The sequence below is a fragment of the Pinus tabuliformis genome, chromosome 8 (genome assembly GCF_031772625.1).
Source record: "Pinus tabuliformis cultivar Carrire ecotype Pingquan chromosome 8, CPIR1, whole genome shotgun sequence".
In the NCBI taxonomy this organism is placed as follows: Eukaryota; Viridiplantae; Streptophyta; class Pinopsida; order Pinales; family Pinaceae; genus Pinus; species Pinus tabuliformis.
Window position 1 is genome coordinate 416624752 of NC_142294.1, and position 72089 is coordinate 416696840.

The following is a 72089-nucleotide window of genomic DNA, read 5'->3' on the forward strand; positions in this document are numbered from 1 at the left end:
AGACTCTATGCGCTAGGTTGTGGTGGTCAACCCTTCATCGGGATTCAAAAGCATATTGTAAGGCATGTGATGTATGTCAAAGAACAGGTAGGCCATCGCGGAGGGATGAAATGCATTTGAATCCACAAATGACATTGCAACCCTTCGAAAAGTGGGAAATAGATTTTGTAGGACCCATTCAACCACAAGGGAACACAGGAGTGAGGTACATTATTACTGTGATAGAGTACTTGACTCGTTGGGCAGAAGCGCAGCCTGTGAAGGATTCCACAGGTGCGACGACTACAAAATTCCTATTTGAGTATGTATTAACGCGATCTAGATGTCCAAAGATTTTGATGAGTGATCGAGGTACGCACTTTCTGAATGAAACAATTAGCACGCTGACGGAAGAATTTCAGGTATATCACCAGAAGAGCACTCCTTATCACCCATAGGTTAACGGAACAGTGGAGGCGTTTAACAAAGTGCTTGAAAATGCGCTGACCAAGGTTTGCAATGCTCAGCGAAGTGATTGGGACCTATGCATACCTGCAGTATTGTGGGCTTATCAGACAACATGGAAAAAGCTGATAGGACAAACCCCTTTTAGGCTTGTCTATGGTGTGGAAGTCGTAATGCCTATGGAATACATCGTGCCAAGTCTGCACATAGCAGAGCTCATAGGTATGATAGATCGTGGAGCCCTGGAAGAGAGGCTCGCACAGTTGGATGAGCTTGAAGAAGAGATATTTGTGGTTGGATTTCACCAGTAGGTCCAAAAGCAGTGTGAAAAATCATGGCATGACTGACATATTAAGTTGCGCACCTTTAAGGTGAATGACTTGGTGTTGTTGTATCACAGTAAGTTTGATAAATTTCTAGGGAAATTTAGAATGCATTGGTTGGGGTCTTATGTTATTAAGGAGATTACGACGGAGGTGTGGTCCAGCTGGTTAAGTTGAATGAATATCCCTTCTCAGGAAAGGTGAATGGCAATCGATTGAAGCCATACACAGGTGGCTCGACCACCTGACTATGTGACAAAAGCATAGTCTTAGCGCTCCAGGCAGCTGAAAGGAGGTGCGGGACTATAAACTACATTTCCCGGGTTGGGGAGCTGCACGACTTCAGGACTGCGCAAAGCAACGAAGTGTCACAAGGTCTGCGACAGCGCGAAGACAGCTGCACTACCCATGGAAATAGTGCGCAGGTCTGCCAGAAATTGACTGTTAATGTCATTGTTCACGATTTGATGGTTGGTTTGTGGCCAAATGGAGCAGGCGACATGCATTTAAGGCGAAATTTATGGAGTAGATTCTTGAAAATTTTCCACCAATCTAGCATTAATGGGCCGAATGTTGAAAATTCCGTTGTTGCGCTCTCAAGTATGTATGGACCTTACGAATTTTGAGGCTTTGAGAGCAAGTTCAACGTTTAAGAGATTGCCGAAGGAAATGCAGGACCTCCTGAATAGAATGATGTCCACACTCGAGGAAGTTGCGTAAGAAATTGCAGTAGTAGAAGCCCAAGAGAGTGCTGGAGTGATAGTTGAAGTCCCTAAGTTACCCTGAACACTGAGACCAAAGAAGGATAAGAAGACTATGATCTCGGTGTGCATCTCACCAAGAAACCCACAGAGGACCAAGCTCAGTTTACAGGAAAATGGGAAGGCCATTAATCTGGAGGCCAACGAGGAAGAATCTGAAGAAATCCTGGTGGATGAGCAGGACGTGGAAATGGAAGTTGAAACCCAGGGTGCAGACCCTATTACCAGGTTACTCGAATATGTTCCTCTGCACAAGGGCAAGGCAAAGGTGCCAAAGGACATAGACGAGAGCAAGAGCTCCCTGCAAACTTTGTTGCTCCCGGATGACATTGTTTTTGAAGGGCCACACTTAGGGCGGGTTCCTATACTAAAGTTCGAAGATTGGGACCTTGCAGATCGCGAGAAATTCCCGCATTTAGCGACTAAGCAACTAATGCGCCGACAGATTGACACAACTACTGGAATGATTGAATTGGAACCGCGGACATGGCTCAAGAATGTAGAGAAAGTCAGGGTTCTCAACCTACTCTGGGTTCCGCATTACCGTCGCGCCCCAGTGACCATCTTCATCATCAGGCAGCTGCTCTACTTGGTGCATGATGGGTGTTTGTGGCTGGAGGAGCCCATTCCCATGATAGACCACTTGATCCATTGGATCACATGACTGCCTTACTCAGGGGAGGATCCAACCAATATATCAAAAGGAAAAGGTGGCGAGTTGGCCCTCGCGGGAGCTATGAAGAAGAAATTTAAGTTGGATAAGAAGAAGTGGGGATATGCCATCTCCAACATTAATAACCCTGCAGTTAAGGTAGCAACACAAATATTAGTAGGGAAGGTGAAGTGGAAGTGTCGCGTGGATGAGGTGCCCACGCCTGTGATTGCACTAGCAGCCCAATGCGTAGAAGGAGTCCAGTTCAACTGGGCAAATTATCTATGTGGCAAGTTCCTTGCGAACTGTCGAGAAGCACAGGAGTAGGGAAAGACGTTCCACTACTCGTGGCTCGTGCTGTCGATCGTACTGGTGGCATGGGAGCTACCAGAAGATAGCCAATTCCCTTCGGTCGTGCTGGACCTCCCAGAGGCAGCGAAGTACGCTTCACTATGAGCGACCAAGGACGCGCAACACATAAAAGAAAGCAAGATCTTTTGGATCTTGATGGAGATGAGTATCCATATGGAGATTAATCACAAGCTGCGGTTGTCGCCCACAATCTACACTAGTTTGCAGAGATTTGCAGAGTTCAAAGCGGATTTCCACCATGTCTTTATTAGGGTGCGGAAGGACCCCATGAAGACATGGCATAACTTACCATATCTGGCGACTGATGATGTTATTTTTGCAGTCCTCGAGTCTTGGCCACCGAAGTGGTGCACTCTAGCAAGCTCCGCGGTGGAAATGAATAAGTCTACCGCACATCGTAAGAAGAAAGAAACAAAGCTTCAAATGGCATTGCTGGCTAAGAAGCACAAAAAAGAGGAAGCAGAGGCTAAGACCCAGGCAGTGTGCGACGTCACGAACTTGGTTGAACAACAAAAGATAGGGGGAGAAGTGCGCAAAGGACAGAAGCCACCTTCACCCGAGGCTGAGGAAAAAACAGAGTAGCCGACAAAACAAGGTGGCATGGACACGCAGACGACGTCCACCCAACTCAAGCATCAGTGCCTGTAAGAGGAGGCAACGCCGTGGAAGAAAACCAAGGCTTCAAAGACATCCTTGGACCCAATCACCCTCACTGAGGGGGATCTGCATGATATTGGAGAAACGGTGAGGGATGTCACCACGAAGGCCCTCCGATAGTTTGAAGAGCAGAAACAATTGGTATTAGGGGTTCTCCGGACAGAACTGCAAGAGTTACAGGTTCGCACTCCACAGGCTAGCACAATGTCCACCAGCCTTGCGATCGACACTTCAGTTGTCGAGGAGACGTTGTGCACAAGGGTGACCAACGCAATACTGCTACCAGATGGGGCACTTACTACAGACAAGGAGGCTGACATGCCCACGGTTAGCAGTCTGAAAGGGGTGGGATTGAATTTGTCGACGCTCGCTCGAGAGATGCTCCACCTCTTGCAGGATGGAGTCACCAAGGAACTTAGGGCCTGGGAGAGTCGCGCTCTACAGGTGATCAGTGAGCAGCGCATCAACATCGAGCAGTTGGGTCTGCAGCGCAACGAGGCAGTGGAGAAGAATAAGCAAATCATGCAGGTAGTGGAGGAATCCTGTCGAATGGTCCCGGAGATGGACATTCAAGCAGAAGAACTAGTTGAGGCACGTGTCCGCAAGTTAGCCATAGGGGTGCGCGACGCTCGAGCAAAGATGGATAGGATTCAAATGGAGTTGAACCTGCAGATCGCAAAATTGCAGTTGAGGGCTCAGCCTTCAACTCTGCCAGAAGTTAGGGAACAACGTATCACCGTTGTTACAACAACAATAGTAGCAGTCGACAGTGCAGTGGCAAACTGCATGCACCTTTTTGAACAGTCATTTGAGGTCCTAACCACCCTGTAGGAGGACCCAAATGTAGAGTGCCTGGAGACAGAGGCACGCGAGCTACAACAAGGATATGACAAGGTCAAAGGGACTACACAGACGGTCGCCCTTACACAGAGGCTTGCACAGATGCAGGAGGCAAAGGTGCTTAAGGAACAGGTGGATGCTGCTCGGCACAAAGAAGCGGTCCTAAAAGCGCGCCTACAACCATGGATATACGAGGCTTATATGATCACAACTTCCATTGAAGGAAAGCTCGCAACACTGCAGGCAACTCAGCAGAAGATTTAGGGCAGCAGTTCAGTGGCAATCACCGAGCAAAGAGTGGAAGAAGTCTAGTAGGTGGCCGCTTAGTGCGCTACCGAGGTTGCAGTTATCCAAATGGAGCTGGGAGGTCTTCGCACTAAGATCTCCGCACTTGCAGAGTGACTCGAGGGTAAGTCACGATGTTTGTGTTGGGGGCTTGTTGGGCGTGGGGTCCCCCAAGGGCAGATTTGGGGCTAAAAGCCCATATTTTGGTCAAAATTTGTAATCCAAGTGTAAATACTCCGTATTTTGTGGTCACAGAGTGCGTAGATGTTAAAGATTCATAGAGTTTTTTGCCCTTATTTTGGAAATGCAATGTCAGCTGTAAAAGATCTAACCATGGTCCGCGGACCATGGGATTTTATAAATAGAGATCAACTCTAAGTAGTTATAATAAATAAGGAAGAAGACACATGAAGATATGATGTATGAGAGCGAACCATGGGAATTTATAAATAGAGCTCAGCTCTAAGTAGTTATAATCAATAAGGAAGGAGACACATGAAGATATGATGTATGAGAAATAGCTCTGAGGTAGAAGTCTAAGTTTGGGTCGTAACATAGGTAGAGGCTCTGCAGCTGAGTGCGCAAAGGCCTAGAAGTCCACAACAAAGTGTGCGGACCCCTGTAGTTGAGTGCGCAGGGTGGGTCGAGTCTGTAATTGTCTGGAATTATCAATAAAGAGAAGTATTGTATAATTTCTGGGTCTTTATTTCCTATTTATGCATCTTGTTATGTTGGGTATAAATTTCACTTATAAAGCTTATATGATGCGCGAATATATGTAAATGTATTGGTTAAGTGAATGCCAGTAAGAACATCTGTTACACGAAGCTAACTAAGATCGGTTAATAAGATAAGTAAGACACATAGCCTAGTTTGGGAAGTATCACAGTTCGCTACCCTAGCAGCGCGAAAGTCCCTAAGCCGCAGGTTAGGGCTATGCGAAAGCCAATTGTACCCTCTCGCGAAGGTATTGAAGGGTGGAACAGAGGGCTAAGAAACTTGCACAAAGGCAAGTATAGCTGGAATAAACCGACATCACATCCATCTCAAGGGTGCAGAAACTTGGTTCCAGCATCCCCCCATACTGCTTCGGGTAAGACTTCAGTTCGCGATGCTGAAAGGGCCAGTAGTGTAGGGATTTGTTTGGCTAACTAACGTTGAACCTAGGTCAGGCCCCCTCAAGCCAATAGTTGCTGAGTTTCTTTCCCTTAATTGATAGGCTCTCTTGCATCAAATTCATCCAGATAGTGAAGTAAAGCCAATCATAGGGGAGGCTTTATGTTTGCTGGGATGGAATTGTAAACCTTATTGAATCTAGTTGAGAAATCTTGGACCGATTCTCTCAATTGCCTCTCTAGATTCCTATACTAGGCCATAATCTGGAAAGGGTTCTTTTTAACCTCCTATATATCAAGGAAAGTGTGCTCAAACTGTTGAAGATTAACAATAATGCATGCTTCTAGTCCTCTATACCATTTTCTAACCTCTCCATCCAAGCATTGAGCAAAAAGCCTCATCTTAACATCATGAAAATCAATTCATTGTGTCTATGTGTTGTTGTCTTGTAGTGGGTCTAGTGCCATCAAATTTAGACAACCTTTGACCATAGTTCCGTGGTAAATCATGTAAAGGAGCTTGCAGACATAATGGAGCATATCGGGCAACAACCATGACTATGATTTTTTCAGATGGAATTGTATTTATTTGACTATGATTATCATTTGGATATTGTTTAGGTTCACTAATAAAATATGGAGATGCATTTGCAGCTTCAAAGGAATGATATGCAATTTTAAAAGGAGAATTAAGTGCAGATTTGTAATCTTCGTTTGGATACAATCAGTAAAGGAAAATCCTTTTGACATTTCCAGGAAAGGACAAAAGGTACCTGATGAGAAAGAATACTTGTTACCTACTTTTTCTGATATGTGCTTCCATTCCTCTGTCAACAAGTTTCATTCTCTAGTGCAACCTCTAAATCTTAATGTAACAATGATTGGAATTGCTAAGTGAATGTTTTAGCCTTCTTGTGTCTGATCACTGTCCTCCATCAACAATCAGATCTAAACTCTGTTGATATTTTCAGGGAATATGGAACCCTCCGTCCCCAGTATGGTTGCCATAATGTTATCACTCTGTAATTTTCCTAGGCTGAGGAAGAAAATTACAAAGTTAACCACAAAACCACTTTTAAAGTTGGTATCTAACCCTTCTAGCTTCAGAGTGGGATCTCTTTGTCTGATTTAGATTTCTGTTTTTAAGATCTTAGGCTAGTTATTAAAATTTGAGTTGGGTTTTTTGAAAAGTTTGGTTGAAAGATGCTAGAAAATTCCATTGGGCATGGAGCCATAAATTTTTGAGTAATCAATTACAAAATGACAGAGGAACTATAACATGGTAGGGTAGGCAAACTCCTGGATCTTATAGAGTGTTTGTGGTGTGAATAAGATGATGATTTAAGTTCAATTAAATATAGATCATATTGAGATGAATTATATACTTAATATTAGAAAGAAAACATTGATATTGTTAACAAGCAAGAGGAGAGTACACTTAAGCAAATTCGGCCCTTAATCTTCTTGCAACAATAAGGAGGGAAAAAACATATCGAAACTAAGAAAAATAAACAATTTTTAAATGAAAAAACACATCATCAATTGCTTGACATGGGAATCCTAGAACAAACTTTCTTTGTATGTCTGTAAATTGATCACTTTGAGTACAATCCACGACTTACATCAATGTACAACACTTTTCTTCATGCATAATCAAACATATTCCAACCATTACTAAGTCTTGTTACAAAATATTTATAGACTTTATATTGAACTAAATTTGGATTCCAAAAGGAATTGATTACAAAATAATATCTAACAATTTCTGGGAAAAATCTGAACAATAAACTAAGGATAAAACCAATCATTGGAAAACTGCAAGAAATATGAAACTCTTGGAAAATCTTTAGCCTTTAAAACTGGAAATTGTTTTATTAGTGTTGATCATATGCCTTTAAATCTGGAGTGGTTGTAGTTGTTTTCGCTTAAACTTGTTGATTGTGCATTTCAAACTACCATTTCCCCTCTTTTCCTACGATTTCAACAACTGTCAACCCATCCATCTGTTAACTCTTTGTATGGTCTTATCGAAGAGGTTTCCACCTTATTGTTTTACCGTACTTCTCAGCCCCTTGTGCTTTTTCTCCTTTGGCCTTTGTTTTTTTCTATAACCGGGCTAGTGAATATCGACTTAATTTTATACCAGAGCCCCTTTATAACGTAATTTAACGTGAATTTCCGCTTTTATCCTAGCTCCCTTTGCTTTAGCCCTTCCTACATATTTTTACCATAGGCCCGAGGGCAGTGACCATCGGCTTAAACTTGAGGTGATAGGTGTTTTATTCACTTCCAGGAGCTATTTTCCTTTGTTAAATGCTTTAGCACATTAGTTCTTTAAGTCTTAACAACTGCACGCTAGCCCCTCTATCGAAACTTTTCAATCAAAGATTTTTAAAGTGGCAAGTGTTACAATGCATCGATTTTCTCTGAACCTCCAATCACCGATCGCTAATTATGATGTCATCACTGCCACATGGTACCTCATGAGTGGTGACATGTGTCACCCTGATTTCCCCCCTTAGGACCCCTCAAAACGCTAAAACTGCCTACCACATATCCTTTTGTACCTCCATGTCATGTTGACGTTAGATGCCACGTAGCTTCGTCAGAACCAATCATATATTGCCACGCGTCTTGCTAGAGGAGAGAGAAAAGGCTCGTCCTACTTTGGTTTTGCGATGAATTTATTTGTAAATTTGTTTCGGCATTCCCTGACACTTTAACACTATTAGCACTTTCTTGATGATTTAACACTATTGGCACTTGTATATTGTAACTTCTTATACCGCAATATTGCATATCACAATTTTTAAATGTGGTCACATTGTCTGAGTCGTTGATTTCTTATTACCGCAATGTGATATGCCTCAGATATGTGATCACCGATGTGTGATGTGAGATGTGCCCTGGACGTCACTGATTGTCAATTCGTTGATTTTCCATGGACCTCCGATATGCGATATCTCCTGGACCTCCAATATGCCTTAGACCTCCAATCGCTGATCACCAATGTGCCTTTCCTTAGATTCACCAATCACTGATGTGCCTTATCGTTGATATTTCTTCCTTTCAAAGGCTTTAAACCCTTAAAATTCAACATGCCATATCTTTTGATCCAGTTTTCCATTTTTGGACTTCCACATACCGTTGGAAATCTTGTTTAGAGCACTTTCCAATGGAAAGGGTCTGATGTAGCTTTGATTCCTTCTATTGCTTGGAAAATGACTGCAAAATTCTCTAGTCATTTTCTCTTTGGACAACTGAAATCACACCCACCATGATGATCCTCTACATGAAGCCTACAACTACCATAGGAATCCTTCTGAGCCATGTACTGCAACACACATTCTTTCTAGTCTAGTTGACATCAATGCCAACATTCCTGCACAATACTAGCACAACCACAATCAATTTTCCAACATTCACTCATGACAACTCACTGATGACCCCTTAGGGACCTTATAATTCAAATCAAGACTAATGGACCTTTTTAGACACATATATTTTCAATGACTTGAGCAATTTTAGAACTTAGTACAAAGATAATTTAGACTGTAATTCCTGTTGAATTTGTAGGCTAAAATTTACCAGCAGATTCCCCAAATAAATAATTGGATAGATAGACTTTGATTACCTATATTATAGGACCCTAACACCCTCTTTGTCTTTCCATTTGTCTACAGATGATAAGTTGTACTGAAGGCCAACTCAGTGTTAGCCCTGAGGTGCAGTGCTGCTATTTTGAAGACTAAAGGAGGTAAATGGTCTATTTTGCTGTCATGGAGAGGTTCCCATATAGTCCATCACCTCACTTTTCTCACTCATCTACTCCCATCCACGTTCACTCATGTCCTAACCCAACCCTCACATCATAACAAATCTCACTTCCGCCTTGGCCCTACATGAATTATTCCATTTTTTCCCCATGCACTAATGCGCAAAATCCCCCGAAACCTTACCTTTCTGTCCATATGCACACCTTTGCACATTTCTCGAGGTCATCCCATAACTTCATGTCCCCTGTCGTCGATCTTCCCACTGATTTGACAGTCCACACTTCACCCGACCGACGTTATATGCTCGATCAATCATCACCGTTAGATCATTTCCGCCAAATCTAATGCCTATCACGCATATCGCTCGGGCATTAAGCGAGAGGGATACCTGTTCGATAAAAGTGGTTTCCCCTCTCTCCTCCGCTACTATGTGGCGTTTGAATTGGGCGGGCTCCAACCTTTACTGCTTACCGCCCGATGACTGCCCGATATAAAACCATTTCTGCTTCAATAAATCACTCCCGGGCGTTGTCCTTTGAGCACCTCCTCCACCCGATATTCGTTTGATCTACCTGTCTGAGATCTGACGGCTCAGACTTATTCCGCTCCTGCCATGACTTCAAGCCTTTGGTGATTGATCACCTTTGCCCATTCCTCCCTATCTAACGACCCTCGTTCACCATCACCGTAGTTCACCCTCCGCTGCCTAACCGACCTCTCGACCGTCGATCCACACCATCCAACGACCCAAGTGCCCCCTACCCCATTTCCCATTAGTGACCTGAGGAGGAAATTTGTTGGCTCTATCAGTGTTTTTGACAGTCGGCCAGTTGAACTAAAATAACGAAATGCATGGCCAAAAAGGGAAAAACAACAACACAATGCAGTCGAACCAACAGAAATGATCATGGAACATCGCTGGCATCAGCGAGCCACTTGACAGTGCGGCGAAATTACCAGAATTTGATTACCATGTTTGTTAGAAACAGAGCCCTCTAAGCTCATGTTTGTCTAGTTATGGAATCAAGTAGTTAGAAGATAGAGGGGATATATTAAGACATCTCGAGCCTCAGAGAGTTTGAGAGTATTATAAAAAAGCCTATAAATGGCTGAAAGTTGGAAGGAATAAGGGTTCAACTTTTGGATACTATGGATACTCTGTTCCTCCCAGCGTCTCATCTTCATTCCAGTAATACAAGCTTCTTTTGTTGTTACATGTTCAATTACCATCTTCTCCTATGTTCTAAGCTTGCGCTTGAATAGGTTATTCAAGTTTTCTTCTGTGTCTAATGCCAAATAACTGTCATCTTATATCTGCATTGATAAATTAGATTTGCAAGCTTCACTTACTTTCTATAGCCAGCCATCCATATGTGTTTATGTATGTATCTGCTAGTACGGTCAGGATTCTCCATCTATTCATTGAATCTATAAACTATTGAGCATTAGTGGTTAAAATCCTTGTCAAGCTGAGGGTGTTCATGCATGTCTTGAGTGGAAATAGAGTTGAAACAGTCATCTGACATGATCCAAACCCCAACCCATTCCAATAGTTCAGAGAACAATATTGAAGATTTATATGTTACCAGGCATCTTCGAGCTACAACCTAGGAGAGTTTCCTGGAGTGATAACAGTACCCAAACATGCAAATAACTCTTTCTAGAATCTCGAAGTGAACTTGGCATCCATGTTTGATACAATTTTCTTTGGTACACCATGCAACCACATACCTGATGAAGACCTTAGCTGAGTATGTAGACTTTATTGGAATGAAGTGAACTTGTGTCAACATGTCAAACACAACCATGATAAAATCATGTTGTCAAGATGTCCTTGGAAAACCTATAATGAAATCCATGTAAATGACCTCCCATTTCCATTATGGAATCAAAACCAATTGTAGTAATCCACCTAGATGCTTGCACTCTGATTTCACCTGGTGACAATCCAAACATCTAGCCAAAAGCTCTTCCACTTCCCTCTTCAGATTCAGCCAATAATAAAACTTCTTCACTGTTGTAACATGTGCATAATCTCCATGTACCTGTTATCCTACTGATCCACCTGTAAGATCTAATCCTGTAAATATACTACATAAGAAATCATAGTTGCTACGTGATTTACCTATACCCTCCTGCTAAGAGCATCTGTAACCCCATTCTCTTTACCTTTAATGTACCTTATCTAAAAGTCAAATTCACTTATTGTGGCCAACCATCTAGCTTGTCAGGCATTCAGATTCAGTTGGTCAAATAGATACCTCAATCCATTGTGACCGCTCATCAATACAGACCTCCTGCCCATAAGATAATTCCTCCACATATTCAATGCATGGAGGATCACTTCCAACTCAATATCATGTGTCAGATAATTTCGCTTGTGCTCATTCAGTTTCCTTGATTCATAGCATATCACATGTCCTTCCTGCATAACAGCTCCACCAAGACCTCTCTTGCTAGCATCGGTGTACTACGATCTTTAGCATTGGAGCATTTGTCAACAACTGCTTCAATTGTTCAAAACTTGCCGCACATTATTGTTTCCATTCAAATTTATTGCCTTTCCTTTGCAACGATGTAATCAAATAAGTAATGTGAGAGAAGTTCCCGATGAACCTCCTATAATAACCTACTAACCGCATGAACAATCTTACCTTATCCACATTTCTAGGAGCTTCCCATTCCATGATAACCCTTATCTTCTCTGGATCCATTGCTATGCCTTCCTTGGAAACCACATCCCCCAAGTAATGTACCTCTGCCTGAAAGAAACTGCATTTGCTAGGCTTAACATAAAACTAATTCTCTCTCATTAATCTCAATACTGCTGCTAAATGTTCAACATATTCTTCCTCATTTTTAGAATATACCAATATATCATCCATGAACACAGTAAAAAACTTGTACAAATAAGGACGCAACACTCTATTCATCAAGCACATAAAAGTAGATGGAGCATTATTCAAACCAAAAGGAACTACAACAAACTTATAATGTATGTACCTGGTTCGAAAAATAGTCTTGTGAATGTCCTCTTCTTTAATGCGTACCTGATGATATCCTAATCTTAGGTCAATCTTTGAGAACCCTGTTGTTCCCTTCAACTGATAAAACAAGTCATTGATCCTTGACAACAAATACTTGTTCTTGATGGTCACTTTACTCAACTTCTTGTAATCGATGCATAACCTGAGAGTATGATCCAGGTGGATGTTGGTGGCCACCCACCAACCCATTTGGACCCCCACAACTGTCTCTTTCAGTCTTTTCAATTTCCTAAATTGTAGCACAGTTTACTATTTTTAGCAGTTTTTTCGGGTCCCGAACTTCCAGAGCCGTTTTGAGGCCCTAAACGACGTTTTTTTGGGATTCTGGGGCAACATGGGTCGTAGACCGATGTTGCCTCCCAAAGTGGTAGTGCTCGGATAGATCTTTCTAACGAGCTATTGTACGCGTCAAACGGAGATCGTATGCCAAAGTTACGACCCCGGGAAATTGATGTACCAATTTACCCAAACGGGGCCCACAATTTGGCGTTTCATCTTCTAAGGTTAGGTTTCGGGATGTGAAGGGTTTTCCATTGTTTCTCAACAATAAATAGGCCTTCGAGCCTCATTGTAATACAGTTCGGAACAGTTCAGAGGCATGTAGCCGCCACATCTCTTCTCAGAGATAAGCTACCATCGCCCTAGCTGGTTTCTTTCCATTTCTGTTTGTAAACATATTTCAGTATTTTACAGTAATGAAATGAAGTATTATTTCCGCTGCATCTCTGTTTTTATGGTTATCGCATCTCTGTATTTATGGTTATCTTTGTAATCTATTGCGTTCCTGTTTAAATCCGGATCAGTGGTATCAGAGCGGTCTGCTTTTTCTCTGTTTTTCTTTGCATGTCCCCAACGAGGTCGGGATATAAGGAGTTAGGGCTTGAACTGGTCGAACCTTTCCAAGACCAGCCTCGCAAATCCCGACGGCCTCCCATGGCGGACGAGAAGAAAGACGAGGGGGCAGGAGATCCCATCAAAATCTTGCTCGAAGAAGCGCTCGAGCGGCAAAGGAACGCGATGATGGATAGCTTTGCGCAGATCCTTCAGCGGCTACCAAGAGGCGACGCATCGGCTTCCAACAGCGCCTCTGGAAATGCCACACCCTTCAAGGTACAAGTTAATTTTGAAATCCCCATATTCGAGGGTCAAATAGACGCAGATGCCGTAGATAAATGGTTAAATCTGCTAGATGGGTATTTTTCTGTTCATGAATTCTCAAGTCGGGAAAAGATTGTTTTCGCTCTTCTCAAAGCAGCCCCCCACGTCAAGGACTGGTGGGAAACCTACTGCGAGCAGAAGGATGAAAGTACAGGCTCACTATTTTCAGCCGCACCCACTTGGAATGACTTCCGGGATGCCATCAAAGAGCAGTATTACCCTGTCGGAAGCTATGAGGACAAATACATCAAATGGACCACACTGCGGCAGGGACGAGACCAAGATGTGCCAGAGTTCACAAACATTTTTCATACCCTTCGCACACAGTTGGGTATCAAAGATTCTGAGCTGCATCTGGTACTCAAATACCGTGGCTGCCTGCACAGATACATCCAGGAAGAGATGGTGTTCTTGAACATCTCCTCACTTGGCACAGCATACCGATACGCTGTCAAAATCGAGCAAAAGTTCAAACAGAAGAAGCGAGACTTTGGATCTGCAAATCCGAAGCCCAAAGGACAAAGCCAAGGCGGGGTGACCCAAGACAACCCGTCGAAGCCGCAAGAAAAGAACAACACCATGAAGCCGAAGAAGGACACAGGAAAGTGGTGTGAGTTCCACAAGAGTCCCACTCATAACACAAGTGAGTGTCGGACCAAGCAGTCGCTGGTGGCCGAGTTGAAGGCTTCCGAATCAGATGCATGTTCCGACCCTGAGCCAGAACTCGAGAAGGGGAATGGCAAAGGGAAGCAGATCATTGATGCGGATCCTAGCGCCATTGTTGCCACCGCCAAGATCCAGAAAGATGAGCCCGAAAATCCAGAAGAGGGGGAGCGTCTTTTCCACTCACAGATGTGGGTGAAGGGTTCACCGCTGCGATTCATTGTCGACAGTGGTAGCCAAAAGAACCTGGTTTCAGCAGAGGTCGTGAAGCGGTTGGGCCTACCGACTACACCGCACCCGCAGCCGTACAGTATCGGGTGGCTTCACGAAGGACGAGATCTGAAAGTTCGCCAGCAGTGCCGCCTTCCCTACAGCATCAAGCCCTTCACCGACGAGGTATTATGTGATGTTACACCTCTGGATGTTTGCGATGTATTATTAGGCCAACCATACTTGTGGAGGCGACATGCTGTGTATGAGTCAAGGCCTCGTGCTGTCATTATTTCTTTGAATGATTCATTATACAGGATACCGGAGGTAGCCCCACCTACCGCCACATCTTTGATCACTACCAAAAAAGGCAGCAAGCTCATATCACAGACCAGGAAATTCATCTGTCTGGTTCACTCCCAAAATAAGGGGAAGATCGTTGCTACATCCATGACCCCGGCAAAGGGTTCCTCTACACAGCAGCAGCAGCAAAGGAATACGGTCATGACAGAACACAGGAACAACTTCTCCTCATCCACAGGGGTACCACATAAGCTTCAAGTGGGCAACAAAGTCTGGTTGCATCTGCACAGAGAACGCCTTACCAGAACCCATCAGAAGCTCAGACCACTCCGACATGGTCCTTACAGCAGTACCAAGGCTATGGGGAACAATGCTTTGGAGCACAGCATTCCTCCATTCCTTCGCTTGCACCGAGTATTCAATGTGGACCATCATCGACCATGCTTCCCACCATCACTGGACACATCACAGATTGCAGGACAAGTTCAGCAGATGGAGGAACTCAACGCAATGGGGACCATTGCTTCCTAAGGGGGGAGGAATGATCCAGGTGGATGTTTGTGGCCACCCACCAACCCATTTGGACCCCCACAACTGTCTCTTTCAGTCTTTTCAATTTCCTAAATTGTAGCACAGTTTACTATTTTTAGCAGTTTTTTCGGGTCCCGAACTTCCAGAGCCGTTTTGAGGCCCTAAACGACGTTTTTTTGGGATTCTGGGGCAACATGGGTCGTAGACCGATGTTGCCTCCCAAAGTGGTAGTGCTCGGATAGATCTTTCTAACGAGCTATTGTACGCGTCAAACGGAGATCGTATGCCAAAGTTACGACCCCGGGAAATTGATGTACCAATTTACCCAAACGGGGCCCACAATTTGGCGTTTCATCTTCTAAGGTTAGGTTTCGGGATGTGAAGGGTTTTCCATTGTTTCTCAACAATAAATAGGCCTTCGAGCCTCATTGTAATACAGTTCGGAACAGTTCAGAGGCATGTAGCCGCCACATCTCTTCTCAGAGATAAGCTACCATCGCCCTAGCTGGTTTCTTTCCATTTCTGTTTGTAAACATATTTCAGTATTTTACAGTAATGAAATGAAGTATTATTTCCGCTGCATCTCTGTTTTTATGGTTATCGCATCTCTGTATTTATGGTTATCTTTGTAATCTATTGCGTTCCTGTTTAAATCCGGATCAGAGTACCATCCTTCTTCTTTACAAACAATATTGGTGCACCCTAAGGTAATACACTTGGCCTAATGTATCCCTTGTCAATCATTTCCTTCCACTGCAACTTCAACTCTACCAACTCAGTGTGCTCATCCTGTATAGTACCTTCAATGCTGGTGTTGCCCATGGTACCAACTCAATAGAAAAATCCACTTCCCTATGAGTTGATAACTCTGAAATATTTGCGGGAAACACATCTTGAAACTGTTGCAAACCAAGTACCTGCTCAAAACATCTGCATCCTCAACTTCCTTACCTTTTTCACTGGAAATATGTACTACGAATAACACACATCCTTTCCCGTGACTACTCTTTTCCTGCATAACTATCACCATTCTAACTAATGTTTCCTTCTTCTTACTCTGCAAGACTTTGTGTTCCCCATTTTCATCCAAACAGTCAATAGCTTTATCATAATAATCCACCTTGGTCCCGTGAAGATATAGCCAATCCATACCCAAAAGCATACTATACGATCCCAACGAAAATACATTCAAACATGTTGATGTAGACACACCATTCAAATCAAATGCACAAGCCCTTACCCAATGATGAACTCTCTTATTTGTACCTGTAGCCAGTTGCACTACTAAGATTCTGCATGCACTTCTTTATTCAAACCACACTTATCCACCAAGTCAAGATTAACATAAATATAATTATATCTAGGGTCAATCAAAATAAAAACAACTTGATCACAATGCTTACCGTCCATCTCAATAACAATAAACACTCGGTGATCTGCATGCCTATTATCCAGTGCTGCATAAATTCAAGGAACACTCTGTCCAACATCCCCCATTGTTTGTGCCTCATGAGCACTGTAGATATGCAGTCTACCACCCTGATGTTGTGGACAACCTCTCCCACAATTATCCTTGCCACAAGTCCAACACTATAAATGTTTCCTATCATGACCCTTGTTCCGCTCCTCAAACTAAAATTCATTCCCCCTATTAGATGCATTGAACTTCTTATGCGGCGTTGCATTCTCTTTGTCACTTATATCCCGAGGCCTTGTCCGCTTCTTATCCCTTTTACCTTTATTCTTGTCATTACCTTTACAGTCCTGCTTAGTCTCAGATCTGCACTTTGATTGCTCATAACAATGCTTTAGCTTCTAGATGGCCTCCTCCAATGATCTAGTCTCATTGAATTCGATCATGTCCTTGAATGCTATTGGCAATCCATTTATGAACCTCTAAATCTTGGTCTTCTCCTCCTTTAGGTAAGGCACATATCACAATAACTCTAGAAATCTGCTAGTGTACTCCCCATCAGTCATAGATCCCATCTTTAGCTCATAGAATTCTTTTATCGTGTCATCATAATATCTCTCTGATAGATGCTTCTTTCTGAATAGTCTCTCAAAATCACTCCAAGTCAACTCCTCTTCATAAATATCTTTGACGTTCTTTACATCTTCCCACCAAATGTTTGCTTTACCTTTAAGACTGAATGTAGCTATTATGGCCTTCGTGTTCTCTGAGTAAATATGCAATCTGAAGAACTTGTTCATCCCAAGAAAACATGCTTCTGCATCATGTGGCTTCTTCATTTCTCTGCCGAATGTAGGTGGCTTTTCTTTCTTTAACTCATCCGGAAAATATCCTCTAAGGATGATAACGACAATGATATTGATACATGTTAGAATCAGAACTAGAATAAAACTTGTGTCCATCGCCTCTCTTATCCAGAGTATCTAGGAACCTACTGTCTATGATTATGTCATTTCTATATGACCTGTGTCCACTATGATATGTACTGCCATATGTCCCATTAGTCATATCCTCCTATCCATGGTTGATCCGAAGCGGTCCCTGTCTATGCAATTCTGACAAACTCTGAAGAATTACTGCATTGAGTTCTACTTGTTTATCATGAGCCTGCATGATTATGTCATTATCTTCTTTGCAACTCCTTAGTTCTTACTTCAAGCTTCTCAACGTGTCTTCTATGTCAAAAGACTGCCCAACACTGTAGAAAATCTATGTAGGTTAACCCGATAATGCAATATAAATCAAAGAAAAATACTATAACCTACTTCTACTATCAATTTGCGGAAGCTTAAAGATCGAGCTGAACAATATAACCAAAAGAAGAAGAATCATTCACACAATACACATGAAAATACTTTGGGGAAAGCTTCGGCTAAAAACCCCACTATCTGTATTATCATACAAGGTGGAAATACATAGGAATTATACAAAGCCTTAGCTCTCACAGCTAGCCAGCTCTCAGTACAATCCTCACAGATGCTCACAGGCAATCTTGGCTTCTCTCCAACCTTCCTCTCTGCCCTCGAAGCTCCTATTTCCTTGCGATGTTCCTTGTGGATGATTCTCCTGTTATCAAGTGGAAAACCACATCCAAAACCGTGCAATCCTCAAGGATTAAATGCTTGAGTGCATGCATGAGTTTTCTCCATGAGAAAATACATGCAACTGATAGTACACTGTCCTTGACTTTAATCTCAACCGGGTCTTTCTCAGAATAGACTTGCATGATTTTCTGATGAGGGAATCTTCAGTTAACTGGAGTAGCACTAGTTGAGTGCATGCACGCATCAACTGACTGTTAACTCTCTATTAGTTCCTCAAACATTTTGGAACTAATTTAACTGCACTTAACTCAGTAAACCGAGTTAACTAATTACAACTCAAATATAACCCAATCTTATCTCCTTAATTTAAGGGATAACTCTTGCATGACTTCAGAAAGACTTCTAACTTGAATTTCTCCAACTAATTAATTTAAAATAAATTAACTAATTATTTCCACGTAGCTGTTAAGAATAAATTCGATTTTAATTCACAATTTAATTCAAGGACAAATTAAATTGGAATATTCTTGTTTCCATATTTAACCAAACACCACGCTACTCATCTAATCCATAGGGAGAGTCTCGTGAACTGTAGTTTACCATCTTGCTAATAATCTTTGATCTCTTATTCTTGCAAGGTATATTATGCAAGCTAAACCAAATCATAAACAAAACAACGTACCTTAGTATAGTTCAAAGAGGATATCTCATCTGCAAGACCGACCAGATTAGCACAATACATATATAAATATAATCAAGTCAACATATTATAAGCATTATTTCAGCCATTATCCAGTCAATGTATGCATAAAAACACATAAACATTGACACACATGACCAATGCACGAACGACATGCATTCACAACAAATACAAAGACCACAAGCACAAGAACAAATATGCAATCTAACATGTATGCGTGACCAACACACCACCCATCCATTTTGAGGGGTGTGTAGAATTTCTACAAATTCTCTACAAGTCTACCTCTGAGATCTATGTAGAAAATCTGACTGTAGATTAACTTGATAATGCAATATACCAAAGCAAAATACTATAATCTACTTCTACTATCAAACTTGCAGAAGCTTAAAGATTGAGCAAGATCGAGCTGAACACATATAACCAGAAGAAGAAGAATCAATGCACATGAAACACATAAAATACTCAGGGGAAAGCCTCAGCTAAAAACCCCACTATCTGTATTATCATACAAGGTGGAAATACATAGAGATTATACAAAGCCTTAGCTCTCACAGCTAGCCAGCTCTCGGTACAATCCTCCTGGATACTCACAGGCAACCAAAGCTTCTAACAAACCTTCTCCTTTACCCTCCAAGCTCCAATTTCCTTGCGTAGTTACCTCTGGGATGATCTCCTTCACCAAGTGTAACACTGCTCTAACACACTGTCAGAACTGCGCAATCCTCAAGGAACCTTGCCTTGACTGCATGGATTAGTTTCCTTTATAGGAAAACACATGCAACTGATAGTAACCTGTCCTTGACATTTAGCTCAACTGGGTCTTTCTCAGAACAGACATGCATGAGTTTCTGATGACAGAATCTTCAGTTATCTGGATTACACTAGTTGAGTGCATGCATGCATCAACTGACTGATAACTCACAATTAGTTCCTCAAACAGATTGGAACTAATTTTACTGGACTTAACTCAATAAACTGCTAACTAATTACAACTCAAATATAACTCAATCTTATCTCCTTAGTTAAGGGATAATCTCCTTAATTTAAGGGATAAAGGTTGCATGACTTCAGAAATACTTCTAACTTGAATTTCTCCAACTAATTAATCCATAATGAATTAATTAATTATTTTCAAGCAGCTGGTGAGACTAAATTCAAATTTTAATTCAAGGACAAATTAAAATTGGAATTTCTGGATTCTATTTTTATCATTTCTTCTTGCTATTTTCAACACTCCCTCTCAACAAGAAAGGAATTCAACTCGATCTCGATCCTGAACCTTTGGAATGTTATGCATGCAACACTTCTCTCTAATGTTGTTGCTCCAGCAACTCCAGAAACAAAAAAACATCCAAACTGAATAAGCATGATGCATCTGTCATCAAAGTCTCTGATTGTTATTGCCTCTGTCAACTGAAAACTCTATGCTTCTGTTGACTCAGCTTTTCTGCACTGTTGTCAATCCTTCTCTACGCTTTTCAGTATCTGACTGCTCTAGGCTCTGTCACTTTAATCTCTGACTTCATCAATCCCACTGATTCCTCTCGCTACTATGTACTTTGGGCTCCAAGGTATGATCCATGAGATAAAACCTCTCAATGGACCTTGCCCAATTTCAGCCTTCTTGGGACTATCACTTCACATCGCCCTACCTCACACCTGGAGGTATGGCGGCATGTGATCCCTCTGTCCACTCCAATTGTGGCTCCTCCACAATTGTCTGAGACTTATTTTGGGACTGCATGTTGAGAGGTAATTTACTCTCCCTCTCAACCACCAAGTCTCTAACATTTGCCTTTCTCCTCAAGGCTTTGCATGCATCTTGAACCTCAAGAGCATACATGTTCTGAACTCGTGAACCAATCTGTTTCACCTGTCTCATGGTGATGTGTCTAAGGAAAACCTTTCCCTTACTAAAGGCAACATCATAGCCTTTGTCCTCCAACATAGCGACCGATACCAATTTCTTCTTCAGTCCAGGCACATACTTCACATCTGTCAAGGTGATAGGAGCTCCATGCTCACTCTGAAAAGCAACTGTGCCCGCTCCTGAAACACTATACCTTTCGTCGTCACCCATCTCGATGCGCATCTTGAGGTCTTTCTCCTCCAAGGCACTGAATAAACTTTTATCGCCGGTCATGTGGAATGAGGCTCCACTATCAAGATACCAACCACAAGCCAGCATCGATGACATCATGCATGTGATGAGGGTAAATTCCATTTCAAACTGAGAGGCTAATGCCTCACCTTCCAATCCTTCCGAGGATCCCTTCTTGGACTTCTTCGATGGGCAATTAGTCGCATAATGACCCATATCGTGACAATAAAAGCATCTCACTTTAGACTTGTCAGCCTTCTTCCCTCCATGAGAAGAATTCGATTTGGAATGGGAATCCTTCCCCTTCCCTTTCCTTGCCTTAATCGCTAAGGCCAGATTTTCTTCATCATCATCCTTGGATGAAGAACCATCTTGTGTGCTCCTCCTAATCTTCTCTTGCATGAGATCCGACCATAGTCGTTCCCAATCCGTCAGTTTCTCCCTTCCATTCAAAGAGTCCTGGTAGTTATTCCAGCGCTTTGGAAGGCCAAGGAGAGCGAGGCTCACCATATCATCATCGACAGTAGTTATTCCCACACTACCAAGATCATCTCTACAAGTGGTGAGCTTGTTCAGATATGTGGAAATAGTATCGTTGTTCTCCATCTTGATTCTTCGAAGCTTATCCTTGAGCGCCAATTTCCTCTGGTCGCTACTGTTCTGGTAGAGGTCCTTCAATGTCTTCCACATTGAAAATGGAGTATCCTTCCTATGGAGACTCAAGACAATATGGTCTCAAACTCCCTCAAGGATGATCCATCTCACCCTTGCCACACACTTCTTCCACTCAGCCAACTCTTGTACATTAGTTGAGCCTAGCTTTGGGATTTCTTGATCAATGAAATCCTTCAAGCCATTGTCTTCTAATACAGCCTCCATGCTATATTTCCATGCTATGTAATTTGAGCTGCCTTCTAAGGCATACTCGAGTCTCAAGCCATAGAATGCCATTGGCCAACCTTGAAGTATGATAAGAATTCGATTTGCACCAGCAACCCTGAACTTCAAACTTTGAATTCTCTTCTCCATATACTGTTCATAGCTCTAATAAACTTTGCTCCGATAAACCTGGCTCTGATACCATGTAGAATTTCTGCAAATTCTCTACAAATCTACCTATGAGATCTATGTAGAAAATTTGAATGTATATTAACTCGATAATGCAATATACCAAAGAAAAATACTATAATCTACTTCTATTATCAAACTTGTGGAAGCTTAAAGATTGAGCAAGGTCAAGTTGAACACATATAACCAGAAGAAGAAGAATCAATGCAGATGAAACACAAAAAATACTCAGGGGAAAACCTCAGCTAAAAACCCCACTATTTGTATTATCATACAAGGTGGAAATACATAGAGATTATACAAAGCCTTAGCTCTCACAACTAGCCAGCTCTTAGTACAATCCTCCTGGATGCTCACAGGAAATCAAAGCTTCTCACAAACCTTCTCCTCTGCCCTCCAAGCTCCTATTTCCTTGTGCAGTTACCTCTGGGATGACCTCCTCCACCCAATGTAACACTGCTCTCACTCATTGCTCTAACACACTGTCAGAATTGCGTAATCCTCAAGGAACCTTGCCTTTGACTGCATGGATGAGTTTCCTTTATAGGAAAACACATGCAACTGATAGTAACCTGTCCTTGAAATTTAGCTCAACTAGGTATTTCTTAGAACAGACATGCATGAGTTTCTGATGAGGGAATCTTCAATTATCTGGAGTACACTAATTGAGTGCATGCATGCATCAATTGACTGATAACTCACAATTAGTTCCTCAAACAGTTTGGAACTAATTTAATTGGACTTAAATCAGTAAAACTAATTACAACTCAAATATAACCCAATCTTATCTCCTTAATTAAGGGATAATCTTCTTAATTTAAGGGATAACTATTGCATGACTTCAAAAAGACTTCTAACTTGAATTTCTCCAACTAATTAATCCATAATGAATTAATTAATTATTTTCAAGAAGCTAGTGAGACTAAATTCGAATTTTAATTCAAGGACAAATTTAAATTGGAATTTATGGATTGTATTTTTATCGTTTCTTGTTGTTATCTTCAACAGCGTGAACCATGCTCTGATACCACTCTGTAACACCCTCCTCCCACATCTACCCAAGTAACCGGCCAACTAGGGTAAACATGTGACGAAGAGTTACCATGATATGACTCAACCTCCTAGGTGACCTTAAGGAAATGTAGTCTAAATTACTTTGCTTATGCTACTCTTTCACCAGATATGTTCCAAACTTGACCTTCTCTAAAGGTTGCAGGTCACAATTATCTGAACACTCCAAGTGTGCAATATTGCGACTTCGCGAACTCCCAACCTTGCAACTTCTCAACCTCGCAAACTTGCAACATCATGACATTATGATCTTGCGACCTATCTAAACTACGACCTTATGACCTATCTAAATTACGACCTTGCGACCTACAATTTTAAACGACATACCCTTTGGTCATACCATCATGAGTTAATATTTTTATTTGACTGTAAGATGATACTTTTCATCCGAGGGTTACTGAGAAGGTTCCAAAATTAGATGAAACAATAATTCATTAGCCCATGCATTCATTAACCATTCAATTTACTTATCAAATCAGGAGCGAGAGCCATAGCTAGGGTACCTCGCATAACCAAACATATAACCAACAAATAATCAAAGTAGAAACCATGGAAAATAAACTATAACATGAACATGATAATCAATACAATAGGGAACATAACTCTTATTATCATATGGAATTACTAGCTAGGTTTGGGAATTCCACATACCACTCGACCATAGATTGGGCTGAGCCAAAACTCACTTCAGCCAATCACCCCCGCGCCATATTCCAAGCATGAATGTGGGATCTCATGAAATGAACCATCCAAAACCAAACCAAGGCTTCCAGAGGCCAATCCCACCTCAACCCTCAAACAATGAATCCACCTCACGGTTAGATATCACTAACCATCACCAGATCTGTCTCTACCTAAGATGTTTAGGGCTCCAGAGTGTTTGTTTCAACCAAGGCTTCCAGGACTAGTAACTCAACCCACAGTTGTTGTCGGGCTCTAGAGCGTTCATCCAACCAAGGCTCCAGGACTAATAACTCAACCTACCAAGGGCTCCAAAGCATTTGTCCAACCAAGGCTCCAAGAATAGTAACTCAACCCAAGTTATTACAGGGCTTCAAGAGTGTTTTTCCAACCAAGGTTCCAGGAACTAATAACTCAACCCATAACCAAAGGAATATGAGAACCAACCAAAAAACAAAAGTAAAACCCACAACAACATGGCTATCCAGGAAATGGAAAGGCTAGGCAAAACTACTGTCAATCCAGGAAATCCTCCATGCCAATGACATAACATAACCAAATAACCACATGCATATGCCATTCATGCCAAAACTAACAAGGAAACCATACATGAAACTCGGTACCTACAAGAAAACCTGTGGTAGTTGTTGATCCTAATGTCCTCTTTTGCTTTCCTACTTTTCCTTTGCCTTCTTGCTCCAAATCCCAAGTATGCCACACTCCTCCAATAGTGCTCCAAGAAAATTCTAAGTGTCCAAAAGTATGAGAGAGAGAATAGAGAGAGAGCTCCAAATCCTTAGCCATTTCCTTTGCCAATTTCCATAGCTATAAATTAATCACAAGTGATCCCCATCATTACATTTTTGCCCAACATTCAACTTGGAATATGTGTCCATGACCAAGGTCTTATTTTACCTTTATTAACTTTATTACATGGATTTTTAACCAGGGCTATTACACAAACCTCCAAAAAAATGCTGCAGTGAAAATTCCACGATAATTTGTTTAAAGCATCAAAACCCTAGGATCAGGAGCTATGATAGTAAGTGTTATGAACCTTGTGCCTTAAAAATATAACAAACCAATAATTGCAGTCATCTTCAAGGCAAAAACCTCCTTTTACAATGAATACAAGAAAATATTTGATGATCCTAAGACTAGGTCTCCTAGTGTATATATAGGAGACAAATGGTACAATTATAATAAAATGAAACCATGAGAGGGTTCTAGCCTACATAACAATATAACAATAGAAATGTAATCACTCAATATCTAGGGCTTAATAAGGGGTTTTAGGGTTAACACAGGGCTTATATAGGGATTAACACTCCTCAAGTATCTAGGGGGTACACATACTCATCTACAAAAGAAAGTGATGTTGTTCAAACCTAGAATGACGAATGAGGCTTATGTGCAGGTGCGACACCTAGAAAACATAAGCCAAAATAAAGGGAAGTCAAGAAGTTCAATGTAGAAGGAACACTAGGAAGTTCTAAGGAGGGGAAGAAGAAATGGAAAGTGGGGAAGGATAAGAAGACAATAGCCACAACATGCTAGTGCAAAGATCCTAGAAACCACTATAACATTGATGGTCACACAGAGGATAAGTGCTAGTAATTGCATATGGAACTCAACTCTAAGAACCGAAAGAAGGATGTAAAGAAGAGAAATATCACGACCACAAGTTTGAACAATCAGGTAGAGAGAAACCCAGACACGGATGAGAAGATTGTCTACACCTCAGTGTAGAAGGGGGTGAAATTTAGTAGCCTTCAACAACAAGAAGAGAATAGATGATCAAACCCTTCCTTATAAAGATACAATTCTAGAAGGTAAAAATTGATGCTTTGTTCATCTCAGGATCACATGAGAATCTCATTATAGTAGAGTTGGTCAACAAACTGGGATTGGAGGTTTGAGATCATCCTAACCATATCCATTAGGATGGGTAAATGAGGATGCAGAAATGAAGGTAGCAAAACAATGTAAAATACAATTTGCTATCAATGTTAATATTATTGATGAAGTAGACTTTGATGTAGGTCCAATTGATGTATGTGGAGTGGTGCTTGGGAGTCCCCATATGTACATGTGGGGTGAAATTTTCATCTGTAGAGCTGACCAAATCCACAACATCAAGGATAGAAAATCCTCTGTCATTAACACACACAAAGGCAAGTCTAGAATTTCGCTCGTAAGTGCCAAATAACCTAAGAAACTGATCAGTTCTAACAAGAAGTATGTTTTAATAGATTTAAGATAAACTCATTCTCTAGAATATTTAATGAGAGCAAATGCATCCCTCAAGGGGTGCACTAAGGAATAGAGGCAACAACAGGAAGAGTTGCTACATGCATATAGGGGGTTGTTCTAGGAGCCTAAAAGGCTACCACACAAGAAGGAAGTGGAGCACAAGATCCAACTATTTCCAAACACTACATTACCAAAGATCGAGATGTATATGCAATATGTTCTAGAAGGAAACAAGGTGAAGAAGCAATTGCAACAATTGTTGGAATAGGGTTTTATTCAACCAAATACCTCACCTTGTGCATTACCCATCATAATTGTCCCAAATAAGGATGGGAATTGGTGAATGTGCATTGATTATAGGGAGTTAAACAAAATTACAATGAAGAATAGATACCCCCTATGGAGGATTGATGACTTGTTGGACTAGTTGCATCAAGCAAAATACTTCACCAAACTGGATTTAAAATTGTCACTAGGTGCAAGACAAAGAACAAGATACCTAGAAGACCGCCTTCAAATTAGTCATAGTTCATACCAATAGTTAGTAATTCCATTTGGTCTATGCAATGCACCATCTACATTCACAAGATTAATGAATGAAATACTTTTTCCATATCTATATTCATTTTTTATAGTTTATTTAGATGATATACTAGTATATAGTGCTACATGGGAGGAGCACATCTCACATTTGATGCAAGTGCTAGAGACATTCAAGAAACACAAGCTATTGGGAAAGAAGTATGAGTTTGCACAACAATATTTGGTGTATTTAGGCTATGGGATTGGTGGAGGGTAGCTCAAGATAGACACAGCAAAGATGGATGCCATCATGAAGTTTCTAATGCCTACCAATGTTTTTAAGGTTAGGAGCTTCATTAGGGTAGCATAATACCTAAAGAAATTCATAGCCTCATTTTCAGTAGTAGTTGCAACACTCCAAACCATAATGATGTGTGGCAACACTCCAAACCATAATGATGTGTGGCAAGAGTTTCCAATGGGGGAATGGTCAACAAAATGCCTTTGAGGAGTTGAAGAAGAACATCAGTCAAGCATTGGTTCTTACATTACCAAGCTTGCTGTAGGGAAGAAGGCATGCATGCTACTATTCCATGGGGTGGTTCTTAACCACCCTACCTATAATAAGGAGATCTATGCCTTGGTGCAAGCTATCAAGAAGTGGAAACAGTATTTGATAGGAAAGGGGATAGTCATCAACATAGATCACTAGCTACTATACTGCTTGTAGGCCTAGAGAAAGTTACAACAAACTAGGCTTTAAAAGTGGATGGGTTTTCCACAACAATATCATTTAGTGATAAATTACAAGAAGGAAAACACAGAAAAGTTTGCTGACATGTTGTTAAGGCCTCCCACATAAAAAATCATACCTTTGGGAACTCTGATGCATGTGAGCCTTTCACCCATGATTCATACAAAGAGGCATATATAGAGGATGATGAATTCAAGGAGGTGTTTCAATAGTTGTCAATCTAGATCCATGCAGAAAATGGAGATAAAACAATTGACTATCATCTCTAGAGTGGGTTACTCTACAGGTTGGACAAACTATGTGTTCCTAATGGTGAGCGACTGTAGCTAATCAAGAAAGGCTCACACCTCCAAGGTCGTAGCCTAATTTTGGTGTAGGGAAGATAATCACTAACTTAGAGAGGCATGTGTATTAGCCCATAATGCATGAAGATGTAGCTAGGTTCATAAGGGGATGTATGCTTTGTTGTACTAACAAGCTTAGTAACAAGAAACACAGTCTATACTATTGAAGCCTAGAAATAGACTCTTTTTGTCATTATGTTATCATTAGTATTTTCTATTTCGTTCCTATAAGCCTTCCATGGCCATCATTCCATATTAAAATCCTATCATTTTGATAAATAATCATGTTTGAACTACAAGGGTTGCAAATTGGAGAAATATAAGGTAATGTAGTCTATTTTTCTATTGTTTTATATATTTCTTTCTAAAAACAATTTAAAATGTTGTAACTAGAGAAACTAACATGTTTTGTGGCTGATTCTTAATTCTGTAGCCAAACCATAGGTTCACATGGTTGCAAACATTGTTCAACAAAAGTGCAGGTTGGAGGATGTGGCAAAATAAAATATTAAGTTTTTCCACATGTTAAAATCAACCAAGCACCTACTTTGTCAACACAAGGGTGAGCTCAATAATACAGTCAAAGCAGTGGTTGCATGGTTGAAATTGTGGTAGAGTATTCCAAGTGATAGCAGAGCATAGGAATTGGAATGGACTGTTAGCACCAATTATGGATCAAATCCAAGGAGATCCTCAAAATTCATGAGATAAATTCATGTGTGCAACCAAGGATTTCTCACATATCCTCGACAACTCCATTTCATAAAGATTCTTGAAATCTCATATTGATATGTTGTTTTAAAAGAATGCATTAAAACTATCAACAATTTTTGTCTTAATACCATATAAATAGCTACAATTCCAATGACGAAGACACAAAAATTTGGATTGTAAACATTTTGATATCAATATAAAATTCGTTCACTATTTCATCAATTATTCTGTGGTGCAATACTATTCTGTAAATAATTTTATGATCATGGTTGTAGCAGCTTAAGACTTTTGGTTTACTCAAGCAAGTGTGACCAAGCCAGGAAGGACCCCTTATTTTAGGAAATCACACTTCCTCTTTTTCCTTGTTTTATTTAGATAGATAGATTCTAATTTCAAAAAGTGTTCAAGTATTTCCAAGTGCTATTAATTTGAATTGTTTACAATGCTTTAATTTGATTTTAATTTGCTTTAATTACAGACTGTTTTCTCAAGTATTTATTATGTTGACAATGCAGGCATTAAAGTAGTAGAACAGAAACAATGATACGAAGTTTTCCAAGAATGTGATTGATGTTGGCAAATTAATCTGACTGGGAACAAATGTGGTCTTGTCACATATTTGCTTATAATTTGCTTACAATTTGATTTATTTATGGTTTGAATGTCAACACGGTGTAGGTTATTCGTATGGACCTTATGATTGAATAGAAAGTTGATTCCTCTTTGATTGCAGAACATTGAATTTTGTAATTGATTTATGAATAGTCTTTACATGGTTATGATGGTTTAAAAATGTATAGAACCATGACTATGTTGAAGTAGTTAAATTGTAATTATTTATATAGATTAGACTTTGCTTTCATGTTTATTTTCAATAGATAGAGTTAGAGATAAGCCCCCACATATACAATGGATTACACTTTAAAAATTTACCAACTAGGATTGATGATTTAAATGTAACACGGTTCTAGTACAATTGAATTCTGACATATACCATCCCTTACTTGTACCCATTTGTCCTCGGGAAAACATTTCCATGGACTTTATGGGAGGCTTACCAGCAACTAGCATGACTACTTGTTCATGGTAGTTGATAGGTTCAACAAGGTGTGCATTCTCATGCCTTATAAAAAGGCCATCAGTGGACAAGAAACAACAAGCTTGTTCTTTGGACAGGTCAATGTGCACTTTGTGATACCAAGTAGCACCGTTTCAAACAAGGAGATTAGATTTCAAGTGCAGTTGGACTACATTGTGAGAGAATATAGACACAAAGTTGAAGAGGTCTATAGCATTCCATCCAAAGATAGATGGAAAAACAGAGGAAGTTGACAAGACTTTGGTACAACTTTTGAGGGGTTACAATTAGAACCATTTGAATACATGGGATGAAAATCTAGTACATATAAAACAATCTTATAATAGATCAGTCCACACTTATACTAATATGTCCCTATTTGAAACTTGTTTTGGATATTTTCCACCTTCACCTTTGGATATTGCATATGGATAACAATGAGGAGTGAGGGAGGATCTCACAGGTGATGTTTCAAGGGTAGATAAATTTGTTGAAAAGACCAAAAAAATCAATCCGTAAGTATAAGAGAGATTGAATAATTCATAGGAAAAGTACAATGTCAGACATGATCAACATATAATAGAGAAGTTATTCATAGTGGTAGATAGAGCATGATTACCATTGAATAAGGAGAGGCTATAGGTCCTGGTAAGAAAATCAAGGCTTTGTGTTATGGTCCTTTTGATATACTAGAAAATGTGGTAGATAATGCCTACTAACTCATTCTACACCCATGCATGCACATTTACTCAGTGGTGAATGTGGAGAATCTAAAACTCTATGAGTCGTCCATGCTAGATTAGGAAGAAGAGTAGGTCCTACTTTCCATAGAGTGATTAGCTCCAAATGCTCCGGCAGAATCAACAGAGGATCCAATTTTTTAGAAGAGGTTTAGAACTACAAGACAGGGGCAACATGACCTTTGTAATATTGGGTTGAAAGGAAAACTTCTAGGCAAGGCTAAATGGTACTCTAGGGAGAAGGTAGATGTAATATTTCCTCACCTCATTTAGTAAAATATTTTGGAGACCAAAAGCCTCACAAAATAGGGAGGTGTGATTTAGATTGGGTCAATATATTGTTTAACATCCATCTCGATGCTTTTTGGGTGGAAAAATAAGAGAAATCAACTTACAAGAGCAATTTTAACAGTAGTACCCAGTTTGAAGAATTGGGGCCAAAAACCTTCCGAGGCTAGTTTGAGGCCTTAAATAGCCTTTATTTGGGGAAAAATTATTGTTTAATTAAATCACCCCTTGACACTATTCCACACACAAAGGCCTTTCTAACAATCCAAAAAAGATGTCAATTGGAGTTTGGATGCAAAAGTTATGCTTCTCAGAAGTTGACATATTGTGATTTACCACCATAATTTGAGAGGATGCCACATTATTCCCAATTACTAATGGAAAAGGGGCTAACCACATGGGGTTGATGAAGAATAATCTAGAAAGGTTGAAATATAACTCATGTTGAGGGTTGAATGGGTCAAATTAGCACTTAGTTGGCTATCAAACTGTGTTACAACCGAGCCACTAGGAGGAAAATAGGTTCCATCCTATTTGCTTGCATTTTGTTCCATAATAGAGCAGAGTAGCTAAGTGTGGATAGGGAGAGAGAACATAATAGTGGGGGTTTTATTAGGTAGTAGCCCACAAAACACAGGTCTTAGACAACTCCATAAAGAATGCCTTCTTCTTTGTATCTACATCATTTTTATTCCAAATAATAAGAGAAAATTTGTCTCACCTTCCAGCTAGGTTTTCTCCCGAAAGGGTTTCCTAGATCATATTTTGGTGTTCATGGTGTTTGGTGTATGATTTTATTTCACCATTTTCTATTTTCTATATTTGATCTATTGCATGCATAAGCATAAAAACAATAATTAATAAATCCATAAATCTAAGGAAAATTAACCCTCATATTATATATTTCACACTTTAGTCTATTTTTATAAGATCTATTGTGATGAATTGTCCAATGAAATATCCATGATAGTTTATAAGATCATTTTGGGGAAAAAATACAAGGCATATTGAAGTGAATCCAAGGTGCAACAAACATTAAAATATCAATTAATCAACATTAGTCCACTATAATTTTTTTATGAGGTCAAATTTGATGTTTCACAAGCTAAGTGGCTATTTGATACTAGTAATGATGGTTAATTAATGTTCATGTCATGATGTTAGGTAAGTGATGTCTATTAGGGGGAAATGACCAAAAGATGATAGATTTTTCGAATTTTCACTGATTTTCAACATTAAGATTGATTTTTCAATAAACATAGACTCAAATGTCAAATTTCAACCCCACATGTAGTAGTGTCTTGTGAATCACATTCTTTCCATCATTTCAATGTGGGTTTATATCCTTTTTTTTTCTCCGTTTTGAAGAGGAGTGTGTACAAAGATAAGAAACCTAGAGATTCCTTGGTTGTTGGCAAAAATGACACCTTGTATTATGATAATATAGAGTTTGATCCCATTGAAAAATACCTTGTTGTAATTACATCTTATAGGGTAGACCCTAACTGATTGTAATCTCAACATATATTTTTGCATACGTGAAAAATATAGATCTATTTTGATGTGATTGCCCAAAGTGTTTCAATAGCCTTAAAACTATTAAATGCCAAAAATGAAGTGGTAGAATTGGGAGTTGAACTCAAACTTGCACCTTTATTATAGACCTGGTGGAAGGATAAAAATAAGGGAACCAAGGGATAACAAAAGTGCCTGCTACTTTTCAAAAGAAGAGATCCTCCTCTAAAAATATTTGATAGGCAACTATATTTTCAAAGTTGACAATAAAGAAATTTTTAGAAAATAGATAAACCTCACAATGTTTTATCTATGTTGAAAGAAACCCACTAGGACAAATCTAAAGTAAGAGGCAATAAACCATTAAATCCATATTTTCTCATTGAACATTGATAAAGGAAGGGGAACTTATAACCTTTAGCTCTGAGACCTTCAATGTGGGACCTCTTTAGTTTTCTCAATGATATACATGGTAGATATAAGAGGACTCAAAGTGAAGAAATTAGATGATTTATTGTTAGATTTGAGACTTTTGTGATCCATATTGTAGATACATGTCTTTCGGATTAATCACATTCTTAGGATTTGGTCGACATTTCAAACCAATTAATGCGGTTCATCCTTAGGACAAGATGAAAAAATCATACAATCTTCATGAATAAATAGCAAGGATGCATCATTGCCCAGTGTGAGCCGATGAGAACTAGCCGTTGGAGATTAGTTAAACAAGTAACTAGAAATCCTAAAAAGTTAGAAAGGAATTATTTAATATTTTAAATCTAGTTATAAATTATTTAATATTCTAAATTAGTTATAAATTCTATTTAATATTCTAAATTTAGTTATAAATTGGTTGTTAGGAGCACAAATAATAGTAATATATAGTTAAGAAAATTAATAAGGGGATAAGAATAAGCTCTTAATAAAATAGTTGTTAGGAGATAATATTAGATCATAATAAAGTTTTAAGGGGGTTGAGAATAAGTTATAAGTATTAATAAAATAGTTATATAATTTTAAATAATAATCCGGTAATAGGGTTTAGTTCCAACGTATTAAAGCGAATAAGGTAAAGAGAGGTTAAGAGAAGGTTTCAGAATATTTTACAAGGGGATCACAATTATTTACTATTATAGATTTTAGTTATAAATTAACATCTAAGAGAACGAGTAATATATATCATTAAGAATACTCCATAAATTAATAAGTGGGTTAAGAATAAGTTATAAAAACAAGTGTTAGGAGTTTATAAATAATATTAAATACTAATAAGGTTTAGATCCAAAATAATATATACTATAAAGAGTAAAGTAAAGAGAGGTTAAGAGTACGATTCAAAATATTATATGTTAATGAAATAACTAGGAGCTCAAAAATTTATTATAAAAAGGTCAAAATAATGAATTAAAACAAAGAAAAAGGGATAATATAAGTTATAAATATATAAAGAAAATGAGAGGAGGGAATTTACTTTATTATAAAGTAATAGGAGCTTGAGAATTTATTATAATTAAGTTACCAAATAATAAGATAAAAATATATAAAGAGGGGGAGGAGGGAAAAAATATATAAAATGGGGAAGAGACAAGAGGATCATAAGGAGAGGGCCTAAATCCAACTCCTACTCAGTTTCCAACCATTATCTTTTTTGAGATTTCTAGCATGTCTCTCAATTTCGATAGCCTCCCTAAGCTTCCTATGGTGAAAATGATAAACTCTAGCAATGACTCTGGAATCTTCAATACATACATGGTGCTTGGATTTCTTAGCATGCTCAGCTCATCTTTATATATTTTTATCTTATTATTTGCTAACTTAATTATAATAATTTCTCAAGCTACTTAGTACTTTATATTAAAGTAAATTCTCTCCTCTCATTTTCTTTATATATTTATAACTTATATTATCCCTTTTTCTTTGTTTTAATTCATTTTTTGACCTTTTTGTAATAAATTATTGAGCTCCTAATTATTTCGTTAACATATAATATTTTGAATCCTACTCTTAACCTCTATTTACCTTACTCTTTATAGTAAAATATTAAACCTTCTCTTAACCTATCTTTACCTGCAATAATTCATGCATTCATTAAGGAATGGACTCATCTTTAGACATTCGAGTTGCATGAGCAATAAAAATATTAGGAATAATAAACTAAGTAGGAACAATAACTTCTTTCCCACAAACTAGTTCAAAAGGAGTATATTGGTGCAACCATTTGACTGTAGTTTATTAGGCCCACAAAGTAGCAGGAACTTGTTCATCCCAATCATCTCTGTTTGCGGAACAAATATTGGTAAGCCCTTTTCCCAAAACTTTATTAAAAGCTTTGACAGTCCCATTGGCTTGCGGATTATAGGGAATGCTCTTATGATGTTGTATCATGAAACTTTTCATTAGATCCTGAACGGTTTCATTAATGATGTGGGAACCTTGATCACTTGTAAGAATTCATGGGCAACCAAATCTGGTAATAATGTTTTCAAAGATAAATTTGTAGGAATTTACAGGGTAAGTTCCCCAGATAGAACACCAAAGGACACCGCTCACAAACAGATCACAGATAAATACACCAGTACTTTTGACGTGGTTAAAACCCTCAAAGAAGAAAACAGTCCACGACCTGAGCCAACGCGGCCACTTCAGGCAATTTATTAATAAAAGAATGAAAATTTACATAAGCTTCTCTCATGAACGGCTAACCTACAAATGACCCTCCATGCTCTTTAAATAGAGATCATGGACCAATCGGGTGTTAAGCCACGGATCAAGTGTCGATAATACCGAGGAGAGAATGAACTGTCGGATCACTACATATCGTGACCGTCGGATTGTAAGTTACAAAATGTACATAGTAAAGAAACACACTTTACCTAACTCTATACTAGACCAAGTTATACTTAACTATTTCCTATGTGTCAGAATATCCTAACATCCCCCCTTAAGAACAACTTGGGATAGGATTGAAGGATTTAAAAATATGACACAATAGGAGAAGGAAGGAGGAACTAGAGCCTATCCCCCCTTTGTGACAACTTCCTGAACTCCAACCATAAATCGAAGTTTAGTGAACTTCGCCTCTGTGAGAGCCTTTGTAAAGATGTCTGCAACTTGATCATCTGTTGAACAATATTGCACATCAAGAACATGGTCGTGAATGAGCTTTCTGATGAAGTGCATGTGCAGTTCAATGTGTTTGCTGCGCTGATGTTGGACTGGATCTTTGCATAGTTGAATGGCACTTTGATTATCACACCAAAGTGTAGTCGGATGTTGTTGCTGAAAGCCAAACTCTGACAGGATCTGACGAAGCCACAAGGCTTCCTTACTAGCTTCTACGGCACCACGATACTCTGCTTCTGCTGAAGAGAGAGAAATGGCACCTTGTTTCTTGCAAGCCCATGTAATAGGTCCTGAACCAAGAGTGAACACATAACCTGCAGTAGACTTCCGATCATCAGGGTCACCAGCCCAATCGGAATCAGTGAAACCAACCAATAGAGGAGATGCTTCGGCACTGTAATGAATCCCAAACTGAACTGTACCTCGAACATAACGAAGTATTCTTTTAGCTGCTTTGCAATGACTTTCACGTGGGTTTTGCATAAACCAAGCAACAAGGCCAACAACAAAGGAAAGTTCAGGACGAGTATGGGTTAGATACAAAAGTTTTCCTACAAGTTGATAGTATAAGGTAGCATCAACTTTAGGAGAAGTACAAGTGACTGAAAGTTTGACTCCAGACTGAAAGGGATAAGGGGTTGGCTTACAGTCTTCCATGTGAAAATGGCGTAGAATATCACATGCATACTTGGACTGGGAAAGGGAAATACCTTCCTTGGATTGCAAGACTTGAAGACCAAGAAAATAATGTAAGTGTCCTAAGTCTGTCATTTCAAACTTCCTTTTAAGGCTAGGCTTCACATGGTTTATAAGGTTGGGATCACTACCAGTCAAGATAAGATCATCAACATAAAGAACAAGAATGATAAGAGACTTGCCCACTTTCTTGGTGTAGACAGTATTGTCAGAATGACACCTAGAAAAGCCATTTTCTAAAAGAAAGTTATCCATTTTGGCATACCAAGCTCGAGGAGCTTGCTTGAGACCATAAAGGGATTTCTTAAGCTGACATACAAGGCTGGAGTCTGTTTGTATAATGCCAATAGGTTGTTCCATATAGATTTCTTCATGCAAGTCCCCATGCAAGAAGGCAGATTTAACATCCATTTGATGGACTTCCCATTTGAAAGAGGCAGCAAGGGAAAGAACAACGCGGATAGAGTTCATTTTGGCAACAGGGGAGAAGGTTTCAGTGTAGTCAATGCCTTCAACTTGTGAAAAACCCTTAGGAACAAGACGAGCTTTATGTTTATCAACTTTCCCATTTGGTCCGTACTTGGTTCTGTAAACCCATTTGCATCTAACAAGTTTTCGTCCCTTTGGTAGAGGAACAAGATCCCATGTATCATTTGCCAATAATGAGTGATATTCTTCATTCATAGCTGCTTCCCAATCTGGATGGCATGAAGCTTCTGCAAAGGTGTCAGGATCATAATTCACTGAAGCTTGAGCCAGTAGAGAAGAAGCTCTATCAAACTGAGAACGTGTACGTCGCTGATCTGTAGGATAACCGGCAAGATCACCTGCTGCATACCGAGTAGCACAGACCCATTTTGGAAGCTGAGGAGCTGAAGGAAGATCCTGAGAAGGTGGGGGAGGATTTTCATCCTCGCTTTCATCATCTGAAGAAGAAATATTTTCAAAAGTAGAAGAGATAGGGAGAGGTGGCACATCCGCCGAACTAGGATCGTAGGCCGATATATTTTCAACAAACTTTACATCTCTTCTAATGATAACATTTTTGGACTTAAGTGGAATAAGTCTATATCCTTTGACATCTTCAGAATATCCAACAAAAATACATTTTTCACTCTTAGGTTCTAAAGCTTTATGTTTCTCATCTGGAATATGGGCCCATGCTTCACTTCCAAAAACACGAAAGTGACTTACATCTGGTTTAATTGAGCTCCATGCTTCTTCTGGAGTGATATTCTTTAAAACCTTAGTAGGAGTGTGATTTATTATGTAATTTGCATAGTTAATTGCTTCTGCCCTAATTAAGACTAAGTCCTTTAGATTGAAGCATACAATTAGCCATTTCCTTTAAGGTGTGATTCTTCCTTTCAGCTACACCATTTTGTTGTGAAGTATATGGAACAGTATGTTGCATTTGAATTCCATTCTCAGTGCAAAAGTTGATGAATTTGTTGTTAACATATTCTCTGCCATTATCAGATCTTAGCTTAAGAATTTGATGTCCAGATTGTTTTTCAACAAAGGCCTTAAAGGCCAAGAACATGTTAAATGCTTCACTCTTGAGATTTAAGAAGTATACCCAAGTGCATTTGGAGAAATCATCAATGAAAGTTAAGAAATACTTGTAGCCAGAGAATGAAACAACTGGAAGTGGACCACATAAATCACTATGCACGAGCTGTAAAGGGGCTGAGGCGTGCCAAGAGGCACGTTTTTCAAAACTGTCCCGATGATGTTTTCCGAGTACACATCTGGAACAAACACCATCTCTGCAAGATACCATTGGAAGACCTGTCACCATATTTTCTTTACATAGATTCTGAAGAGAGCGATAGTTTAAGTGACCAAATCGCTCATGCCAAAGTTTGCTCACTTCATCATTATGAGCAACAAATACTGAGGGAAGATTTGATGACCCAAAGTTGTGAAACTTATACAACCTTGTAGAATCATCAGCAATGCCAGTAGCTAAAATCTGTCTAGGATCTCTTAGGTCCTTAATTACAACATCGTGAAGTGAAAATTCAACGATTTTACCTTCACCTGAATGAGTTATCTGATATACAGATAGAAGGTTGCAGGATAAGGTTGGAACACATAATACATCATTAAACTTACCATTGTCTAGATGAATAGTTCCAGTCCCTAGAACACTAAGAGATCTATCATCACCAACATATATATTTTTGGTGTTACAATCATTTAAATAAGAAAACATGGCTTTGTTTTTGGCCATGTGATAAGAAGCTCCAGAATCAATGAGCCACTCATGAGAATGAGAAGAAGAAGATACATTTAGTGCATAGCCAGACCGAGATGCTTGACAACCACATGCAGAAAGTGCCATTCCTGAAGATGAAGTTTAAGTTGAAGAGTGCTCCAAATGGGTGTTATGCTTCTTCATTGTTGCTTCCAAGGCTTCCATCTTCTTAAAGCATTTGGATTCTAAGTGGCCATCTCGATTACAAAAGTTGCAATGTCTATCAGTCTTTTTCCCTTTGTTTTTATTTGTCTTATCATTTTGTTGAAAATTTTTCATTTTGAGGCTGAAATTGCTTAGGACCCTTGTTTGGTTTAGGACCATTCCTTTTAGGATACAACTTCTTAGGATTCTTTGGATTTGGTTGCTGCTGGGTGGCTAACGTTTTCTTAGAAGAGTTTCCAAGATTAAGAAGACCAAGGTGTAAGAGTTTTTCTTGTTCTCTTATTAAAGAATCACAAAAAGAATCAAAGGAAGGGGACTTGTAGTCTTGTCCTTGAGAAATGAAGGCTTCTCTTATAGAATGGAAGGTGGAAACAAACACAGAGTAGGCTGGTCCAAACTTAGTAAGAATGGAGTAGATAAGGTTACTATCTTCTTTCTTAACCTTAACACCTTCCAAGAGAAGTATAAGGGTCTTGAACTTGGACAAAAAATCTTCAATGCAAGAAAAATTATTGGGGTCCAATGTAAGCAACTCATTTTCAAGTTGATGGGCTCTAAGTTCATTTTTTATTCCAAAAACTTTAGTAATCTGTTTCAATGCTTCATCAGGAGTATCAAGTTCTGCAATATGGAATCTAAGATCTGGAGAAATAGACATCCCTATCAACCCACGTGCTTGATCTTGCCTATTTTCCATTTAGCTGCCTTATCTTCATCTTCGGTTTGGTTTCTTGGCCTGTGGCTATTCTATAGAGACCTTTACTTCTAAGTAAATCCACAATGTAGGACCACCATTTGAAGTAGTTGGTGTTGTCAAGAATAACTTGGCATGGACTTTCCATTTTAACAGAAATTGAAGCTATAGATGCTGAAACTAAGTGTTCCAATGGAAAGATCTCGAAAAATTAGGCTGTTTCAAAAAAACGGTTCTAAAAACGGCTTTCGGATGAAGAAGTTATGGCTTTTTGAAGAAAATTTGATGAAGATGCCGATGAAGTGCGGGAATGTGCGGAAATGAAAAATCCGCCCCCACAAAAAGGAGACTTGAACTCAAGACCTCTACTCTCATAAATTAGCTTTGGATGAAGTGAGCTATACAAAAAGTTTGAGAGAGAGAGAGAGAGAGGGGGGGGGGGGGGGGGTTGAAGCTTTGGGTTGCGTGCTTGCTTTGAGAAAGCTCTTTTTCCCTACAAAACAAAAAACACAAAACCCAACATGGACATACAAAAAAAAACAAACCTTGCGGTTTGAAGTTAGTTTTAGCCGAAAACTAAATATTTTCCTCAATGTTTCTGATTTTCCGAGATCACACTAAGGCGCAGCGGAAAAGAGCATACGCATGAGAAAAATCCTTCCTTTCTGTTTTTGATTTGCCCAGATCGCACAGAGTTGCGGGGAAAAGAGCATACGCAGAAATGAAAGGTATAGATCCGGTAATAAAAAAGGCTAAATAAACCGAAACCGAAATAAACAGAGAAAAAATAACTGTAAACTGCAAATAAACACTATATACCTCCAGATCTTAAAAATGACGCAGCTAGGGCTACCGGAAACCTTTTCACATGAAACGAAAGGGGTTCCTCACTGGAACAGATGCTCCCAACACAATAGAGCAGTCCTCTCGGCCCGAAAGTAGTCAGAAACAATAGATTTAGGAAACGTCAGTCGGATGCAGTTCTACCGGCTTCAGATTTGGATCACCAACGGACGCGGCCCTCAAATAGCTCTGATACCATGTAGGAATTTACAGGTTAAGTTCCCCAGATAGAACACCTAAGAACACCGCTCACAAATAGATCACAGATCACTACACCAGTACTTTTGACGTGGTTAAAACCCTGAAAGAGGGAAACAGTGCACGGCTTGAGCCAACGCGGCCACTTCATGCAATTTATTAATAAAAGAATGAAAATTTACATAAGCTTCTCTCATGAACGGTTAACCTACAAATGACCCTCCATGCTCTTTAAATAGAGATCATGGACCAATCAGGTGTTAAGCCACGGATCAAGTGTCGATAATACCGAGGAGAGAATGAACCGTCAGATCACTACATATCGTGACCATCGGATTGTAAGTTACAAAATATACATAGTAAAGAAACACACTTTACCTAACTCTATACTAGACCAAGTTATACTTAACTATTTCCTATGTGTCGGAATATCCTAACAAAATTGAGCAGTTAAATCAGCAGTGCATTCTTTAACCAAAGAAACTTTTGCCCAAAGAGTCAAATAATCTATTGCGGCAGTGATATACCGAGCATGTGAATGATGAGCATGAGGGTGGATAGGCCCAGTAAAATCAAAAACCCATTTTTAAAAATCAGCAAGAGCATGTACCGGATGCAAGGGAATTTCATTATGATGCGACGGTAGGCCAACCTGTAGAAAAACATCACAAGTCTTGGAATATTCTTTTGCATCCTTAAAGAGAGTCGACCACCAAAGGCCAACTTGCAAGACCTTTCGAGTAGTAGCTTTCCCGCCAACATGACCTCCAATAAATCCAACATGACATTCCCATAATACACCTTCACGTTCATGGTCAAGGATAGAACGACACAAAACTTGATCAAGCCCCATATTATATAGTTGTCCCACAATAAGTTGATAGTTCACCGCTTTGACCACCGAATGTTTATTTTTCATAGTAGTATAATCAGAGGGGCATTGACTTGTAGCAAGAAAAGTGGCAATATATTCCAAGTAATCAGGCACAACTTCTACACAAAAAAAATGAGCATTAGACAATTGATCATCAATTGATCCACCCGATCCTCTTGACTCTAACTTGGGAAAATGGTCTGGTGCCACATCAGATCTTCCTGGCTTGAAAATCAACTCAAAATTAAACTCTTGAAATAACAATAACTATCGAAAAACTTGTCCCTCAAGCATAGGCTTATTAACTAAATATTTCAGCGCAGAGTGTTCTACGAAAAACTTGAATTCACCTCCCAGCAAATAATATCAGAATTTTTGGAGAGAATAAACCATAGCTAAAGCTTCCCATTCTGTAGTAGTATAATTCTTCTCTGCATTGGAAAGTTTTCTTCTTGCAAAGTAGATAGGATGATCCAAGTTTCCTTCACCTGGTTATGTTAGTATATCTCCCAAGGAAATTTTGTATGCATCAACATGGACATGGAATTGCTTATTCCAGTCAGGGTAAACAAAAATAGGTGCATTTGCAAGCTTCTACTTCAAAGTATAAAATGAAAAATCACATTTAGGAACCCACACAAAGCATTTAGATTTCTTTAAAAGCTTCACAAGTAGTGCTGTGATTGAGGCATAATTTATTATAAACCTACAATAATAACCAGTATGTCCCAAAGTCGATCGCGACTATCAGACAGAAGTGGGTGGTGGCATATTCAAAATTACCACAACCTTAGAAGTTTCCACACATACTCCCTCCTTACAGACGATATGCCCCAATAAAGTTCCAAAAGGCACAACAAAAATGCATTTTTCAGATTCAAATATATTTGAAGTTGTTTACACCTATCAAACATAACCCTCAACAAGCTAGGTTGATTCTTGAGAAAACTATACACGGTCAAATAACCCATATAAACTTCCAGAAAATTATGTATATATTCATGGAAAGAAACAATAACAATGCGTGAAAAAAAACTAGGGAATTCTTCAAGCCAAAGGGCATAATATTATAAGCATGGGATCCCCATTCAATAGTGAAGGTAGTCTTGTTCTTATCTTCTTCTGCAACGAACTTGATGATACCCTAAGAAACCATCTGTAAAATAATAAGCCTCATTGACCCCAACATTATCCAAGACTTCATCACTAAAAGGAGTTGTAAACTGGTTATGCACACATGCATTATTGAGACCGCGATAGTCAACACACACTCACATTTCCTCTGAATCCTTCTTATCTTGGTTGAAAATGGGGCTTATCCAATCATCTTCATCAACCGGAAATATAAGGCCTATTGGGTTGTGTTATATTATTTCCACGATTAGGTCCCCTAGTTAACTGGGGGGTTAGAGGGGAGGCAGGTAGCGCCCCTCTACGGGGTCCGGGGCAGTGCCCTGGGGAAATTTTTTTTGGACCTTATATTAGGTTGGGTAGACCTACCTATGGTTTTTTTCATGGTTTTCACACATGGTTTTGGATGCGATGGTTTTCGATCCATGGTATTGGATGCTTTGGCATGTATAAACATGTATTGTAACATTGAAAGGAACATAATGAAAAATCAAGCTGGTAGTCCCGTTTTGGGATCCAGGGGAAAATCTCTGTGTATATGTGTTATGCTCTCGCATTATTTATTTTATGTTCTTAGAATTCGTATGCAGGTAATTTCTGTACGGGGTTAAAACCTACATTTGGTATCAGAGCTATTTTGGCTTCAAGGGGACGCCTTTGTTGCTGAGGGGTTTCGCTCGGGGCTGTGGTAGACCCTGTTCAGTGGGAGATCTATGGGATCGATTCTGGTGGTGAAAGAAGATGGTGAGTAGTGGAAAGATAGAGATCGAGAAATTTAATGATCATAGTTTTGAGTTATGGAAACTCAAGATGGAGGATCTGTTGGTGGATAAAGATCAGTGGATCGCGGTAGATCTGGGTACTAAACCATTAGGAGTGTCCAATGAAGAATGGAAGAAGTTGGATCAGAAGGCAAAGAGCACAATACGATTGTGTGTCTCAGATTCAGTATTGTTGAATGTATCAGGGGAAGCTACGGCTAAGGTTTTGTGGGACAAGTTAGGGACTTTGTACCAATCTAAGTCTCTGGTGAATAAACTGTTCCTACAGAAAAAGCTGTATAACCTGAGGATGAAAGATGGAGACTCGGTGACAGAGCATCTGAACGCATTTAATACTGTGGTAAGTCAGTTATTATCTATTGATATTAAAATTTCAGATGAAGATAAGTGCATCAGTTTGTTGTGTTCTCTACCAGATTCGTGGGATAGTCTGGTTATTGCAATAGGTAGCAATGCAACTGCCTTGCAGTTTGATGAAATAGTCTCATCCTTGCTGACGGAGGAGATGAGACGGAAAAATATGGAGATCCAGAATGGTGATGCCTTGTCTATATGAGGACGGTCCCAAAATAGAAACAAAAATAAGTCATCGAGTGGGAGATCTAAATCTCCAGGAAAACCTGTAAAGGTGGTGTGCTGGAAATGTAGAAAGGAAGGGCACTGCAAAAAGGACTGTAAATCTAAAGCTCCTAACAAAGGAAAGGGATCTAATGATGCTCCTTTTGCAGAGGCAAAAACCACCTCCGATGAAGGTGGGAATGTGTACTTGGCTTCTTCAAGTACACAAGTAGATCATGAGGCCTGGTTGATTGACTCAAGTGCATCCTTTCACTTCACTCCCCATAGAGAGTGGTTTTGCGAGTACGAGAAATAAAATGGTGGTGAAGTCTTCTTAGGGGATGATAGGAAGGCTAGAATCGTTGGTCACGGAAAAGTAAAGTTGAAGTTGCAAGGTGGAAGGGTAGAACACTTTTGGGTGTTCTGCATATTCCTGCATTGGCTAGAAATCTGATTTCTGTAAACAAGATGGATGATGCAGGTGTAAAAACAGTGTTTGAGAAGGATACTTGCAAGATGGTTCGGGGATCACTGGTATTAAAGCGGGGAGTTCAGATTGGAAATCTGTACAAACTGTAAGGTAGCACTGTTGTTGATGGGTGCAATAGTTCTGTGGTTCTTGAAAGTGGAGCAGAAAATATAGTGGTATCTGGAGAGAAGACCATGCTGTGGCATCAAAGGCATGGACATATTGGAGAGAAGGGCCTTCAAATACTTCATGGTAAAGGTATGGTAGAAGGTATGAGTAATAGCTCTCTGGATTTTGATTTCTGTGAAAATTGTGTATATGGGAAGCAGAATCGAGTGAGTTTCCCCTGTAGTGGTAAGAGGGCGAAACATATATTAGAGCCTGTGCAGAGTGATGTGTTTGTCCTGTGAAGGTTCCAACACTGGGTAAGTCTGTGTACTATGTATCACTTATAGATGACTTCTCAAGGAATACATGGATATATTTCCTCAAGAAGAAATCTGAAGTCTTTGATAGGTTTAAAGAGTTTAAGGCTTTGGTGGAAAACCAGACAGAGAAGAAGATAAAGGTGCTGAGGACAGATAATGGTGGAGATTTTTGCAGTAATGAATTTGAAGAATTATGTAAGAAGTGTGCTATAGCACGACATAAGACTACTCCATATACACCTGAGCAAAATGGAGTTGCAGAAAGAATGAACAAGACATTGATGGAAAGGGCAAGAAGCATGCTTAGTGGTGCCGGGCTAGGACAAGAATTTTGGGTAGAGGCGCTGGAGACTGCATGTTACCTGGTCAACAGGTCACCTTCATCAGCGTTGGAGGATAAGACTCCACAAGAGGTATGGATTGGTAAGAAACCCTCTCTTTCACATCTGAGGGTACTTGGATGTGATGCATATATACATGTTCCAAAGGAAAAAGAACCAAGTTGGATAGTAAATCTAAAAGGTTCATATTTCTTGGTTATAAGGATCATTTAAAGGGTTATAAGCTTTGGAACCTAGTAACAAGGAAGGTTGTGTATAGCCGATATGTGGTTTTCAGAGAGGTGAAATATGTTATTAAACATGAATTCTAACCAAAGGAACCTGAGAAGATAAAGTTTGAGCTTAAGGAGGAAGAATCAGACTCTACAATAGAGGAGGAATAAGAAGACGAAGAGCCACAAACTCCGGGTATGAGAAGATCAGTTCAAGAAAGAAGGCAACCGAAAAGGTATAGTCCATCTGATTTCTGTTCAAATTTTGCTTTATATATTACTAATGATGATCCCAAAACTGTGAAGGAAGTAGTAGATTCAGATGATGGAAAACTTTGGAAAGAGGCCATGGTTGATGAACTGGTATCTTTGCACAAAAATGAGGCTTAGGATCTGGTGGAGTTTCCGGCTGGAAGGAAACCCATTGGCAGTAAATGGGTGTTCAAGAAGAAGACAAATGCAGAAGGAAGGTGGAGAAACACAAAGCTCGGTTGGTAGCAAAAGGTTATTCCTAGGTGTCGGGAATTGATTTTGGTGATATTTTTTCTCCTGTTGCCAAGGTAGCTTCTATTAGATTACTTTTATCTGTTGCTACTGCTTTTGATTTTGAGGTAGAATAGATGGATGTGAAGACAACATTTCTTCACAGGGATCTGGAAGAGGAGATCTACATGAAGCAACCTGAAGGTTTTGCGGTGAAGGGTAAGAAAGAACTAGTATGCAAGTTAAAGAAGTTTCTGTATGGGTTAAAACAGTCACCAAGGATGTGGTATCAGAAATTTGATACATTTATACGGGGACTTGGCTTCACTAGAAGCAAAGAAAATCACTGTGTGTATTTTAAATTAATTGGTGACCGTGTTATTTATCTGGTCTTGTATGTGGATGATATGTTGCTGGTTGGAAATGACAAAGAAATTATCCAGGATTTGAAGACCCAATTGTTCTCCAAATTCGACATGAAAGATCTTGGTGCTGAAAACTATATTTTGGGCATGGAAATTAAAAGAGATCAAGCAAAGAGGAAGCTCTAGTTAAACCAGAGGAAGTGTGTCAAGACAACACTGTAGAGATTTAATATGCAGGATAGTAAACCGGTGAAGGTTCCTACTCCTATAGGTGTAAAGTTATCTACCGAACAATGTCCCAAGACACAAGAAGAGGAATAGGACATGTCCCGTGTTCCATATGCAAGTGCAGTCGATAGCCTGATGTATGCAATGGCTTGTACTAGACCAAACATTGCACATGCAGTGGGAATATTGAGCAGGTTTATGTGAAAACCAGGGAAGGAGCACTGGACAATAGTGAAGCGGGTTTTCAGGTATTTGCGTGGGACCAATGATTATGGTTTGTGCTACCAAGGAAGACTAGGATTGGACAGAGTGTTGGATATTCATGGCTTTGTTGATGCAGACTGGACCGGAGATATGGATCAGAGAAGATCTACAAGTGGGTATGTGTTTAACCTATTTGGAGGTGCAGTCAGTTGGATGAGTAAGAAACAATCTGTAGTGGCACTATCAACTACAGAGGCAGAATACATGGCAGCCACTCATGCAAGCAAGGAAGCAGTTTGGTTGTAGAGATTGTGTTAAAGTATGGGGTTAGTACAAGGAGCTATAAGGATAGACTGTGACAGCCAAAGTGAAATTTTCTTGGCAAAGAATCCTGCTTATCATTCAAAGACAAAGCACATTGATGTTCAGTATCACTTTGTGAGGGATATGATAGAAGACAAAAAGGTGTTGTTGGTAAAGGTGGACACTTTGAAGAATACTGCAGATGCATTGACAAAATCTGTGAGCTCTGAGAAGTTCTCTTGGTGTAGAGAAACAATGAGTGTTGCAGGGCTGGATAAATGACTAAGCACACCTGTGGTCCCCTGTGGAAAGAAAACAACAAGTGGGAGAATGTTGGGCTGTGTTATATTCTTTCCACGACTATCTCCCCTAGTTAAAACGGGGGGCGGAGGCCCCCCTTTGTTGCGCCGATTGCGCAACGGGGGGGTCATAGGGGGTTTGAGGGGGGCGGGTAGCCCCTCTCTAAGGGGTCAGAGGCAGCACCCCGGGGAAATTTTTTTTGGACCCTATATTAGGTTGGGCGGACCTACTGTTTGGTCAATTTAGTGTGTGCTAAATTGCTACATTAATTTTCAATCCGGGAGTCGTAAACTGATGAAGTGTGGCACAATATATGTGCAATATAGCCTCTTTCTTATGTTTTTGTCGTTTTTCAGTTTATATTTTGTTTTGGGGGTTTTTATAATGTGAATGGAATTCCTATTCCTGGGTCTCTATAAGGAAAGTATGGTTATAGATTTTAAGGCGATTGTGTCCTCTATAATGGTTCCCAAAACTTAACACTTCAGAAGGTCTTAGAACATACTAGTGATGAAAGTATTACTTGAACAAGAATGAAAATGTGCTGCTATTTAAAACAAGTAAATAATGAACTACTGATCATGAAACTATCATCTCTGCTACTGTCTAAATACAGAAAAATGATTTAAGCTACTGCACTCAAAGAAATTAAAAATTGCAAGGAAAATAAAACTAAAATCAAATTACACATTCATAATTCAATCCCTCGCCAGTAGTCCAGCTATGGCTTTCGGAGGTAACCAACAATGTCATGAGCAATCTGATATCTAATTGCAGAAAAGTAAAACTAAAATCAAATTACACATTCATACTTCAATCCCTCGCCAGTAGTCCAGCTATGGCTTTCGGAGGTAACCGACAATGATATGAGCAATTTAATATCTAATTGCAGAAAAGTAAAACTAAAATCAAATTACACATTCATACTTCAATCCCTCGCCAGTAGTCCAGCTATGGCTTTCGGAGGTAACCGACAATGATATGAGCAATTTAATATCTAAGCTAACTAATAAAGCAAGGAAACAAAACTGAAATCAACAAAACAAAACTGGAATTAAAAAAACTAGGAAAAGCAAAGTCAACAGAGAATTAATCCCATGTCATTAGTCATTGTGAAAATTATATGCAGATGCCCGGGCTGCCTACTCTATCCTGAAACATACATGCACTGATCAATGTTATACAAAGTTGTAAAATCATGAACAGAAGTGGAATGTTAATACCATGACAATTGAAATATACACAGGTGAAATATATGCAAATGGAAATAAGAAAACAATGCAGGAAAATTTACAGCAACAAGAGAAACAAAACCTCAGCGTACAGGGGCCCTCTGCACAGCCTCAGTCAACAGACTATCAGTCCATGATTATGTTCACATGCTCATGTAGAAACATAGTCTTCTCATATATTTCATAACACGGTTACAACAATAAAACTAGTGTCATGACACATTGGGCTTGAACAACAAAAATTACATTCACAAAGACTAACTATGCGTTATAGAAACGCGTTATTTATAGCAACGTTTACATAACTGTTTTCTTGTAGAACTGCGTGAACAAGGGACACGTAAAAGACAGTGTCCACAGATTTAGCGTAATGGTTGTCAAAAATATTAAATCTACCAACTTGTGGCTGTTAGATTCTCGTCATGGGTCAGTCTACAGGTGGCAACAGACCCCAAAGAGTTAAGAACAGCCACGCATCCTTCAGAATCCTTCACGTGCTGGAAAACAATGTCTAGCTGCCGTAGGACTCTTACGTAGGACCACCATTTGACCACTGTTGACCACAGCTTCCCTTGATGGATTCGGCTGAACCAATAGGACCTGATCCATGTCCAAGTCATTTCTAACTTGCCCATGTGGCTTGTTTTGCCTGGTGACACCTGCAACATAGAGTTTAACAAAAACAGCTGCGGAAAGTTGAATTAGCTGCGAAAAGTGACTGGATTCCGCAGCTAATGAGAAAAATCTAGTTCAAACATCAAACAAAAAACATAGTTAGAAAACCACGTTAAATTCTCTTTTAGAATCAATATGCAATGATTTTGATAGCTTAGGAGGTCCAGGTGAGTGGAAAAAGTTCTAGGAAAGTGTGTAGGAGAGGTGTAATTTCAAAGCTCTACATACCCCCACTGTGAAGGTGTTGCATGTCCCCATGCAACCAAAACTTTGATCATCCTCCTTCAGTTCATGTGTTCTGAGACCTCTGCCAATACATCCAGTCTTCTTTTCTTCTTCCTTGGGACCACTACCATCCTTGGCTTCCTCATTAGACACCTGAACTTGAGGTTGATGAGAGCCCTATTCAACCTTCTATTCTTTCTCTTTAATTTTCTATTTTTCTTCTGCCATAGCCCAAGATGCAACATGGTGTTGTCATGAATGATCTTATCTAGCCTGCTTTGTTCCTTCAATGTTTCATTTTCATTTTTAATGTGTCTATTTAAGACCTCTAGCTCAAAAACTTCTTGTTTCAGTGATTGGATTTGAGCTTCTTGAGCTGTATTAGGCTGGGCAGATGAAGTGCCTGGGTCTCCGGCTGTTTTCTCCAAGGACTCTATGTAATCATACATTTCTTGCTGGTTCAGGTCTATCTCAGGTGTGGTCTTTCTTGGGCTGACCCCAAAATCCTGTTGAGGAGGGCTGATTTCAAAATCTGGCCGAGAAGGACTCATGTCAAAATCTGGCTGAGAAATAGGAGTATGGTGGGGACCACGGCCAGGAGGGATTGCTGAAGGCTGCTCCGGTGTTTCCCCTCCTAAATCAATAAAGTGGGGTCCTTTAGTTTGTATTTTTCTCAACTTCCCCTTAAGTCTAGAACTTCTCCTTAAGTTTTGTGGGCTGGTGTCCTCTTTCTTCCCACTCTGTTTTTCTTTTCCTTTTTTCTTTGCTGCAGCTGACTGTTCCTGAAGGTAAACTAGTCTTTCAGACAGTACTTGATGGTCTTCTTCTGAGGAAGGTTCTGGGGTTTGATGCACAGCCTCAATACTTCTTTTCCCTTTTGATTTTCTTGGCTTCTTACCCTCAGTCTTTTCCTTCCTACTTTCAGATAGTCTTTCTTCTCTACTAGTTTCTTCAACTATGTTAGTAGGAGTACCTTGAATTTTATCACTTGTTCTCTTTCTTCTGCTTCTCCTTGATGTGCTGCTTTCAGGGGTTTCTTGTGGATCTTTAAAGAAATTTCTGACCAAAAACTGCTCCCATGTGTCCTTCTTTTCTTTTAATTGTTTTTCTATCAAGATTTTCACAAGGCCGTGGTGATACAAGTGGGGTTCTACGTCCCCCAGATTCTTTTGGACTGTGGTGGACATTTTCTTCAGGCTATTTAGCAAGAAATAGGGCAAATTAAGAGTTTGGTTCTCTAGAAAATTCATCAGCAATCGGGTGTGATACATGTACATTGACCCGAATCTTCCCTCACAGGTAATGAATTTCTGGATTATTAATAGTAAACTAGCCCATTTTTCTTGTAAAGCAGAGACAGGGATTCCTTTATTAAAGATTCTTACATCCATACCTGGATTTCGTAGGATAACCCTCCATGCTCTTTCGTCAAAGCTCTTATTTTTGAACCACCATTCTCCCTCCTGTGGAAGTTCGGTTGCAGCTGCTATGGATGCCTCCATGACTGTGATTTTAAGGTCTCCAATCTCCGCTTCTATGCCATCAAAGGACCTCGCAAAAATCTTCATAAATTCCTTGTTGTAGCCTTTGAATTTCTGAATAAATTGTAACCACCGGGCCTTTTTTAGCATGCCTTTCACTTGTGGATACCCTTCCATAAATTTGGGCCCTTCCGGTTCCGCTCTCAACAAAGGACCCATTCTTTCCTCCTGTCTTAACACGTCTACGTGAGTATTGGATGAACGGAGGGGAGACGGCTGGGTTAGTGGGAGATGGACAGGATTTATGGAAAAAAACTAGTGACTGTAAACAGAAAATAGAGAATAGGTAGTGGAAGTGAGTTTATGCAGCAGAGCAGAGTTTTATGTGAACAGGGTAGGAATACAAACGCGACTTGAATAGGATAGTAGGGAAGTAAATTGAGCCCGACAATGTTTTAAACTGAAGTAGACGTAAACAGACTCAAGGAATGGCTGCGGAATTTGTGCGGCGGAGAAAAGTCGTGATCAAATCAACCACGTCCCATAATTACAGGTGGAGTGTCAAAGTACAGCCGAACAAGAGTTAAAACCAGAGGCTTGATCATGAGGCCGTTTGAAACTAAATGCAAGGTTTGTGGAGGAATCGTATAGAGGTCGTGGAATGGTTATGGGGCTATCAACGCCAATCATTGCATATAATGGATCCGTGGTTTCCAAACTATATAAAATGTGCTTTTAAATGCCATTTGAAATAAATCTTACCCATACCTTGGAATTTTTGCCACTTTTCGTCCATTAACCTTTGATCAGCTGCTCCTTGTTGATGCTCTTTAGGTGCCTCATATCTTCAAAATAGGTTCTTGGTCATACCTGCATTTGATTTCATGATTATTTAACTAACATCTGACTGTCAATTTTGAAAAACAGAGTGATGGCTGTGGAAACTGCTTCTGGCTATGTAAAGTGGGTTTAGCTGCAGAAACTGACACAACAATCATATGACTGAATGGAGATGGATAAATGATGACTGAATGAATGAAAATGGTCATGAATTTTTTTTTTGTTGGCGGAATGAAATGAAATGGATGAAATGGAGTGGAATGAAATGAAGTGGAGTGTCACAAAACTGTGAAATGAAAGAGAATGTTTTTTTTGGAAAATATAGGGCGTTAGGAGTTCCTGATTTTCGCCTTGTATTTTCTGTATAAGACTGCCAATCAGTGATTGGTTTTCAGGCTTATATATATATATATATATATATATATATATATAATATATATATATATATATATTTTAGAAACAGAAAGGAACAAAGGCTAGGCTGGTGGAGAAGAAGGATTCTTCTTCACCAGCCTTATTGCAGAACTATCTTGAAAGATTTTGACAAATCCCTCTTTTGAGAGTGGCTTATGATAGATCTTTAATCTATAGCCATTCACAATAAGAGGAGTTTGATGTTCATCAATGGTTTTGATTATTACTGCTCCATTGCTAAAGATTTTGTCAATCTCATATGGCCCAAGCCAATGAGTCTGAAATTTTCCTTTAAAATCTTTAAACTTGGAATCAAATAGCAATGCCCAATCTCCTTCTTGAAACTTTTTCTCTTTGATGTATTTTTCATGCCACTTAGCTCTTTGATATTGAACTAGATCAGTTCTTAGGATATTCAACTGCTCCATTCTGTGCTTTTGGGCTTCTGATAGATCCATCCCCAACTGAACTGCCATCTTAAATGTTTTGACTTGGAACTTAATGGGGAGCAGGACTTCTTTCCCATAGACAAGTTCATAGGGAGAATGTCTTGTTGTATTCCTCCATGTAGTTCTGTAGGCCCACAAGGCTTCAAGAAGCCTTTCTGCCCAATCTCTTCTATGTAGATGAACAATTTTGGTGATGATGGCTTCAATAACTTTGTTTGTAGACTCCACTTGGCCATTTGCTTGCGGATGGTAAGAAGTAGATTTTCTGTGCTTGATTTTGTATTCTTCCATCAGCTTCTCCACCAAGTTGGATGTGAATTGACTTCCCTAATCTGTCACAATTTCTCTTGGAACACCAAAGCAAGTAAAAATATCCTCATAAAGAAAACTAGCAACTGAATTTTCAGTAGCAGAAACTAATGCTTTGGCTTCTACCCATTTAGTGACATAATCAGTACATACCAATATATACTTTCTTTGTTTATATGGTGGACTAATAGGTCCAATGAAATCTAAAGCCCATTTTTCAAAGGGTTCGATGAGTACCTGTGGTTGCAATGGCATTTCATTTGAAAGGGCATGTTTCCCTACTCTTTGGCAGCTGTCACATCTTTTGACGTATTGTTTTGCATCTTTCAATAGGGATGGCCAAAAATATCCTAAAGAGAGGATTTTATAGGCTGTCCTTTTGTTAGCAAAGTGTCCGCCACATGGTTCATCATGACATGCTTTGAGGATATCAGGCATTTTATCTTCCCTAACACATCTTCTGATCACAAGATCTGGCCCTGTTTTAAACAATTCATTAGAAATCCATGAATATTTTGAACTCTCCTGAATAATCTTTCTTCTTTCACTAGGAAATAAATGTGGAGGTAGTTTCACTGTAACCAAATAGTTAGCTATATCTACATACCAAGGAGTCTTAGTGGTTACTGCAAATAAATATTCATCAGGAAACTTATCCTCTACTAGAGAATCCTCTTTAGTACTTTGAATCCTAGACAAGAAATCAGCTACTGTATTTTGTTTCCTTGGTCTATCCAACACAATAATATTGAATTCCTGTAAAAGTAGGAGCCATCTTGTAACTCTTCCATTAGTAACAGGTTTGTTCATTAGATATCTAATCGTAAAATGATCAGTGTGAATGAAAGTTTCATAGCCTGTTATATAATGTCTAAACTTATTGATTGCATGAAAAATAGCTAAGAACTCTTTTTCAGTTACAATATAGTTCAACTCAGTGGGAGTGAAATTTTTACTGGTATAGTAAATGGCATAAGGAACTAAATCTTTTTGGCCCAACACAGCTCCTAGAGCTGAATCTGAAGCATCTGTAGAAATATGGAAAGGGAGTTTCTAATTTGGTCCTCTCAAGATAGGTGCTTCAAATATTCATCTTTTCAAAGTTTCAAATGTTGATTGACAATCAGGATCCCATTTGAATTCACAGTCTTTTGTAAGTAGTTTGAAGAGTGGAGATGCTATTTTAGTGAAGTTTTCTATAAATCTCCTATAGTATCCAGTAAATCCTAGAAAACTTCTAACATCTTTTTGACAATTTGGAATAGGCGGTTTGGAGATGACTTCAACTTTTGATCTATCACAGAAATATGATGTTCTAAAACAATACCTTCAATAAACATCATAAAGCATTTTTCATGGCTTAATGAAAGGTTTGTCTCTTTACATCTTATAAGGACTTTTTCCAAATTTTCTAATGCTTCGTCAAACGAATTACCATAAACTTTAAAATCATCCATATAAACCTCTACACAATCATGGATTAGATCAGAAAAGATTCCTAGTACTGCTCTTTGGAATGTTGCGGGTGCATTACATAATCCAAAAGGAAGCGCTCGATAAGCAAAATTTCCCCATGGACAGGTAAATGTGGTCTTGTCCTGATCCTCAGGTGCTACCTGAATTTGATTATAACCACTAAAACCATCTAGAAATGAAAAGTACTTTTTTCTTGCTAATGTATCTAATACTTGATCGATAAAGGGCAAAGGAAAGTGAACTTTCAAGGTTGCTTTGTTCAATTCCCTGTAATCAATGCATACCCTCCATTTACCATTCTTTTTGGGTACTATAACCAAAGGATAAAGCCATCGGCTATTTGAAAGTGGATAAATGAAGTTTACATTGAGTTGTTTTTGGAGCTCTTCTTTCACTATCTCCCTAAGATTTGGATTCATCCTTCTCTGAGGTTGTCTGATTGGTCTACTGTTTTCCTCAATATAGATATGATGGATGCAAGTCTTAGGGTCAATACCTTTCATATCAGTATACTCCCATGCAAATGCAGTAGAATGTTTTTGCAAGATTTTGGTTAGCTCTCCCTGTTGTGATTTTTCCACGTTTTTGTTGATATTCAATGTTTTACCAGGAAAAATCTCAATGGTAGAACTACCAAACTCTTCCATAGAGTAAAGAGACATTTGTCTTGATGATAAATACTCAATGTCAGAATCTAACTGAAATTGTGTGTGGTCATATTTTTAAGATGTTTCAAAATTTTCTAATGTGTTCAGAATTTGACTATCTTCACTGATTTCAGAAATGGTAAAGACAGGTTGTATAGTATCCTCATCATCGACCCATTCATTGTCTCCTACTTCTATAATTGCTTTTGCTAGAGGATACAAATTGAATTTCTTTGTCGAACTATCATCAGAAATGTACATATCCCCAGATCTACAACTAATGAAAGCATCAGTTGTGGCTAGCCAATGTCTTCCTAAGATGAGTGGGTTCCCTCATAAATTACTCTTGGGAGTCAAAATCATGAAATCTACTGGATATTCCCAAGAGTCTAAGGAGACTGAAATATCTTCTAATACACCATCTGGTTTGATTATTGATCTATCTGCAAGTTGCAGTAAGGTAGGTGTAAAAAGAAGATTAGGAAGTTTAAGCTGTTCCATAGTCTGTCTACTCATAATGTTGATAGCAGCCCCTAAGTCAATCAAAGTATTTGGAATTTCTATCCCATTTATATGTGTCTTGAAAATTGGACTTCCTGGATCTACATATTTCTGCATGGTAATTTTTCCCATCATGATATCTGCAATTTTTCCTACTAGGTGGATTCTTCTTGTATCTCTTGGTTTCCTTCCTGGTATTTTGAGACTCAACTCCTTTATTGTTTTTGCTAGAATAGGAATCTCTCTAATGGCTTGTAGCAAGGGGATCTTGATACAGACATTCTTTAATTCATCTAGGAAATCATAGTCAGGCAACAAGATTTGTTTTTCCACTCCTTTGTCAATTTGTAATCTTTCAGGGAAAGGAGGTGTGGGTGAAGATGTAGGTTTCTCAACTATAGGAGTTGTGGGGGTTGACTCTTTTTCTTTTTCTTTTTGAATGGTTGGGTTTTGAAGAGATGCTTCTTCAGAACCTTTATTGGCTTTAAGAGAATCCTCCTCAGAGGTATCTTGCTCTTGAACATCTATAGAAGGTTTTTCTAAAACTCTACCAGACATGAGTTGTACATCATTGAGAGGAACAATCATATAGGTAGGAAATTCTTGTCCTTCTACCATGTAAGCATTCTGAGGGTTTTTGTTATTGGGATTTGGCAATGGCTGGGCTGGTAGTTGATTTGTCTTTTGTTGAAATGGAAGCAAGAGTTGAGAATTTGGATTTTGTTGAGAAGGTTGTTGTTGTGGAAATGGTAATGAAAGTTGTGGGTTTTGATTTGGAATTTGTGGATTTTGTTGATTTTGAAAAGATGGAGGATATTGATAAAATTGAGAAAATCTCCCATAAGGATTTTGCATCCCTTGTGCCCATGATTGGTATGGATTTTGAGATTGGGGCCAAGGTTGTTGCTAAGAATTCCATTTGGTGGGAGCTGAAAATTCATAGGATTGTTAAATCCTTGATTTTGTGGCCCCTGCCATGGCCTTCTTGAAACAAAACAAAGGGATTCTATTGAATTTGGATCTTCTTGAAAGACAGCTTTGAGCCCAGGAATTGAAGGACAATCCTTGGTCTCATGGCTTTCTGAGAAAATCACACATGTCTCTACAACTTTTGCATCCAAGGGACATTCCCTTAAAGCATGTTTCTTTCTACATTTTGGAAAAAAGATGGCTAAGGCTTCGACTTCTGCTTTCTGCTTGTTTTGTATTTTAAGGGTGTCTAGTTGTTCACTAAGGCTCCCTAGAATATCAGTTTTGAATTCATCAAGCATATTGCCAATCTCTGCCCTACTTACTGATCCAGTTGTAGATTTGTTTGCTCTAATAAGAGAAGGATCTCTAGGACGCTTTCCAGTTGTAGATTTTCCCCTTGAGAGATGGAAACATAGTTATGCTATGTCATGAAGTGGAAGTTGAGAAATATCTCCCTTCCCCGTCATGTTTAAAATATCTATCCATTCATCTCTAATGGCTTTCAATAGAAGGGCTTTCAAGGTTTCCTCATCTAAATTACTCATTTTTGCTCTCTTTAAGTTGTATTGAAATATTTCAAGTAAATCCTCCAAGTTTTCATCTTCTTTTTGCATCATCTTGAATACCTCATCCTTATGATTGGTGGGCGTACAATAATCCAAATATCTATCCAAAAATGTTTGTTTCATATCATTCCAATTTCTAATAGATTGAGTGACTAATCCCATGAACCATTTCAAAGCCGCTCCTTTCAATGTTGAAGGAAATAGTTTGAGTTTTTGAGAGTCTTCCATATAATCATAAGTTCGGCACAAGACTTCAAACTCAAATAGAAATGTTTCAGGATCCTGACTTCGCAACCCATAAAAGTTTGGGAGGACAGATGGTGAAATATTTTTCATTGTTGTATGGGTCTCCTCATCAGCTATAGGAAATCCAAATGAGTTATCTCCATCCCTATTTCCTCCATTGTTTCCTCCTCCTCTACCTCTACCTCTACCTCCTCCTCCAAATCTGTTTACTACTTCCTTTGTCATGATAGTTTCCTCAGAGTTTTCAGAGTCCTCTGGTTCTGCCATTAATGGCGAACGAGGAGGAATTTCTCCCTCTTCTTCTTCAGGTGATTCTACTTCTTTGATTACAATATGTTCCCCTGTAGAAGTGAAGAAAGGTTCTTTCCCTAGGTCAGATTTGATGGATAGTGTGGGAGAGTCTCCTAATTCAGCTGTTGCCCCTTGAATTCCAGGAATCCTAAGGCTAGGAGTGTGAGTTGGAGATGATGGAGGTGTATCTTGTCTATGCCTTGAAGTAGTTGGAGCTGTAAAAGTCGAACTTTTGGCCCTAGCTATAAACCTTCCCCTAGAATCTCTTGCTCTATGCATGTCATTTTTAATTTTTTTCAAAGTCGGGCTAATAATTCTCTTTTTGATCTTCCAGGTCACACTAGGTGCAAGAAGAGAGCATAATCAAGAAATTATTATACTAACAACTCTCTTTTCTGATCCTCTAGATCACACTAGGTGCAAGAGGAGAGCATACTTCAAGAAGTTATCAATTTTCCCCCTTTTTTTTTAAGAGATTGCCTACCTAGTTACACTTCCCCGACAACGACGCCAAAATGTTTGGTCAATTTAGTGTGTGCTAAATTGCTACATTAATTATCAATCCAGGAGTCGTAAACTGATGAAGTATGGCACACTATATGTGCAAGATAACCTCTTTCTTATGTTTTTGTTGTTTTTCAGTTTTTATTTTGTTTTGGGGGTTTTTATAATGTGAATGGAATTCCTATTCCTGGGTCTCTAGAAGGCAAGTATGGTTATAGATTTTAAGTCGATTGTGTCCTCTATAATGGTTCCCAAAACTTAACACTTTAGAAGGTCTTAGAACATACTAGTGATGAAAGTATTACTTGAACAAGAATGAAAATGTGATGCTATTTAAAACAAGTAAATAATGTGCTATTATCTAAAACAAGTAAATAATGAACTACTGATCAGAAGCTATCATCTCTGCTGCTGTCTAAATACAGAAAATGATTTAAGCTACTGCACTCAAAGAAATTAAAAATTGCAAGGAAAATAAAACTAAAATCAAATTACACATCCATAATTCAATCCCTCGCCAGTAGTCCAACTACGGATTTCGGAGGTGACCAACAATGTCATGAGCAATTTGATATCTAATTGCAGAAAAGTAAAACTAAAATCAAATTACACATTCATACTTCAATCCCTCGCCAGTAGTCCAGCTATGGCTTTCGGAGGTAACCGACAATGATATGAGCAATTTAATATCTAATTGCAGAAAAGTAAAACTAAAATCAAATTACACATTCATACTTCAATCCCTCGCCAGTAGTCTAGCTATGGCTTTCGGAGGTAACCGACAATGATATGAGCAATTTAATATCTAAGCTAACTAATAAAGCAAGGAAACAAAACTGAAATCAACAAAACAGAACTGGAATTAAAAAAACTAGGAAAATCAAAGTCAGCAGATAATTAATCCCATGTCATTAGTCATTGTGAAAATTATATGCAGATTCCTGGGCTGCCTACTCTATCCTGAAACATACATGCACTGATCAGTGTTATACAAAGCTGTAAAATCATGAACAGAAGTGGAATGTTAATACCATGACAATTGAAATATACACAGGTGGAATATATGCAAATGGAAATAAGAAAACAATGCAGGAAACTTTACAGCAACAAGAGAAACAAAACCTCAGCGTACAGGGGCCCTCTGCACAGCCTCGGTCAATAGACTATCAATCCAAGATTATGTTCACGTGCTCATGTAGAAACAGAGTCTTCTCATATATTTCATAACACGGTTACAACAATAAAACTAGTGTCACGGCACAGTGGGCTTGAACAACAAAAATTACATTCACAAAGACTAACTATGTGTTATAGAAATGCATTATTTATAGCAACTTTTACATAAATTTTTACATAACTGTTTTCTTGTAGAATTGCGTGAACAGGGGACACGTAAAAGACAGTGTCCACAGATTTAGCGTACTGGTTGTCAAAAATATTAAATCTACCAACTTGTGGCTGTTAGATTCTCGTCATGGGTCAGTCTACAGGTGGCAACAAAACCCAAAGAGTTAAGAACGACCACACATCCTTCAGAATCCTTCACGTGCTGGAAAACAGAGTCTGGCTGCCGTAGGACTCTTACGTAGGACCACCGTTGACCACAACTTCCCTTGATGAATTCGGCTGAACCAATAGGACCTGATCCATGTCTAGGTCATTTCTAACTTTCCCATGTGGCTTGTTTTTCCTGGTGACACCTACAACATAGAGTTTAACAAAAACAACTGCGGAAAGTTGAATCAGCTACGGAAAGTGACTGGATTCCGCAGCTAATGAGCAAAATCTAGTTCAAACAGCAAACACAAAACATAGTTAGAAAACCACGTTAAATGCTCTTTTAGAATCAATATGCAATGATTTTGATAGCTTAGGAGGTCCAGGTGAGTGGAAAAAGTTCTAGGAAAGTGTGTAGGAGAGGTGTAATTTCAAAGCTCTACACCTACCTGTGGTTTTGTGCATGGTTTTCACACACGGTTTTGTACGCGATGGTTTTCGATCCATGGTATTGGATGCTTCAGCATGTATAAATATGTATTATAACATTGAAAGGAACATAATGAAAATCAAGCTGGTAGTCCCGTTTTGGGATCTAGGGGAAAATCTTTGTGTATATGTGTTTTATGTGTTATGCTCTCGCATTGTTTATTTTCTGTTCTTAGAATTCGTATGTAGGTAATTTCTATACAGGGTTAAAACCTACAAGGCCAACGACTAGCATTTTGTCAATTTCCCTTTTCAATTTCTCCTTGACTCGTGGATTCAATCTGTATGGCCGATGCTTAACTGTTTTCACATCTAGCTTCAGTGCGATTTTCATTTCTCCCAAGTCCCCTTCTATCCCCTTTAATTATAAGATAGAGTAGGGAAATAAATCTTCATATTCTTTGAGAAGATAAAAATTTTCATGATTGGCCTGATCATCCCAATAGTCCCTAGTAGAGCAAGCTTCAATTTATCCTCAGTCCCAATATTCATCTTCTTCAACTTGAGAGGCTGCAAATGTGGAGCATCATGTATATGATCCTCCTTTATTTTCCTTTCTCCTTCAAATTCTTTGAAATATAAGTGTCTTAGCTCCTCTAGATAATTATCAAGATCTTTATTAACTTTACTGCAAACAACAGATTCATGAAACCCCGAGTCATCTTGGTGCACAAAGTCTTCATACTTGTTGCATTATGCTAAAATATCCCCACCTGAAAAAAATACTCCTCTAATAGCTTGAAGGGCTTGCGCTATCTTTTCATCAGTTTCTGAGAATGAGAAGTCTCTACAGAAATGGGCAGACAATGCCTCCCAATTTTCCGTTTGTTGTTTCAACTCCTCCTGAAAATACCAAGCTTGCAAAATGTTTCCCAAAGAATGGATAAATAAATGTGTCTACATTTCAACTGCTAGGTCATCAAACTACCATACAGAATAGAAATGTGCAACATGTTCTTGTGGGCAAATACGACCATCATAAGTGGAGAATTTTCTTAGAAGCTCATTTGGAGGAAGAAAGCGAAAAATCAAAACAAACTTAATTGTGCTCCAATATTGAAGCTAATCTCGATGGGCTTCCCACCATCTTGTGGGGGTTTCTTACAAAGAAACACTTATGAAAGGAATTTTTTGACTTTCCTCTATACAAGAATCATTTTCTTTAATAAAATTGACAACAAAATTAGTACCATTGAAAATAGGATACTCGCATACCTCAGTACCAATCCAGTGGACACATCGAACAATGGCATAATATCAAGAATGAATTCATGAGTACTTTGTTTCCAATCTTCCATCACAGACTCAAAGCCAACTTCGGTACTTTGAATACTCCATTAACTGATAGATCTAGTTGTTGTGGGATTAATCTAATATTCTTGCCTCCCATCAGTCAGTTGGTATAGTTTATCCAACACATTATGTGACTCAACATCGTCCACCGATTTAGTAAATATCGGGCCTTAATAAGGATCAAGCGGTTGTATAACTTGCATGCCATCCACCTTAAAATTCATAGTTTCCCACTACAAATTAATGACTGCATAATTCTGAAAAGCCTAGTCAATGCCCAACAAGGATGGATATGGATATTTATCCCCAATAACAACAATGACTTCAAAATATACATAAGTTTTGACACCGACTATATCAACTTCAACATTCTATAATCTTCCAACAGGAAGAATGCAATATTGATTTACCATCTGCAACTGACCTACAAGTTGTTCATCATTCATAATTTGTAGAAACAAATTAAACCAATCCATTATTAGTTGGAAAGGTTCTGTAGAATGCTTCTCCCCATGAATCTTTACTTTCTCATGTTGCTCATTGTGAGATCCTTGCGAAGAAATCAACTGTCGGAAAAGTAAATCAGCATCCCTATAGTACTCCTTGCTGATTTGGATCATAAGACTTAATTGTAGTTGCAGATCTTATAATGTATGGATGATTAGGAGTTCCCATATTAGCTCCAGTATTCTTTCCTCCCCTTGTAACAACATTGATATTAGGATTCATTGTAGGATTAGGATCCTGAGGTTCTGCACATATTAAATTAGCTCCTTTTTCCTGTTTTCATTCCTCCCACAGAGCAATAAGTTCAAGGAAATCTTCAGTTGCATGTGTATTTACCCAAAAGTATGAACACCAAGGTCTTCGTGGCAAAGGAAATTATATCGCGACATGGCCTTCCTGATCACATTTATAACACCTAATCGAGCCTCTTCCCCTATACTTTCTCCTCTTGGAGCTCCGCCTCCTCGTCCTCGAGGAGTCCCATTGACACAGAAAGAAGCACGGTCAAGGAAGTTAGCTAAATCATCCAAGGACCGATATTGATCCATATGATGATTCGGTGATCCACAAAACTCACAAAACAAGTTATTGGGAACAGTGGAGTCTTGCGGATAACCAACCATAGCCTCGATTTGCATTGTTTGATCCAAGGCATCTTGAAGTGTATCAATCTTCTTCTGCGACAATGAAATGTGAGTCATTGGTAATAGATCCTTAATGAAACAATCCCTTTGATGATGTAGATTGATGGGAAAAGATAATTTTCTTATATCCTCTTTAAAGCGTTGCATACATTTCCAAGAAGATTTTCCCTCCCATCGGAAAATATCCAACAAGTCTACCAATCCTTGCTTATTTGACCGAGGTAACTAAAAATCCTGAATAAGTTCTTGTTTCACCAGATCTATACCAGCATTGGGGTTAACATCAATTTATTTTATGAACCATCGCAATGCTCTATCCCAAAACATAGTTTGAAATTAAATAAGGTTGTTTGTGTTAGGAGTCTGACGAGCTCTCCACATAGCTTCACATGATATATACCATTGTTGTTCAACATATTCACCCCCCCTTCTTGTGAACTTTGGATATCTGGTAAGTGAGTTAGTTGCAACTCCATCCATAGTTGATTGTCTTGAATAAACAAGTACAAATCCTTGGGAACTTGGTTGAGAAAAATTAATTGAACTTGGTTGACTAACACCACTAGAACTACCTTTACCCTTATGCAATAACTAAACTTTAATGAACTTGCATACCTTAGAAAAGATAAGATCAGTACTTTGATATGGTACCAGGGGAAGGTTAGGGAGATGAATAGTCATGCTACTGCCTTGCGATATTTTATGTTCCAGTATTGAATCATCCTCAAAGAAAATCTACCTCATTGCAAAATGAAGATCATCATCTATTGGTGTATGCTCATCTGATAACACAATCAGTTGGACAGTTGGCTCAGGTGTCTGAAATCCTTCTGACTCTTCATATACTCAAGTAGCCACTTCTAAACTCTTTGCTTCACTTTCACTGACAACTCCTATTTTTCCCGAAGAATAACTTTCTTCCTCATTTATTTTCCTTGACTCCGTAGTCTCCATTTCCTTATTTCGCACGAGCGAACTTCTTACATCATCGCCTTTATGCTGCAATTCCCTTCTTCGAACCATAACTTCCCGCAACTTCCTTTCCCACCACTCTTTAGAGATTATTGCCCTCCACAATGCTTTGAAATCTCTCACCTTCCACAACTCTTCTTAATTCATGACAATATTTTCTTCATTCTCTCGTGCCTGCACGACATTCCTCTCTCCTAATCCATTCCCCCAATACTAAAAATTTTGAGCTTCCATTTGATCTTGTGGAAACATCACTAAGCAGTCTTCAACCAATAGTACTTTAATCCAAAGAGGAATCTCTTTCAACAGTCGTTCTCATTTCTTGAATTTGAATATGGCTTCTACTATCTAGTATCTAAGGGAACTCACAACAAAATATCTCATATTGGTCACAAGCAGTCTTGGTGTACATAACCTCTTCTTTGACCCAATTTAGATCCTTCTATCTTAATTCTTCTTGCTGCAAAATAAAGTAATAAACTATTTCATGCCACCCTTTTTGGATATCCCGATGAATATACCTTGGTGCATAATCTAGATCCACTTAAGAAACGCAGGGTCCCAACAAAAAAACCATTTGTTTCCAGAAAAGTTTGAATTAAATTTGACCCAAGGTTTGTCCTAGGGTGCCAAAAAAAGTATCTGCATAGTCTATCATTTCACCGACATTTTCACTCCCTTGGATTAAAGGAGCGTCTCACTAGAGGCGAGCCAAAACCATAGAAAGGCGTAGGGGATCTAGATTTAATTATTTAAGAAACTTGCACAACCATTAAAGCATTCATTAACAACTTTTTAACTCATGCAATTAACTAGAAATAAACATAAGCAATTTTTTTTAAAAGAGGGCACAAAATACATAAAAAATTGAAAGAACTCCCATTCTCCTTTTATCATTAAAATAGTAGAGCCCGATTACAAAAAGCAATTATCCATTACATCTTTTTGTACATAACATACTTGCGGCCAACATTACAATTCAAAAAAGCTGTCAAAATGGATTAATACATGTTTAAGTCTGCATACAAGCAGTCGTTCTCCCATCTAACCTAGATCCTTAACATTACAACAAAATATAAACTCTGCAGAGCAGTTCCAAATTCTACATCATGATTTAAACTTCACAGAACTGTCTAAAACTTTTCCAAATTGTCAAAAAATGTTTCTCATTGCTCTTTATCCTCTTTTATAGCCACACTCTCTTGATTTAGTCTTTGTTCCTTTGCTCTCTTGATCCATGGTTTTCCAATACCTAGGGTCATTACCTTGTTTCTACATTTATTGCATCAAAATTGGATCCCGATTCTTCGGTGCATGCCCTTATTTTCCATTGTGTAAGTCCCGAAACAAGTATTCCACTATCTCTTTGATTTTTCGGTGCTCTGTTTCTAGAAGCTTTGTCCAAAATGTCCTCTGCAACTGCTATTCCTTAAAAAATTAAGGGCCCAAGACATCCTCTATTTTTGCAAGGTTTTCTTCCCTCATAATGGAAAGATCGTCACTATCGATCAGTTGAATTACTATGATCCTCAGTCCCAAACATCTCCTCAGACCACTATTTCATCAATGTCTGACAATAATACCACACATCCCCTTACCAATGTTTCCCCAGGAGTCTATAAAGATTACACATTGCTTGGGGCTTATTATGGCCCACCACCTACTCCTTATGATCCTAACTCTTTGAGTGTTTGCATGCCTCAAGCGTCACGGGCCACTGGTAAGCAATTGGTATGTCTTCCTAGCAGCCAACTCTTCTGCAACTCCCTGATCAAGATTATACTTGTACTTCAGGAACAATTCCTCCAAGCTAGTTCTCCTTAGCTGGTATCCCTTCTATTCATTTTTAACCAAGATCAGTCCCCCCATGTCTTTCCCACCCAGGAGTAGTTCCTTCATGTCATTAGCCCTCCGGTCAGATACCTTTCCTATTCCCACCACCAATAATATTTTCCACTCCTGTAATGGCTATGCTTAGGCTTCCTAACATCACTTTGGGGATCCTAGTATGGTACATTGATCCTCTTGCGAATACTCTTCCTAACTAACTCAAACCTTATATGGATTTGACTCCAGTTCAATAGTTCCTATCACCCCATCCTTTAGTTCAATTCCACAACAACCTTAGCAAGAAGACACTCTTGTTGTAAAAGCATTTGGTGAGAGGGGAAAATCCCAGAAAAAGGAAACAAAGACAAGGTAACCCAAGAAACCCCCACTCCTCCTAAACCACCAAATCCTTCTCCTCCATGTTCTTTGTTTGATTTTATTGGGCATGCCACCAATAATTGCCTCAAACTCTAACATATTAAAAGTGTGGTCTCTGATACTTTTCCCGACCTTAACATTCATGAGGTCCATGTTACCTTACTTGAGTCTACCAAGAACCATAAATCCTTATGCATGAACCACCCTTGTGCTTTGTGTGATACATATGGACATTATTCCAATCACTATACCCATCTCAAAGACTTTCGTGATACACTTCATGTGCTTCGCAAATTAGCTGCCACTTGTAGTGAACCTACTTCTCCTCTACCTATAGATTCTGCTCCCACTTCTTCACCAGGACAAGAGTTTTCTCAACCCACCATTGTGATTCCACCTCCTGATGTCAATATGACGGATAATTCAGCGCCCATTCTCTACCAGTCGTCATCCATGGGATCAATATATTCTGAATATTTAGGATTTTCCTATTGTGGTTCTTGCAAACCATCTTCAGAAGACACTTTAGTTTCAACATCAGTAGATGTCACATCCACTAATATCCTGTTTTGGACGATGTGTATGTGAACCATATCTTCGATGATGATGGTTGTTTCCGCCACCCCTTATTTTGAACCCAAGAATTTGAACCACATCCACCTTGTGGCCATTACATTGCCACACAATGTTTGGGTAAAGGGGCATCCACTTTTGAGAGTCCAAGAGAAGGAATTCTCCCCAACCCTTGTGTTACATATGGCAGTGTTGATTGCAATGTCACTATTCTTCCCCACCTCGAAGAACTTCTAGAGTCCTACATCACTCCATAACACCCTGGGGATGATCGACTTAATCATTTCTCCATATTCAATCAACAACCCAATACATTAGACATTGTTGTTGTTCAAGAGCATTTTTTAGTACTTTTATGATGCAAAGGCATGTTGGAGGCATCTAGAGAAAGTGTAGGAGGATTTCCCCCTGCATTTACTCTCCTTTGACTCGAAGTGATCCCTATAATCACTCATCTACAACTTGAGTTCTATTGGTAGCTAATGAGATCAAGTGAATGTGAGGATCTAAGGGATATTGATCCACTTTTCTCAAGAGTTTGGAGGGAAGAAACCCTCTTTCCAAGGATATTTCCTCTTATTCATCTTTGACAAGCCTAAGATCTCATTAGGATTCGAATTTTTGAAGCAAGGAGGGATACTAAGATGTAAGTGCTCAAGAATGTCATTTCTATTTTCATTTGCATGATAAATCTGAACCCTATTTATGTTAATGAAAGGTATATTGTTTCTTCACATCTATGTTTGTTTTAGAGGGTTGAGTCCCCTTGGGTTGGGGACCAACCCATAGGATCCAACCCCTCTTTATATATCTCATTTATGCATTATTTTAGTAGCAACATTTCCTTCCTTGTTTGAGTAGAGGTTTATTTTCTAGAAAAAAATTGGTTACGGGCCTAATTACCACCTTTCTTGTGTGAAGTGTGGTTGAGGACTCTGTTAGTGTCGGTCTTGAGCCCTCCATCAGTGATCAATAGCTCTTTGCATATGCATAGGTAGGTGTCTCATTAGTGTCAGTTTTGCATCCCGCTAGGCATGCCATAAAACTGAATGGAGGGTTGGTCTTTGTTCCCTTCTTGGCTTTGCTGGATCAGGTCATACCACAATGAAATTGAGTCATGTTTATTTTTGTCTAGAGGTCCCAGGTCTTAGGTCTAGGGTTTTGAGTCAAAATCATTGCAAGGTCATGAGTTCAAGTTCAGTGAGTGCCCAGCAAGCCAGAAGGAGGTATGTACATATGTTTCATTGTTATTTTCATCAGCTACAGGTCATTTGATGCCTTGTATTTAAAAACCTTGTTTTTAAGTTCAAGGTCATGAAAAATTTGTAAAAATAAAGAAATTTTCAAAAGTTTTCAAAAGTGCTGGCAACAACCCTGGTTCATTCGCCACAGTCCATCAGATGGTCAACCTGCAAAAAGAACGGAGTCAAATGCCTCAAAAAGCTAATTTCAGGATAAAATCAACTCAAAAACAGTGTTAAAAAGAGTGCAAAAGTGAAAACATTATAAAGTGGGTTTTTCAAGTTAATTTTTTCAAATGTGAGTATATAAAGGCCAATTCCCTCTCAAAAGAGACTCATTGTGCATTTGAAGGCAAGAAAACACAAGGAGAGAGGCAAGAGGGCGAATTTGATAAGTTTCAGCAGTTTTCAGGCTTTTTGAGGGTGCGCGACCACTCCACCAGGGTGCGCGACCACCTGGGAGGTGCGCGACCACTCCAGCGCCAATTCTCTTTGTTAAATTGGTCGGGCGCGACCACTCGAGCGGGGCGCGACCACTCGAGACTGGTGCGCGACCACTCGGCCAGTTTGCTCCAGAACGCATCAAAACTTCAAAACTTTTTGTGATTGCTCGTGAATTCTCTGAGGTAGGCCTCCTTTGCATTGCTAATAATTGTGCCATGGATTCAATGGATGATTATGGTCATTTTTATCATGAGAAATTAATGAAAAGATAGGTTAAGTGATTGTTTGTTTTGCAAGCATTATGCTAGGGTTATTGTTTGTTCTTCAAGGTTTTTTATTCCTTTATTTCCCTCCATGGTTTCCCATCATTATGCACAAATGTCAGAGTGTTAATTTATTCAATCTCATTTGCAAGTAATGCTAAACCCCAATTCACTTTCCTAAAAAACCAATTCCTCCCTAAAACCCTATTCAAATCCTAATTTCTCCCATACAAACTTACCCAAACCCTAGTACTATGTCATACAGCAAATATATATGTAAATTGCACAGCAAAAGAATGAAAACAAATATAGTAAAAAGAAAAGAAAATGATGACAAGGCATGCTTATAATCACACAAAAACAGAATAAAAAATATAACTTGCATAGCCTTATAAAAAACAAAAGAAAAATGTCATCTTGCTGTAAATATCAAAGGTGAGAAGCTGTGTGAAAATCATGACAAAGTTTATCAAATGTACCAGCTGCTAGCTATCAAAAAGGAACAGTTTGCTGTGCTAGGGTTTGCACAAGGGCATGATACATCTCCCTAATCCCAAAACTCTGTTTTTCTACCCTTCCCTTCACCAAAACCCTAATTCAATTGCTCTATCTCTTCCTAAAAGTCCCTATGCAATTGAAATCCCTTTCCCTTTGTCAAAGCATGTAAATGAAACCTTATTTCACCTATGACAAAAAGCATTCATGAAGCTGCCAGCATTGTTAAAGGAACTGCTGTTATAAAGTATAGTTGGCAGAGATTGTTAATGTGTTCCCCAGTCCCAAAATCCGAATTTCCTTTCTCCCTCCATCTCCCTAATACCCTTGATACAAAATATCCCTTTTCCCTTTCAAACTGTCATAAAAACCCTTCCCCTCCCCTATGATCAAATACCCAAAACCCCTGTTTTCCATTAGCATCAAATGGCCATTTTTACATGTGAAAAAAAAAACAGAGTATGCTCATGAAAGGCTTTCAAAGACAAAATAAAAGGGAGCAGCCTGTTAATTGCTTGTGGTTGATGCTACCTCATACCCTGATGATCATACCCTCATTCCTTCCATGATGAAAATTTATATTGTCCTTTCCCTTGGTGATCATAACATCTATTTTCCCTAATAAAGTATTTATTTGCAAATGATGAGAGATAGAATGATATATTTGACATTATGTGATTATTTCCTTCAAAGTTCCCTGTTGTTTATATATATTTTCCCTTTCCTTATGTAAATTCCCTCCCCTAACATTTCCCTCATGATTTTTCCCCTTGAAAACAACATACTTCTCAGCATTTTTGCAGGCAGGGCAGCAGTCATCTTGGCTTATTTGTTCCACCTTGCTCAATAATATCATGTCAACCACTGAGACTAATGAGCAAGGTGATGACCGATCTTCATCCACGGAGGTTGAGACACAGCGGAGGCCTCGTAAGGGTGGCAAGGGTGGTCACCACAAGAGAGAAGAGCCCACATCCTTGGCAGAGTTGCAGGCTTGCCCATTGGCAGTGACTGGCTTTCAGTACATGTCATGCTATCAGTTTTGCGAGAGGCTTGCACAGATTCAGCATCATAGGGAGCTGGCCTGGTTATTTGTTTTACACCTTCATGACGGGCAGGTCACCCTTGCAGCGGTGAATTTTGTGTTTTCTCCAGAGTCTATTTCACTGGCTACCGGGATACCCAATGTGGGTGAGGTGTGGCCAAAGCGCAAGTGGCTGGATTTTGTTTACTTTGAGCCATATGTCAGGCCAACATACATACACAACTTTTCAGGGAACTTTCCTTTCAGATTCCTTCGAGAGGAGTATGCTCCGATCATGCGGCTTATCATGCATTACTTCACATGTGAGGGAAGGTTTTCACGAGTCTTTGCTTGTCACATTCGCCTGTTGATGTACTTTACCCGAGTGAGGATGATGAACATCCCGGTTTACTTCTTCCAGGATATTCAGAGGATGGTGTCCGTGTTTCAGAGGCAGTCCCCAGCTCAGCAGCTCAGGAGCTTGTGTCATCATGGTCTCATCCAGCTGGTTGTTTCCCATCAGCTGAGTCAGCAGGGCATTTCTTGGGCAGATTTTATCTTCCGTGAGTTCTTCACACAGCCAGAGCCAGAGCCAGAGGTCATTCATGAGGTGGGAGGTCCATCACACCAGCCCGATATTATTGTTCCGAGACATGTGGCTTCTTCACCTCGGGTCACTTATCAGAGAGGTCCTAGGACCTTATTTGCAGCAGCTCGACGAGTATTTTCTCCACAACAGGTGGAAGGGGTCTCGTCATCTTCTTCAGATCAGCGAGTGTTATCTCCACACCAGGTGGAAGGGGCCTCGCATTCTTCATCAGCAGAGGCAGTACGGGAGGGCAAGCAGCCCATGATTGAGGATGAGAGAGCTGGTGATACACATGATGATTTCATTGGTCGTGATGCCCGCTCTCCTTCTTCAGATTTTTATGAGATTATCAGGCAGAGAGAGGAGGAGAACCTCGTGTTGCAGCAAAAGCTCCAAATGGCTCAATGGACCATCACTTATCTAGAACAGTGCACCAAACAATTAGAAGAAGAAAAAGAACTTGATGAGCTATGGAGGATCCGCAATGATCGAACTTTGAACCGTAGGAGGCCCAGTGACCCATTGCCTGCTGACCGGGAGTCCATGCTTATCAGTGTGAATGCACACTTGGAGAGATTGTTGGAGAAGGAAAATCATGACAAAGAGCTGCTGCGCAACATGAAAACACACTATTAGGCAAGATTGCATGTTTGCAAGGCTAAAATGAAAATTCTCCAAAGGAAGCTGTCAGAGGCCCAGAAGAAGAAGAAAAAGACAAACCCACTCCGTATCTTGGCTGAGGCATCCCTCACTCACCATGGTACTCATTAGCCTTCATCCAGCAGCAAAATCAAAAAAAAATTGAGAGTTTTGGGCATTTTGGAAATTTTTTGGAAATTTACAGGTTTTTGCCTGTGGAGTGGTCTCACCCCCCGCGCGACCACTCGTGAGGATTGCTCGGAATTGCAAAAAGTTGACATTTTTGGAAAGGTTATGCAAAGACTAGAATTACCTATACTTGGGGTCAACTTGATTTTGAGATTTGGGCCTCCAAAAGCTCAAAATACATCAAAATTTTGACTTTCTGCCCACTTTTTGAGTTGCAGAAAGTGACCTTGGGAGAATTGACTTTTGAGGGGTCAAATCAACTCCAAATCCAGAAATTCCACTTGGGATGGAAAGTAGACACATATAGCTTTCCAATGAGCCATCTTGAACTTGATTTGGACAACTGGAACCCACTTAAAACGTGCTACAAAGGGGCGCGACCACTCGAGCAGGGGGCGCGACCACTCGAGCTAAAATTGCCAGTTTTGACTTTTCAGGCCTGCAAACTCTGTTTTTTACCTTGGTTGATCATTTGTACTTGTAAATGATGGATGTATGGATAATTTTCATGGCACATTGATATATTTAATCTCTCTTAACCGTTCTAGAAGCTTCCTTGATGTAAATAGTGAATATTTAATGCATGGATGAGTTAGCTAAGTTTTAGAGGCAAGTTGTTTTGACTGCCTATTATCTAGTGCTAAGTTTAGAATTAGTTCAAAATGCTCCTAGGAAGCTGAGCTCGACCCCTAGAGGTGGGGAAAGGAGTTAGATGGTCTATATTATGCCTTCTCTTGCTCATTTTCATGGTTGGACTCTTGTGGGAGAAGTATTATTGTATATTGTACATCTATTACTGCAAATTTAAGGAAAAGGAAGGCCAGGGTTTTGCAGACATCATTGTGGATTCTTGTGGATTGTTGTGTTGATGGTGTGTTCTCTACATGTTATTGTAAGTGTGTTTATGTGTTCCATCTCTTTCTTTGCTGCTAATTGAACAGATGAAGTGATAAAGTTTGAATTCATGCATGCCATGCTCAGCTTTTAATTTTGTTCAATATCTATGTTTTCCACTGTCTAAAGAGGATTCAAAGTTGTTGTTTGCCCTCTTTAGCTCCTCCTCTATCATTTCTGATCATCCATCTCAGATTAAGGCATCAACACTCACTCCTACCTTGCCCCAAAGATCCCCCTGCAAAAACTGAGCCCAATCCCCACACCCTGAATTGCACTCCCTTCAATTGCCACCAAAAACCCCAAAAATCTTTAAATCAACCTCCCTTATCAATTTACTAGCCTAAAATCTTTATTCCTAATTGGTCAGCTTATCCTATTGAAAGATCTACCGAATCTGACCCGAGAGAGCCTTCTCATACCTCGTAGGGCTAGCTACGAGGTGAAATGGTTTGATGTAGCCTTGAGAGTTTGTCTATCTCAGCCTAGGTGAATTCCAAGCGCTAACAGACTCTACAACAGCAAGCCAAAAATATGTGGTTGTTTTACTTTGCAAGCTGCTAGGCTTTAACTCATTGTATCTTGCATACTCTATCTATGCAATCTAGGAGATAAAATCATCTTTCTCAAGTTTTCATGTATGTAGGTTAGAAGCA